General features: G+C 35.2%; 1 protein-coding gene and 1 pseudogene across 5 annotated transcripts; one reads left to right on the top strand and one right to left on the bottom strand.

The window, feature by feature from the left end:
• The first annotated feature begins 29,994 nt into the window (after positions 1-29,994).
• On the top strand, positions 29,995-71,410 carry LOC18430438 (phosphoadenosine phosphosulfate (PAPS) reductase family protein). Of its 5 annotated transcripts, none has more exons than XM_006840588.4 (17): positions 29,995-30,263; positions 30,685-30,790; positions 32,403-32,448; positions 32,541-32,710; positions 32,865-32,982; positions 33,728-33,810; positions 33,927-33,986; positions 46,874-47,116; positions 50,043-50,139; positions 58,171-58,221; positions 58,355-58,435; positions 60,860-60,931; positions 61,359-61,421; positions 68,812-68,964; positions 69,967-70,024; positions 70,162-70,220; positions 70,778-71,410. In XM_006840588.4, exons 2-17 carry the CDS (start codon positions 30,690-30,692, stop codon positions 70,859-70,861), a joined length of 1,539 nt encoding a protein of 512 aa, XP_006840651.2. In that variant the 5' UTR covers positions 29,995-30,263; positions 30,685-30,689; the 3' UTR covers positions 70,862-71,410. The 5 variants fall into 5 exon arrangements, with proteins under 5 accessions (XP_006840651.2, XP_020520675.2, XP_088702526.1 ...); XM_020665016.2 differs by having other exon boundaries at positions 29,995-30,267; XM_088846400.1 differs by lacking the exon at positions 68,812-68,964.
• LOC148780566 (U6 spliceosomal RNA) lies at positions 30,375-30,466 on the bottom strand (annotated as a pseudogene).
• Positions 71,411-72,089: the final 679 nt, after the last annotated feature.

Here is a 72,089-nt window from a genome sequence, read left to right as displayed (position 1 = left end):
AGAAGATCCTACTCAATATTCGGAAGAATACATAGCATCCTATCTAGCCGCCAAGCTAGAAAGGAAACAAAGAAAAATAAATAAAGCTTTCATTAAAAAAGATTATTTATCAGAAGAAAATAAAAATATTAGAGAATGGTATTTACAAAGATTCCAACCACCTAGATTAATGGAATTACTACATAAAAAATATAATAAATTTTTACATAAAGAAAGATTAAATATAGGATTTTTTCATTGGTTAAAAGACCTATGTTTAGAAAAGAATATTACTATTCCCTCTTTTGACAAAATTCAAACCATAGAAGAAAAAACATATATCAGTACTGATGGTACTACAACTGCTAGTATTCATCCACCAGAGAAAAGCATTATACTCAAAGCAGGCATTCCAAAGAAAAATGAGCCTGTACACTCTTCCTCCTTTTATGATATAGTGGCTACCCCATATAAAGCTATACCTAAGGAAATCAATAAAAAACAAGAGTATATACCTCATATTGTAGAACAAAATAATTACACTAATTTATATCTCCAATCCCTTGGAAAGCAAACTGAAAGAATTGGAGAAAATAATAAATCCCTTATGGATCAATTAATCTCCAAACTATCCCAACTAGATTTGAAAGGCGTACCTTCACCTCAAATCCATATTCCTCCATCTACCATCACTTCACAGATACCTGAGTCATCTGACAAAGGTAAAGCTGTCATACCTGAGCATGAAACTATGATGCTCACCGAAGAAGAACCCATAATAGAGGATACAATCCAAAATCAAGAAAAAGCCTTTATGGATACTACACCTCTAATGGATACCATTAATAAAATAGCTTATGGGAAATACTGGAAACCCATAACAGCCTTACCCTATCATAAGAGACCTACTCCTGTTGACATTCAAATGGAAGAAGATTCAATACAACAGGCAGTGTCTTATTCTGGAAGATCTATAGTCAATTGGCAGATAGATGGTTTATCCGAACTCAAAATACTAGATGTCATGAGACATATGACCATGTATGCCTCTGCAAATAAAATGGCAGGCAACCATGACCAAGAAGTCGCCAAAGCCATAGTATGCAGCGAACATCCTAATGCTTTTTGGGATAGGAAAAAACATAGTATCAGTTTGCCATATGAATCAACTTTCACTGAAAGTCAAATCCCTACGAAAGCTAGGCCAATACAGATGAATACCGTTTTATTAGAAATGTGTAAAAATGAAATAGCAGAACTCCTACAGAGAAAGCTCATTAGACCAAGTTCTTCACCTTGGAGTTGTGCAGCTTTTTATGTTAACAAAAATGCTGAAAAAGAAAGAGGAGTTCCTAGATTGGTAATAAACTATAAACCATTAAATAAAGTATTACAATGGATTAGATATCCAATACCTAATAAAAAACCATAAAGGCTTTTTCTTGATTTTGGATTGTATCCTCTATTATGGGTTCTTCTTCGGTGAGCATCATAGTTTCATGCTCAGGTATGACAGCTTTACCTTTGTCAGATGACTCAGGTATCTGTGAAGTGATGGTAGATGGAGGAATATGGATTTGAGGTGAAGGTACGCCTTTCAAATCTAGTTGGGATAGTTTGGAGATTAATTGATCCATAAGGGATTTATTATTTTCTCCAATATGGAATTTATTTTTATTTAACTCAGGAGGTGGTTTAAATAATACTGACTTAGGTATGGGAGATACCGTAGGTAGTTCCTTGGATACTATTCTTTCTATTCTTTCAGTTTGCTTTCCAAGGGATTGGAGATATAAATTAGTGTAATTATTTTGTTCTACAATATGAGGTATATACTCTTGTTTTTTATTGATTTCCTTAGGTATAGCTTTATATGGGGTAGCCACTATATCATAAAAGGAGGAAGAGTGTACAGGCTCATTTTTCTTTGGAATGCCTGCTTTGAGTATAATGCTTTTCTCTGGTGGATGAATACTAGCAGTTGTAGTACCATCAGTACTGATATATGTTTTTTCTTCTATGGTTTGAATTTTGTCAAAAGAGGGAATAGTAATATTCTTTTCTAAACATAGGTCTTTTAACCAATGAAAAAATCCTATATTTAATCTTTCTTTATGTAAAAATTTATTATATTTTTTATGTAGTAATTCCATTAATCTAGGTGGTTGGAATCTTTGTAAATACCATTCTCTAATATTTTTATTTTCTTCTGATAAATAATCTTTTTTAATGAAAGCTTTATTTATTTTTCTTTGTTTCCTTTCTAGCTTGGCGGCTAGATAGGATGCTATGTATTCTTCCGAATATTGAGTAGGATCTTCTTCTTCAAGTTGTAAAGTACAAACTTGAAAGTCATGTAATTCTTCTATACTTGGTTCCGTATTAGAAGTTGTATGTTGAGATGATGTATATGTTGGGATTACAATATTATCTCTAGTTCTATGTGTTCCTTGAAATTGTATATCGGAATTAGATAAGCTTACTTGACTATTGGATGAAGATGGATGATTATGACTTGGAGGAGGTAATATAATAACATTTGGGGTATGAGAAATTGATTTTCTATTTGGTATTCTTTGTTTATTATTTCTCCTTCTGTTTATATCAATATCATCCTGTGTTTGTGATTTTGTGTTTTGGAATTGTATTTCTACATTTCCATCTGTATGTTCTATGATATGATTAGGAATAAATTGTTGAGGAATTTCTCGTGGTTGATTGGCATTTTGTAATGCCCATGATTGAGGTAGAATTATATCTGACCATTTTATAGTCTTTGGGACTATCATATTGGATTTTTCTATATTTGTTTGAAACAAAATTGTTTGATCTTTCTGATCAAGTTTCAAGGTATTTGGACTTAATGTGTTCATAACTTTATAGTATATTCTATAGACTATGGCAAGATTTTGTGATCCATGGATCATATTAAAACCATGTGTTTTAAGATTTATTGTTAATATATCTAAAATATTGGGATCTGTTAAAGAAACAGAAAAATTAGGAAAACAGTTAAAATATATTGGCCCGCTACAGAGGCTGGATTCTACCATGCCTAGTAGAGAGTCTGTGAAAATATTGTGTCTTGTATCTCTTAGGCATACAAGCACAGAAGTGTTTAACCCTGGTCGGGTCAAAGGTTTCACGGCTATTTGGATTAGGCCAATGTGTAAATATTTGTAATTATGTTCTTTATGTTTTTCTATTACTTTTTTAGAAAGTAGGTGAAAGTCTTCTTGATTTTGTGTGACTGATAGACTTTCTTCTACAGTCTTGATGGCATATCCCATCTTAAGTTTGAATGATCCTTTGTTATAAACATCATGTATTGGTACCTTGGGTATATTCCAATTTTGGATATTTTCCTCAATATCATTTATGATTATCTGTTCTTTATTTTTGACTCTAAGTTTGGAAGATGAAGGTACAGTTTTACTAGTAAGATTTCTTATGAGATTTGCCATCCGTAGGTTGCGGATAATGACAATCTGGACATTCAGTGGCCTTAGCTTTTTTCCCTAAGCGGCTCTCCTGGCCTTGGCGGTACTTTTCGCATCGGCGTTCACTTGTCTCTTGTCTTAACTCTCGGACCAACTTTCTTGGTGGTCAATCTCACTTAATTTCTTATAGTAAAACGTCTCTTTATCTTACTTATGAGGTAAGAAGAACAGTTGTACAAATTCTACAGTTATAACTGTTTGCACAGTTCCACTGTGGAATAGTTCTTACTGTTTAATTTGTCAGACAGTGTATCACTGTATGGCTCTGATACCACTTTGCGCCAGGATCTACAGCACTGTCTTTTGATTAGGTTTTATCTATTTTGATTGATTGATTTTAGTTCTAAGTCTTCGACTATTGCGGATAATAGAGTTATAATAAATAAGTAAACAGCAAGCTGTTATATTGGATTAATGATTGTAAAATTCTGTAGTAATTTAAACAGAGTAGTATGATTCCTATGAGAGGAATTATAGAGATGTCAATTACAATCCATTGAGCATAACTAATATCACCTATTTTAATATTAAATAAAATTTTAAACTGCATAGAAATTTGCTAAGAAATCACACTAGCATCTTATTATCATTTACAGGGAAGATTACAAGCAAATATTACAGAGAAACTAAAACAGGAAAGCAATAATAAACGAAAAAGGGAGCATAAGACTTACTGGGTGCATATACAGTAACTGGAAAAGAGTTTCCAGTGGTGAGGACAGTAAGAAGGCAAATTATTGATATTGCAATCACACATTAAGAGTGAGGAGAGAGAGAACCTGGTTCAGCTATGAGGGCAGTGATAGCTGTGAATGGGAACAATTGCAGAGTTCGGATGCAGGTGTAGATCAGAGGTGTACAGATGTACAGCAGAGGTGCACAGATGCAGAGCAGAGGTGTAAAGGTTCAGGTGGCCTGAATTTCAGAGGTTCAGGTGGCCGGAGGTTCAGAGGTTCAAGTGGTCTGAGGTTACAGGTGGTCTGAAGTTATCAGAGGTCTGAGGTCATCGGAGGTCTGAGGTTATCGGAGGTTTGAGATCATTGGAGGTCTGAGGGTTTCCGGTAAGGTTGAGAGGTTGATGAGGGTTTCCGGTAAGGTTGAGAGGTTGATGAGGGTTTCCGGTAAGGTTGAGAGACTTCAGGTAAGTTGAGAGGCTTCAGGTAGGTTGAGGTAGGTTAAGGCTTCGGATAGAAGGGAAAGCTTGGCTCTGGAAGAGGAGAGGCTCTGGAAGAGGAGAGGAGTGAGGCCCTGCTTTGGAATGAAGGAGGTGCTTCCTTCTTATAGGAGTCGTGGGAGATTCCTTTGGCTTTACAGCTGGCCATTAGGTGAGAAGAGGACAAGATAGCTTTGTCGGTGGAGGAAAGCAGCTGGCAAAAGGAGAAGAGGACAAGATAGCTTTGTCGGTGGAGGAAAGCAGCTGGCAAAAGGACAAATGAAGCAGATGCTTTTGTCGGCCAGTGGGGTATGATGGAAAAACAGCTGGCAGCTATTTTGTATCGGACAAAAAAGGAAAAGAGAGAGAATATGTGGAGTGCATATGTGGACAAAGAGAAGGGAATCTTTGGTGCATATGGACAAAAGAGAGGGGCCCAGATGTCTATGACAAAAAGACAAAAAGAAGTGTCGGTGGTATGGCAAAAGTGCTAGTGGTAAAAAACATGGTAAAAAGTAAATTATCTCGGCTCTTTTGGCCTTATTACAATGAGTGTCCTTTTTGGTGGTAGGACCCATATTATCTTTCTTTTTTGCAAGGTGATGATTATGGTCTCTGGCTAAACTCGTCTGGATCATCTTCTTCTGGATCTGTCTCGTCTGGATCTGTTTCTTCTGGATCCCCTTGACTGAGCTGAAGATACCTATTGGTGTGGAGTGGAGAGGACTGAACTGTTTCTTCGGAAGATGTCGGTTTTCTTCCTGCTTCAGCAAATATCTCTTTCATTTGTTTTTCAAGTTCGTCCCTGGATGCATGAGGGTTGGTTTGAAGCATGGTTCTTAAATAAGTGGGAAAATCAAATGAAGTGTTTGGAGTATTTGGGTCTTTCTGGTATATAGGTGATTCAGGAGGTATTCTCTTTGGGGTGACTTTGGTGAGATCCATTTGGAAGATATCCCACCATTTGACAGAGATGGTCTTTCCCAAACGAGGGATGTAAGTATAGTCATTTGAAGTATTTGGGGAGATGGTATAATCCCATTTCATAATCCAAGGGATTTGGTATAAAGCCATGAAGTAAAGGTGAGTGTCAACTGTATTATTGGTATTATTATATTGTATAAATTGTTCCTGCAAATCCTTGAAGGCAGGAGGTAAGATCATAGCAGTTGATCCCCACACAAAAAACCAGTTTTGAAACCAGGTGGGGAATCTTTCGAAAATTGGTAGCCGGAATTGTAAATACCAGCTATGAGTATTGTTGGGGTTTTGGTAGTAGAAAAATTTATGCCAAGCTTCTATATACTCAGCGTATTTAAAATATTTGTAAGAAAATTCGGTATTTTGTAATTTCTTCCCATGTGCGGGATTAGAACCCCACTCAGTATAAGGAAGGAGCTTTTTTATCTGCACTTTGGAATAAGCTATGATTCTGGTGTTTTGTTGGAAATAATGGACAACAGAGATGGATCCTGTTTCCATTAGAATTGCTTCATAGTATTCTCTTGTCTTAACCCCATTGATAGGATTAAGATGATTTAATAGATATAATGGTGCGAGCTTGCTTGGGTCCATGTGAACCTGCTGATGCTCTATGGAAATATCTATTAGAAAGGCTCTTTCAATGTATTCAGATCTGGGAGTATTGGTTGGAAGAGTGGACTTGGATTGGGCAGGTGAAAAAGTAGGAGTTGAAGTACGAGCTTCTGGGTATGTGATTTGATGTACTGGTGATTGAGATGGTGAGCGAATATTCAGGGGTAAGGGTTCCCCTTCATATGGGACTAAAGAATTCATGGGTTGTTTTCCCCGGCGAGTATTGCCTCGGGAGCCCATATTTAAGGATGTAAGATCCTTATCAGAGAGATTATCTTTGAATAATTGAAGTGCAAGTGAAAGTGGTTCTTCGTCGTTGGCGTCAGTGTTGCCCCCCCTGCAAAAATTCTCGGGTCAGAAAATCGGGTAAAGAATTGGAAGACCCGGGGAGATGTTCAATAGAGAAATCAAAGGCAGAAAGGATGGCTTGCCATCGAGCAAATATTTGTTTAGAAATCAAATTTTTAACATCTTTTTGCAAAATATCTTTGGCTGCTTTGCAGTCTGTGCGTATAAGAAAAGGTTGATTTAAAATATCACTTTGGAATTTGGTAACACAATGAACAATGGCTAATAATTCTTTTTTCACCATTGAATAATTTAATTGAGTAGAATTCCAAGCCTTTGAAGTATATCGTATTAATTGTTCTTTGGTATCTACCTGTTGTTTGAGTATACCACCAAGTCCTTTATCGGAGGCATCACATTCGATTATTTTGAAAGCAGTGGGATGAGGAAGAGAAAGGCATTCAAGGGTTTTTACCTTACTTTTTATTACCTGTATTGCTTGAGTATGGATGTCAGACCAAGGAGGAGGATTCTTCTTGAGTCTATCATATAATGGTTTGGAATCCAAAGCAAGGTTAGGATAGAAATCACTTACGTAATTGAGGCATCCTAAAAACCTTTGTAACTCAGTTTTATCAAGAATCTTATCAGGAAATTTATCAGCAAAAGCTATAGATCTGTCTATTGGAATAATAGTGCCATGATGTATCATATGTCCTAAAAATCGGATATTGGTTTTAAAAAGTGTTATCTTTTTGGCAGAAACCACTAAGCCTGCTTGGCTAACAGCATGGATAAATGTATTTATGTGTTTAATGTGTTGATCGATTGATTCAGAGAATATTAGGACATCATCAATATAAACTATCATAAAAGGGTAGTAAGAGTTGAAAACATCATTCATTATTTTTTGAAATTCTGATGGTGCATTTTTTAATCCAAAGGGCATTACATTCCATTCGTATTGTCCAAAGGGAACATTGAATGCAGTTTTGTATTTATCTTGTTCCTGGATCTGGATTTGCCAATAACCGGATTTCATATCAAATTTTGAAAATATGCAAGCCTGAGCAACTCTGTCTAATAAATCTTTTTTATTAGGTATTGGATATCTAATCCATTGTAATACTTTATTTAATGGTTTATAGTTTATTACCAATCTAGGAACTCCTCTTTCTTTTTCAGTATATATATATTAAAGAAATTCAACATGGAGATTCTTCTAAGCAAGATTCACGCGTCACTATTTATTTTCGCCTGTAGACGTTGGGAAGAGTTTTCCATATATATATATATATATATATATATATATATATATATATATATATATATATATATATATATATATATATATATACTAAAGAAATTCAACATGGAGATTCTTCTAAGCAAGGTTCACGCATATGGAAAAATCTTATATAGGTTTCCTATAAATCTTTTGTATAAAAATAATTCCAAAATCTCCTACATTGGAATTAATTCCTTTTGTAGTTTCTTCTTTGTCTATTCACGCTTTGTAGAAGTCAAAACTTTATTTGAATTCTTTTTAAAAAGATACCCTTTCTCCTGTGTGTTGCAATAGTTGCATGACACAAGGTAAATGTAACCTATAATAGTTTATAGTACAGTAGTACAGAGGAATAAGTGAACCCTTTTTAATATTTTGGTTTTGTTATATAATATAATTGCATGCTCCAAGAAGTTTAAGATAGATATGGGGCAATAAATCATAAGATTGATGATGACAAGTACTAGCCAGTGTTTTAAGACCTGGATTAGTGGGGTGGATTATCCACCTAAAAAAATAATGTTAGGGATTAGAAATTTTGACTATTGCTTTTACTCTTTACACCTACATTTTTTTTACTTTAATAAAATATGATGCAAATAATAATTTCACTAGTATATAGTCTACATTTATAAGTGTAACGTGTATGGACTTGCCAAACCTTTTGCATGCCTTTGACTATTGGAATCACATACTTTTATTATGACAAACTTTAGAATAACATATTTCTATTGTGACAAGTTTTTATTGTTTTCTTTCTTTCTTTTTTTTATGATACGCCTTTCAAATATTTCTATATAACAGTCTCGAATTCAAAAACTAGAGACCAAACGTGCTAGGGCATTGGAGGAGACTAAAAGGGTATATTAATTTTAAGTGATTTTTTATTACAATCGTATTTTGTTTATGTTGTGGTATTTGTTAATTTGATTATATTGTATTAGTTACTATGGAATATTTTTTTATTTGTTTTCCCTGATTTCTAAATGAATTTAAAGTTAGTTAATCTATATATATATATATATATATATATATATATATATATATATATATATATATATATATATATATATATATATATATATATATATATATATATAATTTCAATTGAAATTTACTTCGAGTACTGTTTTTATGTATGTTTAATATATCAAACACAAGCACGTGCATTCGACTAGTAGTAGCGCTTGAAAGAAGAGATAGTTATGAGGGTTAAATATCTTTTTGAATTAGAGGAGAGAGAAGAAGTTTTAGTGTTTTAAAATATATTTATATCAACTGTTTGAATTAGAAGAGATATGATCCGTTTATATCATACCAACCCAATGATTAGAAAAAGGAACTAAGTGATAGGACCAATGGTTTAAAAAAAGGATCGGTGATCCGGATCGGGCATCCAAAAAATCGATTCGGATCGACGAATCGGCGATCCGGATTGGGAATCGGGTGAATCAGTCAGAATAAAACTTAAAAAAAATTCGAAAAAATTATTAAAATTCATTATAAATATTGTTTTTTAGGAATTCAATAAAAAATGAGGGTACTCCATTAAGAATTTTCATGTTTTTGAATGAATATGCGAATATTGATATGTTCTTTCCCTGCATGAACCGCCATTCAGCATTTAATTTACAGTATTTCGTGCTCATCCCTACATTGTTGCTGTTGGGACTCGATATGTGAATAATATGGCTGGGATAGGGTGGCCTCAGAATCATCATCTCTCTCATTTTCTCTTTGAATAATATGGATTAAAAAAAAAAATAACAAATTTTCAAAAAAATCGATCATGGATTAAAAAAAAAATCACAAATTTTCAAAAAATTCTATCATGGATTACAAAAAAAAATTCGATCATGGATTAAAAAAAAAAAATCACAAATTTTCAAAAAATTCAATCATGGATTACATAAAATTCGATCATGGATTACATAAAATTCGATCATGGATTACATAAAATTCGATCATGGATTACAAAAAAAAACAAACAAACAAAAACAAACAAAAAAAAACGAAAAATTCAATCGTGGATTACTAAAAAAGAAAAAAACAGTTCGATCATAGATTACAAAAAATTCAATCATGGATTACAAAAAACTCTATCATGGGTTACAAAAAAAGCAAAAAACAAAAAATTCAATCATGGATTACAAAAAAAAAAACAAACATTTCGATCATGGATTACAAAAAAAAAACAAACATTTCGATCATGTATTACAAAACATTCGATCATGGATTACAAAAAATTCTATCATGGGTTACAAAAAACAAAAAAAAACAAAAAAATTGATCATGGATTACAAGAAAAGAAAACAAACATTTCGATCATGGATTACAAAAAATTCTATTATGGGTTACAAAAAACCAAAAAATTCGATCATGGATTACAAAAAAACAAAAACAATTCGATCATGGATTACAAAAAAATCGATCAAGTATTACAAAAAAATCTATCATGGATTACAAAAAAAAAAAAAAAAAAATTCCGTACGGACTCGCCGATTCACTGTTCGGACTCGCCGATTCCGTACAGTGACGATTCACTGTACAGAATCGTCCGATTCTCTCTAGAATCGGACGATTTCCGATTTTTTAAACGATCCGATCTCTTTTTCACGATTACCGAGTCGAACCGGGCGAGTCCGGTTCGACTCGGCGTTTTTTAAAACACTGGATAGGACACGAAAGTGATACGTACAAATACACACGCGCTTTCTTTTAGACTCGTTTGCTTTGTTTATTTGAGAGCGGGTAGACTAGAGCATATACTGTTCAAGTAATCCCTCACTTATAAGACCGGAGGATTTTTTAGTCTGTAATTTTAGAAACTACTTAAGAATTACTAAATCGTTATTTTCAAAATAAAAAGAATTGGATTTTGAGTTTTTTTTTTACACTTGGATCTCGCCCTTCAAACCTTGAAGTTTTTTGACACTTGGATCTCGCCCTTCATACCTTGAAATCTCTTTTTTCAATCCTGAGTTACTATTTTTTTTACATAGAGAGTCCAAAGAGGAAAGTTTTTTTAATAATATTAGTTTATGGTTAGGAAACTTTTTTAGCAAGATTAGTTTATGGTTGAAGAGATAACATGGCACTAATTTGGAATCCTAAAATCACTCCGGCATTGAGTTTTACCGGTTAGAGTAAATGCACGGCGTATTCCCATGGAAGTATAAATCTTTGGCTTTTTTTCCAATTTCATTATGATTGGTTGATGCCTTCCAAGGAGCTTAGCTTTTCTTTCTCATGTTTTAACTATATTATACGGTCTGCTTCTTCAAATCTGATTTATTCTTTTCCCATATAATTAATTCAATTTTTTCCATATTTTCCTTAGCATTCCTATTTTTTATTAATTATTTTCGTTTTCTTTAAGCTAGAGAGGGGGAGATAAAATACTGGTGTTTGTTGGGTCTAATAATGCCATTCGTTGGAAACTTTTATATTAGGAAAGGAAAGAAATCCATGCATTTTTTATGCTATAGAAAATGATGGCTTTCTTTTTCTTTCTTTCTTTCTTTTTTCTTTCTTTCTTTCTTCTTCTTCTTTTTTTTTTTTTTTTTTTGTTATTGAAATCTAAGCATTTTGTATGCTAATAGAAAATGATTTGAAGTATGCTAATAGAAAGTGATGACTTCTTTCATTTGTTTTTCATTGTTATCCTACCCTTTGTGGTACCTGAGTTTCGAAAATATCAAAATATGATAATAGAAAATAATGGGTTTTTTCTTCTTTTTTTTATGCTTGCGCATTTGCTTTTACTAATTTCGATAATAGCTATGAGGGTATCCTTCTAGCATGTCTTGCTTTTTGCTAATTTTTATAGTAGTATCCATTGGGAAGTTTAAGATGCTTGCACATTTGCCTTTTGGCATTTTTTTTTCTTTCTTTTTTTTGCTAATTTTGATAATAGCCTTTGTTAATTTTGATAATAGCCATGTATAAGGTTTTTTTTCTTTTCTTCTTTTTGCCTTTTTTTTTTTTTTTTCCTTTTTCTTTTTGTACTAATTTTGATAATAGCCATGTATAAGGGTATCTCGGGAAGTAATTTTGATAATAGCCATATATGAGGGTATCTTTCTAGTATGTCTATTGGGAAGACGTAGCTGATGAGTGAGGGTATCTTTTTCCCAGTAGCTTGAAAAAATTATTATAATATTTTCGGTTGGATCCTTTTTGTCATTTTTCCTAGAATTTTGTCTAAAATATAATATATTGAAATAACATATTTTTGTACCACAAAGCATAGAAATAAGCTTATCTTTAGTATTTGTTTAGAACATTCTTCAAAATTTGGACTTGTTTAAACATTTGCTCGAAGTTGTAAATTTATTCCAAAATTCAAGGTTCAGAAAAGGGAAATATGTAGTAGCTATTCTTGAGAACTGACTTGTAATATATAAAAAAATTATTGAAGGTTTTTCCAAATTTTTAGTTTTATAAAGTATACTTAGAATTAGGATTACAAAATAGTATTACTAGGACTACAAAATAGTACATTTATTTTCATGAAATCCTCGAGTCATGTTTCGATGAAGATGAGTTATGCTGTTGGTGGTTCAGGTAAAGATAGGATCCGAGATATGTTCTTGATGTTCCAGGTTAGGGTGCATGTGAAGATGAATTATGCTCCTCTCCTGGTAGTCCAGATGAGGGTGCAAGTGAAGATGAGTTATGCTACTAATGGTGCAGATGAAGATAAGTCCAAGCTGTTTGAAGATGAGATATGTTATTATTGGTAGAGATGAAGACAGAGTCCAAGCTGTTTGACTCTAAAGAAAATGGTTGGCTGGATTTAGTAGTCGAGTTGATTTCTCACTGGAATACTTGCATGATAATATTTAGGGTCCAAGTTGTTTGCTCTGAACTGATGAAATGGATGGCTGAATTCAATGGTCGATAATATTTGTATGATAATATTTAGGATCCAAGTTGGGTGGCTGAATTCAATGATCGAATTGATTTCTTGCTAGATTCAATGGTCGAGTTGATTTCTTGCTGGATATTTGCATTATAATATTTAGCTGTAACATTGTATGATAATATTTTGCCAATAATATTGGTGATACAATTCCTTAATATATGATAATAAATTTAAGTCAACCATCCCAAATTTGTTGAATTTTAAAAATATTAGATTAACACTAAACAGAACCTACGCAATGTTTAGTTGAATACTAAAAATAATAGAATCTAATAACTTGAAATTTGGAGCGTCTATTTTTCAAAAAAAATAAAATTTAATATATATATATATATATATGGGTTTGCTCCAATCGAGATGGAGCCAACTTGATCCGCTGTCACCTGTAATTGAGAACAAATGAGTGGTTAGCTTGCACACAAATATTAACCCTAAAAACAAAAGCAAGAGAAGATGCCCAAAATAGTCCAAAACATCCCAAAAGAGTCTCCTCTCATTTAATCAAATCAACCCATGAGACTTCAATTCCAACTCATTTGCCAAAAGTTCGGCCACCCCAAACACCCCGGTGTGTGGATTAGGTCGCCTGAAAACCGCTTTCTTGGCGAAAATCCCGACCCCTTTCTTATAAACCCCATTCCCCTCCAAACCATTACATAGCCAAAACTATCACGCAAAATGGCCGGACTGTGGTCTCTTCCGACCGTTGCCCTCGTCTCACTCGTCTTGGTCTCCTCGTCTGCTATGGCCCACAATGACTTCCACCTATGGCTCGAGAAGAACAAAGCTATGTATGAAGTCAGAATGGACTAGCCCCAGTTGATTTTTATGCTGGCTTTAAATGTTTTGTTACTTTTATCGATGAACAGTCTCGTGCTACTTGGGTATATTTATTGAAATAAAAAAACAGAAGTTTTCCTTGTGTTTGAAGAATTTTTCAAACTGATTTCCATTAAATACAATGGCAACAATATTATTATGTGGACTGATAATGGCACAGAGTATGCGAACAAAGCTTTTTTTGAGCATTTATTGAATCTTGGTATTATACACCAAATATCGTTTATTGAAATACCTCGGCAGAATGGAGTTGCTAAAAGGAAAATTTTAAACCTTTTGGAAGCTACAAGGTCTTTGAAGTTTCAGATACATGTTCCAAAAATTTATTAGTCTAAAGCGGTTTTAACTGCTTGCTATCTAATTACCAGACTTCAAAGTAAAATTCTTAAGGATAAGTCTCCCTTTGACATTTTAAAAAATAGAAAAATTGATTTGTCTCATTTGTGAGTATTCTGATGTGTGTCTTATGTTCATGTGGTTAGGTACAACCGGGATAAACTTGATAAATGTTCCAATACATGGTCTTTCTTGGATACTCCTCTACTTAAAAGGGATACAAATCTTATGCTCCCACTATCAGAAAAATGGATATTTTCAAAGGTGTTCAATTTGTTGAAATAGAGCCCTTATTTTCATGATCTATTGGAGTGGTTTGGAAAATAGGACTTAGGGGCCGTATTCAAGAGGTCGTTTGCCATTGCTTAATATTAGTACCAGTGATGTATTCATCACACTCGGAATAAGTCACGATGATCAAGCCAAATTGAAGATAGCTCTGAAACTCACCAAGCTTGTTTAGAAGAAGAAGACTTCATCGTTGCCACACTTGATCCCCTCTTGCGCAGGTCTTCTCGTATCTCTAAACCTCCCTCTAGACTTCACCATGCACTTTTTTATCTTATTCAAAATCATATTTCCTATGTAAATATATCTCCTAGCTATTTTGATATTTTGAGTTCTATATCTGATAATTCTGAGCCAACTAATTTTCAAGATGTCATTTCTCAAATTGTGTGGAGGAAGGCCGTGAAAGAGGAACTTCAAGTACTTGAGAAGAATCATACTTGGTACATTGTCAAGGTACCTAAAGGGAAAAAAGCAGTTGGATGTAGATGAGTTTTTAAATCAAACATAATAGTGATGGGTCTGCTGAAAGATATAAGGCCAGTTTGGTGGCCAAAGGATTTACCAAAAGTTATGGAGTTGACTATAAAAAATTTTAAAGATGAATAGTGTTATGTTCTTTTATCTATCGCAATTAATTGTGGATGGTCTTTGTATCAAATGGATGTTAAAAATGACTTCTTATATGGTAACCTTGAAGAAGAAGTATGTATGAGTATTCTTCCAGGCCATTCTAAAGAAAATAAGAAATGTCTTCTATGCAAATTAAATAAGGCTTTGTATAGATTTAAACAATCACTTTGCTTATGATATGTCAAATTCAACTCAGCCTTGACGTGTCGGGTTTCATAGAAGACTATTTGATATTCACAAAAAGAGAAAAAAGCAGTTGGATGTAGATGAGTTTTTAAATCAAACATAATAGTGATGGGTCTGCTGAAAGATATAAGGCCAGTTTGATGGCCAAAGGATTTACCAAAAGTTATGGAGTTGACTATAAAAAATTTTAAAGATGAATAGTGTTATGTTCTTTTGTCTATCACAGTTAATTGTGGGTGGTCTTTGTATCAAATGGATGTTAAAAATGACTTCTTATATGGTGACCTTGAAGAAGAAGTATGTATAAGTATTCTTCCAGGCCATTCTAAAGAAAATAAGAAATGTCTTCTATGCAAATTAAATAAGGCTTTGTATAGATTTAAACAATCACTTCGCTCATGATATGTCAAATTCAACTCAGCCTTGACGTGTCGGGTTTCATAGAAGACTATTTGATGTTCACAAAAAGAGAAATTTCAGATACAACAGTTGTGCTCAATGATGTTCACGATATTATCATTACAGGTAATGATAAGAAAGCACCATGAAGCTTAACAATTATCTTCACAAGAAATTTAATTTCAAGGATCTTTGTCAACTAAAATATTTTCTTGGCATTGAGGTAGCACATTAAAAAAATAGACACTTCATTTCTGAAAGAAATATATATTAGATTTGTTGAAAAAAATGGAAAAATTGGGAGTCAACACTCCTTCTGATATTAATTGCAAGCTTAATTCATCAAATAGAAAACATCTTGACGATGTGGGCCACTTTTAGAGACTTGTAGTCAGATTGATTTATTTGACTATGACACGACCAGTTATAATGTATGTTGTCAGTCTCGTCAATAAGATTCTCAGATATCTTAAGTTGTTACCCGGCATTTGGTTGAAACCAAATGGTCACACTAATATATTGGTTATTCTGATGCTGACTGGGTAAGTAGTCCAATTGATAAGAGATCCACTACCGATTATTGTACATTTGTCAGAGAAAAGTTAGTTACTTGGAAAAGTAAGAAACAAAATGTAGTTGCTCGATCCAGTACAGAGACTAAATATAGAGCTATGACTTCAACTACAAGTGAATTGATGTGGCTAAAATACCTTCTTCAAGATATGGAGGTTTCAATGGTCAATCCAATGGAGATGTTATGTGATAAGCCTCAAATCCAGTTTTTCATGAAAGAACCAACGCATAGAAGTTAATTGTCACTTTACGAGAGAAAAGGTTTAGTTAAATATCATTAGTACTCCTTATGTTCGAAGTGAATACCAACTTGCAGACATGTTTACTAAAGCTATTGCAAAAACAAAATTCCATATATTGTCCAAGTTGGGCTCCATTGATATCTACACACCAACTTGATAGTGAGTTTTGACAGTTATAGAAACCATATATTGAGTTTCCTATCTTGTATATTGGAAGATATTGAGTTTCTTATTTGTAGGATTACAATTTTAGTGAGATTTGTTTCCTAAAAGATAAATAATTGTAACTCCATAAATCTCTGATAAACCAGAGTAATCCCTATGAATACAATACTAGTTTACCCTCTATGGATGTAAGCATCATTGTCGAACCACGTATATGTTGCGTTCATCTATTTCTCTTTAACTTTCCTCTTCTCTATTTATTTTATTGTAACTTCAACAGGGTGTCACCATTATCCACCATGACTCTGCATACTATAAAACTGGTCATGTGCACAATGATGTAAAGGGTCGATTATAAAAATGTTTGTAACCTAATGGAATGTCATCAAGGTAAATATGATTGGCATCGGAGCCACTAATTGGTTGATCATTCCGCTAAGGTCCTCCAGTCTAGTGTTGGCAGGGACATGCGTCATTCCATGCACCTTTTCAATTAGGAGCATGCTGGGTGTTCTAAGATAGAGATGGGTGCTGGAATTCTTCCTAGGTGGGCTGAAAGGTCATAATTGGTTTTGGCAATAGGCAAGACCCTAGGGGAATCCTTGACTTCTTCCACTAGCTGCAGAGATTAGAACCAGATGAATTCCCTACTCTCTCTTCTATCCTTATGCTGTTTCCTAACAAAGTTATACTAGGAGTCTTACATGGGTGGCCCCCACAACAAGTTTAGAAGATCTCAGAGGGTTCCTGTAGTGTTAAAAGTATGTGGGAAGTTGGTTCTCTATCTCCAAGTCTGGTTGCACCATGGCAATCTCTCTGTCCCCTCCATTATTGGCTATCGAGGAGGCAATCGTGCTTGTCTTGGAATCTGGGCGGCATCATCATAGGGAAGCGGGTCAGCGTAGATGCCCATTCGAGAAGTGGCTCTGTGGTGGCCTCATTATATCTTTTCATGGTGACCCGCGAAGCACCTCTTCAATCTGCCATAGGCATTGAAAAATTCATTGACATTTTGCCTTACCCAATATAATTCTCCAAATGGAGACAGCACATGATGTGAAAAATGGGATTGTTTTGTGGCATACTTACTAATTTCAAACAGACGATTATAATGTTCCCGCACTCAAGAAGCCATGGTGATGATCTCAAAATAACTTAGAACTTTGAAAATATCTTTGAAAGGATGAGAAAATCCATGCACCAAGATTCAAGTGAATTGGATTCCAAAAACGAAGGTACTCTTGGGTTCATAGTGAACTTGAGAAAAGGGACAAAATGGTTTCCAAATGACCCAAAATTTGGAGGAAAACTGTAAAATATTATTGTGAAATGATTCCCCGAAATGCATAAAGTTCAGAGAAGTCTACACGGGTTAAGTCAAGTTCACCGTGAGGGTTAGATGCCATGCATAGTTTCTCAAGGAGAGTCTTTTTGCAATAAAATATACAAGGAAAATGGTCTGATAGGGCTGTAGCCCTATCAAAATAAGTAAATCCCCACCTCATAATTTATTTAAAATTGGAATTCGAGCATTAGAAAACCTTTACATCAATTATCTCAGCTTCAACATTATAGTTGTCGAAGAAATTGGGATTTCAAACTCTAAAATAGTATATATTTTAACAAAGTGTCTAGACAGTCCATTTCGCACAAAAAATAAGTGTTCAAAGATCCTCAAGATCTTACATTTTTTTAGTTTCAAAATTTATTGTCGGTGTTGGAAATTGACTTTAGAGCCGTTATGGAGATTTCCGTTGCCGAAAGTGCTTTCTAGACGAGGATTTGAGGTGGGGCTTTATTTGGTTTTCATAAACCCTAGGCCTTATATAAACTTCCTCCTATATAAAAAATTAATACGAATAAATAAATAAAAATAAAGAAATAAAAATATGGGAAGAGACCAAAACAAAGCCTCAAAATTCTATCATGGATAGATGCAAATCCTAAAGCTGGGTATGAAATTTACCTTTTATCTACATGATATATTAAAGTTAGTTGAGATTCTTAAAGTCCTAAATTCACTGAGCCAAAGAACCGTGCACGGAATGAAAACTGACGCTGCGACAAGATAGTGCATTCGGAAAAGCTCGGGTCGTAGTGGGAGCACCCTAGTCACCACTTTCTAGTTTCCGTTCCCGCTTATACCACCCCACTAACACCTTAAAAAAAAAAAAAATTTAAACTATTTATAAAAAGGAAAAGTTTATATAGAGCCTAGGCTCTAAACAATCAAATGAGAACCTACCTCAAAAATTTCACTAGAAAATGTTGTTTTGATGCCCAAATATAATCAAATTGATCATCTCGACATTAAGATACATGGACATGGAAAAAAATGGAGTTCAACTTTTGGAAATAGTGCATCTTGTATTGTATTTTTTGACTGACAATTTTCAAGTTTTCATAGATATGCTTGATCTACACTATTTTTGAAGATTTAAATTTTATAATTAAAGATGAAAATATATTTTAAAGCTATCACAAAAATTTCCAATATTGAAACCATATTTCTCGACATTATTTGAAGGATCCTTGGCTCTATATAAACCACACCCTTTAGAAAACGGGTAGGGGTCTGTCTTTCTCCCTGAATTAATCAAAAAAAAAAAACAAGAGAGTGCATTACAATAAATGAAAGGGAAGACAAAAAGATAAGAACCCTAGCCCTTATAAATACGAAGAACAAATGAATATATCATAATAGGAATAGGAACTACTCGTAGGCCTCAATAATCTAGCTGGCAACATGTTACAATATGACGTCTAAAGTTCTATTTTTACGCGGATCCGTGCTAGCATAATTAACCATCTCTCACAAATCTCGTAAGGAGCTATAGTAGCACTCCATGGTTTTTATTGTTTTTATTTTAAGGGGCGGTACTTTTTCTTTCAACTGTTCATTTTGCATTTTCATCCATTTGTTCTTACTTGCTTTCTTTTTTGATGCTCAATATTTGCTTATATTTTCAACCCTTAATTGTTTATGTGCAACTGTGTGATCACTATCACTATTATGTTTAAGCAGGTATATTAATGGTGGTATTTCATGTATGCTAGAAGACTTTATGCTCTTGTAGGCGCATACAATCCATTAACTCCCTCAAATAAAACTATTAAGAGTACTTTTAGAACTACAAATTTTGAGGATCTATCATCTTTAATTCATAGATTAACCTCAGCAAAGAAAGTTCCAAATCTCTACTTGAAAAAAAATAATGTCTCAAGATTGACTAGAGACCTTCTAGTTTTAAGAGGGTGAGATCTAAGCGTCAACTCAAAATCCAAAATTTTTCTGTTGAAACAATCATCAAATGATCCTTAGGCAGTTCCCAAATTTTTACGTCAAAAAATCCTCCTAAGCAAGCCTTCCACCTGAGTGAGTAAAATGTATGGCATATGCTACCTTGGGAGCATAGTACACACATTTATCATGTATATATCAGCCCATGTACAATGTAGGTATGTAATGATAATTATGCGTGTTCCAATGATGACAACATGGGAAATATTCCAAAAAATCTGAAGTCAAAAAACTGTATTTCTGTATATTTTGGGCCTTAGGCCCCCATGGAAGATTATTCCAGAATACTGCAAAGAGCTCTTTGTTTATTGATTGAATAATAAAGAATATACAAGAATCGTATAAAATATATGGCCAGTAACAATTAAACATAAATACCAACGGTTATGGATAACTACTAACTAATTTTATCAAAATCAAGAGACACCTAAGAGATATATACTCATATATATACATATCTCAATATGTATTCATAATTATGTATATCAACATAGATATACATACGCTAATACTCTCCCTCAAACTCAAGATGCTTTTACATAAAGCAGCTGGAGTTTGAACAACGAGTTGGATATTTAAGTCTTCACATGCATGGCGTGACCAATAGAAACAATAGAAGCAGTGGTCTCTTACTTGAAGAAGCAGCACATAATGACACTTGGAAGAGCGAACAGAACTCAGTGAGGATCTGAGACAAATTCAGCAACTCGCAGTCCAGAACACATGCCAGAACAAAGTCAAATGCTATTTTGCAGAGAGTCTCGATAGAGAGTTGACGGAGGGCTCGTCAGATAATCGAAGAATGACTTGGCAAAGAGTCGAAGAAGAACTCGCCAGAGAGCCCAAGAAGGATTTGGAAGAGAGTCGAAGAATGGGTAGATAGTGCAGATTGACCGTTTTAGAGGTCATTTTTAGATGTTGATGAAGACTGTGGGCAGCAAACACCTCTGCAGCCACCTAAGAATTCACGTAGCTGCTGTGACGAAGATGCACACAAACTAGTGCAACAGTTTGATGACGGAGATTTTCAATAGAGAGCTTTTGCTGAGATGCACACAAATAGTTTTGAATTGCACGGAGATTTTCTTGCAAAAAATAATTGATGGAGATTTGCTCGTAAAAAATTAGGCACAAGCTATTGAATTGCTTGCAAGGAGATTTGCTTGCAAAAACTTTGAAGGAGATTTGCAAGCAAAAATTGGCACTAGCTTTTTCTCTATCATCAAATTAAAATCCACAGCAAAACAGAAACGAAAGATAAGTTGCAAAAATGTTCTGCATAGATGGGTCTCAAGCCCAAAAGGATGATAGAAAGGCTCAATTAGCAAGGAGTATCTTGATCTTGTTTCCTCCAGTGGTGGAGTTTGATATGAAGAAAAAGGCGTAGCTACCGAATAAATAAAAAATAAAGAAACCCGAAGAAATAAAAAATAAAGAAACCCAACTTCACGAGATCCTTTCTAGAGAGACAAACTAGCCGTCTTATAGAAGAAAAAAACAAACTGAAGACAGATCAATGCTCTGATACCATGTATTTCTGTATATTTTGAGCCTTAGGCCCCATGGAAGATTATTTTAGAATACTACAAATAACTCTCTGTTTATTGATTGACTAATAAAGAATATACATTACGCCTATAAATATAGGGTTAGTAACAATTGAAGATAAATTCCAACGGTTATGGATAACTACTAACTAATCTTATCATAATCAAGAGACACCTAAGAGATATATACCCATAGATATACATATATCAATATGTATTCATAATGATGTAGATCAATATAGATATGCATACGCTAATAGAAGTCCCCATACTTTGCTATTTGAGTTATGGCTTGTTGAAAGAGAACATGTGCAAGCGTTCTCTTAGGAGTTGTTTCCTTAAGAGTTTTAAACGGGTTCTACAATAGTTATCAAGACCATGCGGATGGACTGGTCCAACCACTCCACCGGAGCATTAATCGGTGCGCTAGCCGGTCTAGTACAAATTAAAAATTGTGTTTGATCGAAAAATCAATGTTTGACAAATTTTGACCAGTTGAATTACCCATTTTTGACTGGTTAGGTCCACTTACTAAGGTTGGACCCTCAATTTTAAAGGTTTTTAAATATTTATAAATATATTTGATCTATAAATTCATAGGGGAAAAAATAGATTTCAAGCATTCATAACGGTTTTTGGCACCAGAATGGCATCTTTCAATAGGGTTCAGTGGTACTCATTACTCTAATTGTTTAAGTTTGATGCCTTATATAAACTGCACCGCATAATTTAATTCAAATTTTAATATTGTTATTCTTTATTTATTTTTTTCCTTTTTACGTTAACCAGTTCGACCGGCAATGGATGACTAGACCATATCCATCACTAGTTCAGCGGCCAGTTCGATTCTAAAAACGTTGATTCCATCGTGTCTGTTCCTTGGGAAACTATTGTACGATATAGCCCATCATAGTGACAATATGGTGGTATGGCTGATCACCCAATCAATGGATTGTATGTCGATCCCCTCCATCGCATTCCGACCTACCTAAATGGCAATAATCCCTATGAATATATCGTTACCATGATCATACAACTGATGGTACAGTTTACTTTTTTTTCTATAGAGCATGTATCCTATGTTCCCTTGGTAGCATAGTTTACTTCTCTTTTAGTCAGAAGACCTACTTGACACAATTTTTTAAATCTGGAATTTTGGGAACTATTTAAGAATTACGAGATGATTACTCTCAAAGTGAAATTTGATTTTTCTAACACTTAGATCTCACTATCTAAAAATTGGATGATCTCTATTAAATCTCAAGACATTATTTTTTTCAAGTACATGAAGGGTACAAATAGGAAAAAGAAAATTTTATTGTGGTTAATCTATAGGTGAAGAGGTTACATCCCCAAAATTTGGGGTCCTAGAATTAATTCTAAGTGGAGTTTTACCCGATGGAGAAAATAGACAATCTACTCTCTAAGGAACAGAATAATTTTTGGCGTATCTATAACTTAGTAAAATGTGAAACTCATGTTGTGATTTTCTAATGATAGGTGATCATTCACTTGGAGAACCTTCCCTCCATACCTATTTTCAAAATAATACATTGTCCCAAAGTTTACCCAAATATCATGCTAGATATTTTATAGGAAATAAAATAAAATAAAAGAAGCCACCATGGGCCATGCTTCTCTCGTTAAATATATTAATGTTTCAATCAAAGTTGGAATCATCCAATCATCGTTGACTTAAAAAACAAAAGATAGACTTCAGCTTATTTTTAATCTTTTATTCTTGGAGCGATTTCCTGTTCCAATCTTATTCACAATTTTACCAAAATAATTGTCGCATTTCAGTGAGGCTGCTTGGTATATTCCTAAGTTCTATGGAACTACATGGTTTCGGTGCAGAAAACCTTTATAAAAATATATTTAATTATAAAATTTAAAACTCCAAAGTGATACGAATCGGTGCAAAAAATGTCTCTTTCAGATACCATGCCCTTGTTGCATGCTGGTCAAAGTCCACGCCTTACCGACAAATTTGTCACTTCCATGGCTTTGTCAGGCTCTTTGACAGTTGGCATTGCATAACTTGGCGTGTTCCTTGATGCATTGATGCAAATTGCAAATATGCACCAAATTCTTTACCCCATGCTCATAGACAAGGGTGGCAACGGGTCGGGTCGAGACCCGAGTGGAACCAACCCAAAAAACAAAATATATGTATTTAAATGTTATGTTAAATATATACAAGTATTATTTAAATATTATAATTAAAATACATAATTATATTTATTTAAATATTATATATTAAATATTGTCCATATAACAATACTATTCGGGTTGGGTCCACATGAATCCAAATCCGAATAGTATTCGGGTCCAATATTTGGACCCGGACCCGGACCCGGTTTGGTTCCAGATGTCAGGTTTTGGGTCGGGTCCGGGTCCATTGCCACCCCTACTCATAAAGCCATGGTTTTGGTTTTCAAAGCTAGCCTGCCCGATGTGTTATACAAATATGAAGAGTGGGATGAATAAGACCCTCATTACATATTACAGGAAAATGCACATAGTGAGACTAGTTACTTATGATTTAAGAAATATAAAAATATTGGGTTTTAAATTTAGGTGTGGTTTCAATCAAATTAGAGCTTACCTTCAAATGGTGTCGAATTGTTTCAAAATAAGAAAAAGGTGTCGAGTTTACCTTCAAATGGTGTCGAGTTGTTTCAAAAGAAGAAATCTTTGTGATACGCTTAAAAATCTATTTCATTTCATGGGTTAGGCTCAAAAAGTTAAAAAGTTCATTTCATTTCATTGTGGTAGCCGTATAAATAGTTCATTTCATTCCTTCAATTCATGGGTTTGAGTCACAAATGGATTTTTTAATATTTGTGTGCTTTAAAATAACAATGAGAAAACTAGAGATCATTTGCTTTTCCACAAAGTATGATTTTGGACATGGAGAAAGCTCGTTATTGTGTTGGAAGGGTGCAGTTTGTATAGAGCCGAGGCTCTAAACAATCAAAGTAAATTGCACCTTTATATAGTATCGAGAAATCTGTTTCAATACTGAAAATCCTTGTAAAAGCATTAAAATATATTTTTATCTCTAATTATAAAATTTAAAGCTTCAAAAATAGTATCAATCGAGCATATCTAAAACAACTTGAAAATCTTGAAAATCGTCTGTCCAAAAATATGTTACAATTGTGCACTATTTTCAAAACTTGAAATCCATTCTTGTATCATGTCCATACATCTTGATGTCAAGATGATCAATTTAAGGATATTTAGGTATCAAAACAACATCTTCAAGTGAATTTGTTAGGTAAGCTCTAATTTGATTGTTTAGAGCCTCAGCTCTATGTAAAATTATTCTTTACATGAATTTCGGAGGGTTGGAAATTCCACATGGAAAGCTTTGGGAGCTGTAATTATGTTAATTTATCTTGAATCCCCATTATTAAGGGATTGTTTTCTTTTTATTTTTGGGTCACCTATTTTTTTTTACGTATTTCTTGTTGTTTTAGGATTTACTATTAAATAATTTCCCATGTTATTGGAGCTTAGGCAGGGATGAAATCCTATTGGATTAGTATAGTCATGCAAGCCCATATTGGATGAGATAACTACTAAGATTCCAAGGAAGTTAGGAACGTGGGGAGGCCATCACCTAAATGTTTTTTGGGTCGTTTGCTCTATATTATATTGTATTGTTGAGAGAGAAAACACATTAAAAAAAAAAAAAGGAAACTTGGGTGTAGAGAGAGAGTTAAAAAGAACGAAAGGCATTGTAGGAGATTGAGATTTGTGCCTTTAATTCTCTCAGGTAAAATACTTTGGAATTTTTTTTTTTTTTGACTTGTAAAATATTGTCGATTGTCTTCACTTGTGAGTATAATCACATATGTAACGAATCACGTGAAGTTCTGATGATTTTTTTACATTATCTTTTCCTGTTTTATTTTTTGCCTGCCGTTTACTTGATGTTGGTTCTATTTTTTCGTTTTTGACATGCCAAAAATCAACCCATTTTGATTTGGAGCTTCCGTGCACAATAAATTCATGGGAGATTTGGAAGGAAAGAAACAAAATATTTGTTGAATACGTGTCGGACGGAGAGAGATTGAATAAGATCATAAACTCAATGACTAGTTGGGTGCCTTATTACAAAAGGATGTTGTGATATCTCAAGTCATGATTTGGTATTCAATACTGTAAGAGGTAATTAAGATGGTATCTCATTAAAGTACACCTTTAATGTGTGGGGAACCCACCATATTTAGTACAAATCAAGATGAACTTTGATTAGGCAACTCGGGCCTAGCATTATATTGCGCCATCAATATGAACTATAAGTGAACATGGCATTGTTCAATTTTACATGGCCTTTCTAATGCTAGTGTCGTGTCAAAGATCGACACTCGTGTCCAGGAGATAAACAAAAAGGTAAATGGTTTGATAGGGTTGCAGTTCTATCAAAATAAATAATGCATCATTTTATAACTCATCGAAAATTGCAATTCAAGCATTGAAAAACCTTTACATCGATCATCTCGGCTTGAACATTATAATTGTGAAAACAAATTAGGATTTCAAGCTCTAAAGATAGTGTATATTTTAATAAATTTCTAAACATTCATTTCCCCCAAAAAATAAGTATTCAAAGATCTGTAATCTTTGTACTTTTTTTTAGTTTCAAATTTTATTGTCGGTGTTGGAAATTTAGTTTAGAGCCATTATGGAGATTTCTTTGCTGAAAGTGTTTTCCAGACGAGGATTTGATATGAGGCTTTATTTGATTTTCATAAAGCCTAAGCCTTATAAAAACTTCATCCAAACATAAAATCTTGGAAAAAAGCCATCGCATTGACATTCATGAGATGTTTATGGTTGGTACTTGGCTACGGCGGTATCAAGCGAGTTGTTGCTTGCAACTCCAGGTCCCACAATTTTGAGTTATCATCGTTCATTTTGGAAAACACAGTCAAGATGCTATTTTATAAAGCAGAGGCAGCCATTTGATTATGAAAATAAGTCCATATAAAATATATATACTTTGTATAAAGTTGATAAAAAAAGGGCGAGTTTGGTATAAGGTGTCACTATATATTATACATGTAAGGGACGCTTTTAAATTTCTACAGTAGTTCCCGTATCGAAAACCTTACGATGACTTGAAAATCTATGTTCAACCCTAGGTATGAAATTCAAAATTTCATAAAATAGTGCACAATGAGCGGATCTATAAACACTTGAAGTTATTGAAATAGATGGTCCGGATAACTTGTTACAAGATATACGATTTTTAAGACTTGAAAATTTTTTTTTTTTCTTGTATCCCTATGTGTCAAGGTCGATATGATCAATTAGAAGGTGTTCCAACTTTGAAATACTGTTATTTTTTACTAGATTTTTTAGGTGCACTTTACTTCCATATTATAAGGTTGAAACTTTATATGAACTTTTTCCTTTAAAAAAGATGATTTCAAGTCCAAAAATAGCGCATCTTGTAATATATTATCTGAATATTCTATTTTTCAAGATTTTCAAAGTATTTATATTTTTACTTGATTTGAACCACTTTTGGAGCTTTAAATTTCATAATTAAAGGTAAAAAAATTGATTTCCAAATCGTGTAGAATTTTCAGGCACGAAATTTCTATCTTCTCACAAAGTTTAGAGGCCCGTCTTACTTTTGTTTAAGGTTGCGTGCATATACAAACAACAACCTTTGATTCTTGATTAGGAAAAGTAGAGCTTCGAAAACACGACAAAAAATTATCCAAACATTTCTATTGGTACGTTCATGGCACTTTTTTATTTGTAATTTTTTAAAATGACTGAATTACTTATACCTCAAATCATCAAGATCCAAAATTTTGTAAGAAGTTTGGAAAATTTTGGATCTGGAAGATCCAAAATTTAAAGTTTAGAGTGCCTAATGGAAGTTTTGGTTTCCAAAATCTGAAAATTTTCATCTTCGGATTTTCAAAATCTAAAATTTCCAAATCTTGAAATTTGGAAAATCCAAAATATCAAGAATTTCATATTTTGAAAATACTAAATTCCTTTTGTTACCATGAGAGATTAGTAGTGGGTTTGATGTGCTATTGGAGCAAGAAAAACTTTCGAATTTTCAAAATCCGAAATTTCCATAGGAATTGTGGATTGAGATAAAGGTATTTTGGGAAAACACGAAAATATAAAAAAGGGGTGGTGAACATAAATGTGAAAATTGAAAAGGAATTCTTTAATAACAACATTTTAGGGGGATATGCATGTTCTCATTTTTTTTATTCTCCATGCTTTGCAAATTTATTTATTTCTTAATGCCTTTGATACAAAAGATGAAGCATATACAATTACTCCCTCTGTTAAAGCTCTATCTAAATGCATTTTTAGGATTATAAATTTTGGAAATGTAGCTTCCGATTCCAGCAACCAACCTTTGAAAAAAAAATACAAAAAATTATCTTGTATAATATGTGAGAGAAATAATATCCCAAGAGTGCTCACCATTTTCAAAAAAAGTAACACTGTTTTGGAACTCAAAATAATATTTTTACAAAAAAAAAGTTTATTTAAGATGTCAACCTTATGCTATGGAAGTGCACTCTCTAGAAAAGATTGTTCTAATGTTGAAAAACCCTCCAATGGTTTATCTCGACTTTGAGATATATGGATATAGAAAAATAAATAATTTCAAGTATTAAAAATAACATATTTTGTAACATATTATCTAGACCATAGATTTTTAATATTTTGAAGTGTTTATATATAATGCTCAATCTACACTATTTTTTAATGTTTAAATTCTATAGTATGGATCAGAGTAGATTTTTGGCCATTCAAAGAAGGAAAAAGTTCATATAAGGATGCAACCTTATAATGTAGAACTAGGGATGCACCTAAAAATCTATCAGAAAAGGTAGTTTTAATGTTGAAAAACCCTTTGATTGATCATCTCGACATCAAGATGTATGCCCATGAAAAATAAAAAGATTTTCAATCTCAAAAATAGTGCATTTTACAACATATTATCTACACCGTCCACTTTCAAGATTTTTATATGTTAATAGATCTACTTGATTTTAACCATTTTTGAAATTTAAAATTTTATAATTAGATATAAAAATAGATTTTGAGTTAATCCTAAAAACATTTTATATCAAAATTATATACCATGGTAAAATTTGAATGTGTACCTTATCTTTACACCTATGAATGCATCCGTATGCCAACTGCACCCTTCAAAGAATTTGAGGCACTGAAATATCTTTTCGGCGCTATTTGAAGGTGTACCTTACTTTAATTATTTAATGCATAAATCTTATACAAACAACACCTATCTACAAAGGGTAAGGTTTGTTTAGAGCAGAGGCTCTAAACAATCAAAGTAAAGCGCACATTCAAATACTTTCAAGAAATGTGGTTGCAATATTAGAAATCTTTGTGATAGCCTTAAAATATATTTTTATCTTTAATTATAAAATTTAAGGCTTCAAAAATAGTGTAGATCAAGCAGATCTATGAAAACTTGAAAATCTTGAAAATTGACGGTTCAAAAATATGTTACAAGATGCACTCTTTCCAAAACTTGAAATCTTTTTTTTTTTTTTCTCCTGTCCATGCATCTTGGAAAATTTGAGGATATTTGGGTGTCAAAATAACCTCTTCTAATGAAGTTTTTTAGATAGGCTCTAATTTGATTGTTTAGAGCCTCAGCTCTACATAAACTTTTTCCTTTTACAAAATGCTCAAGCCAGCTATTAAGCTATCGTTTTCTAAACCGGTATCGGCAAAAAGAATGGACTGTGCGTGAGAAATATGGATTAATAGAAGATGTGGTACGGATATTTTTTCAAATATCTCAAAATTAAACTTGAAAAATAAAAGAAAAAAGTTTATATAGAGCCAAGGCTCTAAACAATTAAATTAAAGTGCACCTCAAAATTTTCGTTGGAAGAGGTTGTTTTGTTGTTCAAATATCTTCAAATTCATCATCTCGACATCAAGATACATAGACATGAAAAAAAAATGGATTTCAAGTTTTGAGAATAGTGCATTGTGTAATGCATTTTTGGACCGTCAATTTTCAAGTTGTATAGATCTGCTCGATCTATATTATTTTTAAAGCTTTAAATTTTATATTTAAAAATAAAAATATATTTTAAAACTATCACAAAAATTTTCAACATTAAAACCACATTTCTCGATACTATTTTAAGGTGTGCTTTGTTGCGATAGTTTAGAGCCTTGGATCTATACAAAACGCAAAATAAAATCGACAAAGTTGTTAATCATAAGGCCGTTTAACAGTACGGCTTATACCGGAAATCAATATATATTATAAATTCCGAAGATATTATGCTCCCATAGGAGTATGCTGTCCATTTACTATCTGAAGTAAAACCCCAAGATTAATTTTAGAACCCTGGATCTTGGGATGTAACCCCTTCAATCCCCAGGATTAATTTTAGAACCTTGGATCCTGGGATGTAACCCATTCAATTCATAGACTACCTAAATGAAAAAAAAAAAAAGAAAAAAAAAATCCTAATTACATTAACTATGCACTCGAAGAAAATATTGTCTTGAGATTGAATAAATGTTTAATTTTTGCGGTATTTGAAAATAATCATCACTAAAGGTGGTTTTTAAGATTTTGACTGAAAATATTTTCTTAAATAGGTCTCCTTATGACTTAGGAATAATGTACATTATGCTCCCGCGAGAGCATAGTACATTATGGTAATTGTTGGCTATTAATTGCACCATGTTTGTCGTTACTCATCATCTCTTCAATAGAGGGAAAATCAGAGAAGAGAAAGGATCGGTTTCTCCCTCGTCTCTTCAAGCTGAGGAAATCCGTTAACAGACGTGAAGGTCACGACCGTTTTCCGGGGGCTACGACAAAAAAAATCCGACCACAGGGAAAGGCCCAGCCGGAAAACTGCCGCTTGAGGACTGTTTCTGTCATCGAACTTGGCCGTGAAACCACCATTATTTACAGAGAGCACCTTTCATTTCTTGAAGCTTGGAGATTCGTGTTCTATAGAATACAGTTGGTATGAGCTTTGTGTAGATTCACTCATTCTCTCTGGTTGTCTTGAGCTTTCAAGTTTTGTTTTTGGGGCTTTATCAGTTTTTGGACATAATGCCTGGGAGCATCTCAAATGTTTTGGACCATCACTCGATTTGTGTTGCGCAGGGCCATGCTAATCTTATCTGTATAATTCCAATTTTATCAGAGGTCTCCAAAGAAATGAAAAAATGTTAATTTCATAATCCATTCCTGTTCTGATAAATTTCATCTCCCAATTGATCGCAGAATGTATCTCAGCCAATTGTTCAATCATGGAAAAGGAAAAACTCAGTCCATAATTATCTTTTTTTTTTTGGTTGATTCATATTCAGAGTTAGCCGTTGATTGAGACTAGAGTTCATGCATTTGTAATGCTTATTTCATCTTTTTTTTTTTTTAGAGAGAATGGATATCGTTAGAGCAATTCAGGGAAGCCAGGATCGAAGGCTGGTGACCAAATACAACAATGCCATCTATGTCATACAAAGGGCTCTTGCATTATACTCGTAAGGGATCGTAGCTTTTGATTTCAGCTGTTCGAGTTAAAAAAGTGCTTGTTCATTTTCTAATTTTGCTGTTTATTTGGGGCATTAATTGATAGACATAAAACTTTTTTAGGGTAGTTCAGCTGTAGGATTTGAAATTGAGATTTACTGTTGCCATCGTCAAGACCTTACTAATCAAGCCCAATCCCCAATCCTCCAACTTGCAAGTTCATTTATTTGAATAATTTGGGTTTTTTCATTAGTTCAAGGGTTCTGTACATTCTTCTTATCTGTGATATGAAAGTTGATGATCGTGACCTTGGATGACAAGTTTGCAATTTAGTGTGTACGTTGTAAGTGGGGTGATTTTGAAGTCCTTGATTTGTTAAAGCTTGGGATTGCTTGGATTTTCTGGAAAGAATGTAGAGTTCATTTAGTTTTATGCGTTATTTGATGTATCATGTAATCATCCTTTTCACTTTTGATAGGTAATGAAGTACTTAATTTCTTAGTTGCAATGTTACATAGACCGGACTGTAAAAGACTCAAGTTTAAAAAAAGGCAAGGCAGAAAAATTGTATTAATTGCATATTTTTAGAGAGAGAGAATTTCGTGCATTACATCCGCTCGATAATTTTACTAAAATCCCTATATGGACATCATTATAATAGAATTCTTCATTTCTATCATTTCTGTTTCTATCTGAGTATGTATAGACATCACTCTAGGGACTCTTAAACACTACTGACTGACTGAGCTAACTACACTTAATAAACCCATGCCTAGAGTGCTGCTTCAGCAGAAACATGACATCCGTAATTTATGAAGTTACTAATGCATGTTAAACAATAAAAAGTTAACGTTGAATCTCTGTAAGCGATATCATTAAGTCCAACCAGAAATCCTAATTTAAAGAAATGAAATCAGTTGTTGCCTCCTTGCCTTCTGTCCCACCATTGCCTTCACTTGCCATACAAAAATTATTGTTGGTTAATAAGATACTAAAAATTAAGTTGCGGTCGTGCTTGCTACTTTGTCTACTTGGCTTCTCATCAATTTGTCTCTGGTAGCGGTCAGTCTGTCACTCCCAAATTATTCTTCATCTCCTAAAGGATTTCTTACTTGTCTTCAATAGAAAAAGATCACAAAAAAAACACCGTAGTTACCTTGTACTAGTACAAACCAACCTCTTGCTGCAACCATACTTTTCCATTCCCTCGTGAAGATTAATTAACATTTTAGTTATAGAAACATACAGTAGGTTTGAAGGAGAAGAAATCTGAATTACATTATTATATTTGTTTATAACTTTATATGCTTATCTCTAATAGTCTCCCAACCAAGTGACTTTTAGTTCTTTTTTTTTAATTGTCTTATTCCTTTTTTTCTAAATAATAGTAGACTGGTTGGGAACCAGTGCTTTTTATTGTTTTGTGATAGGATGGTTTTCATTTCTATTTTTACCCTTTCTTGGATGAATTGGTTGTGGTTGCATGTTGATTTTGCTGCTGGTTTTTAGCTGCAGAGCCACTTAGTTGTGTTTTTTTTCTTTTAACATGTTCTATCTGGTCTCCGTTTTTTCACATATAAAGTAATTGAATCAGCTAGCACTTTGACCATATGCTTTTTGCAGGTTCGAGGAAGTTGCTTTCAGCTTCAACGGAGGGAAAGATTCAACTGTATACTATTCAACCTTTTCCTAAAATGAGTGAGGTTCTGATTTAGTTGCGAGTATGGGTTATGAACATTTACCATAAAGTTTCATGTTCAGGTCTTACTGCATCTCCTTCGAGCTGGGTATGCTCTACAAGAGGACCGGGCTGGTTGTTTGAATGTGGAGTGCAGTAACTCAAAGTTGAAACATCCAATACGAACTATCTATTTTGAGAGTCCCTGTGCATTCCTTGAAATCAATGCATTCACTTATGAAACGGCAGCTGCGTGAGTCTTTTAACCTGGTTCAAGTTGTTTTGCTTTTGTCTTTTCCACATACCAGGAAATGTGAGTCGATCGTGTGCTCTGATCGTGCAAGTATGTGAAATATGAAAGCTTATGTCATGTTTTAGTCAGCAGTTAAAACTCTTTTTCTGTACAGTTATGACTTGCAGTTGGAAATTATTCGCCTCGATTTCAAAGCTGGTTTGGAGGCACTACTTAGGGAAAAGCCTGTAAAAGCCATCTTTCTTGGTACCCGTATTGGTGACCCTAATGCGGTATGTGAGCAGTGAGCTTAAATATATATATTTTTTATTTAGTTCAAGAAGTTGAACCTTAGATGTTTTGTGGACCCTACTGGCAAATTTTTAATTATGTCAATGAATCACCTACTGCTACACTTACAATTGTGATCTATACTGGTATCCAAACCATGAATTCACAGGCACACAGGCGAGAGTGTGTGTGTGTGTGTGTGCGTGTGTGTGTGTGTGTGAGAGAGAGAGAGAGAGAGAGAGAGAGAGAGAGAGAGAGAGAGAGAGAGAGAAATGGTTAACAAGATTAAAATCCCTAGGATAAAAATGGTATTCTTAAGAAGAAAATCTAATAGCATAAAAGTGGTATTACTTCAAAAAATGAATCAAACATTAAAATTTTAAATATATTTAAAAAGCATATAGTAATTACTTTAAGAAACGAATCAGAACATTGAAATTGTAAATAGATTTAAAAAGCATGAGATGCGTCTTCTTTCTACTAACTTGTTAATTGTGGCTATTAAGTTGGAGCATTTTCTAAGTTCTTAAGTTAGAGCATTTTTGAGAAGGCCTCCTATTTAGATGAAGCCATGAGGGTGTTATCAAATTTAAAATTATCATACAAAAGAGATATCCTTTTAATGGAATTATTCTTTTTAAGAAATGGCATTTTAGGAACTAGATCTGATATATGCCCCTCCAAACCCTCATTTAGTAATATATTGTTTATATTTTTTAAATGGCAACTTACATGTTGCATGTCCAGGTTGGTCAAGAACAGTTTTCACCAAGTTCACCTGGATGGCCGCCATTTATGAGAGTGAATCCCATCTTGGATTGGTCCTACAGGTTCTCTTTAAATTATCGAGCTGCATGCTGACCCTTTTGAAGTACTAGAATAGTGGCTCTGTTCCTCTGGCATGAATGCAGTTTGTGCTAACAACCTTACTGTATGTTGCTTGCAGAGACGTGTGGGCTTTTCTATTAACATGCAAGGTTCCTTACTGCAAGCTTTATGACCAAGGGTAAGTCTTCACCCTCAATTTGAACAATGTATTCTTACAGAAAACATTCTAAACTCATTTTTCGGTGTGTCTCATCCTTCTCCAGATGGTTAAAGTCATTACTTCCGTGAACAGTGGCATGAATAGTGCTGTGAATAGTACCATGAACAGTGAAAAATGTTTGAAACTAGAGAGAAAGAAAAAAGAAGAGGAAAAGAAAGAGAAAAAAGAAGAGGAAAAGAAAGAGAAAAAAGAAGAGGTAAAGAAAGAGAAAAGAGAAAAGAGAGAAAATATGAAAGAGAAGAGTGGAGAGAGTGAAATGAGATTCAGTCACCTCATGCCCACTAAGATCTTTATTTATATTGTTTGTTTAGGGTTTACAAAGGACAAAAATACCCTCAATGAAAATAAGTATCCTAAAGTATATGAATATGACATAAATGCCCCAATACACAAAACAAGTTATTCTTTGACACTTCCCTTAAGCTGGAGCATAGATGTCACCCATGCCTTGCATGGAACAAATTTGTTGAGTCGGGTTACGACTAGGCGCCCTGGTGAACATACCAGCCAATTGATCCAATGACTTCACATATGGGGTTGTTATTTGCTTGCTGGTTACTTTTCTCATGAATGAAGTGACAATCCATTTCAATATGTTTTGTTCTTTCATGAAAAACTAGTTGCCTACAATATGAATGGCTGCCTGATTGTCACATAACATCTTCATTGTTTCAGTAATTGAAAAATCCATTTCTTGCATCAAGGTCTTCAGCCACATTAACTCACATATAGTATGAGTTATAGCTCTATGCTCAGCCTCTGGACTAGATCCGATGCAGTTAAAAATTGCGTTATTCAAAAAATTCTTAACTTTTCCTTGCATCAAGATCCTGCCACCACATTCTATTTCTTGCTATGCCAAGTCACCATTCCTCCAACAAAGGTGCAATAGCTCGTAATAGATCTTCTATCTGGAGGTGATCTTGCCTCAACATTAGAATAACTCTCAATACCAAAGGGCTCCCTCAGGTATTTCAAAATTCTTTTTACTACTTCCCTATGTGGACTTCTAGGAGAATGCATAAACTGACATACGACACTTACAACAAAGGTTATATCTGGTCTAGTGATTGTCAAGTAGCTAAGTCTACCTACAAGTCTTCTATAACTGTCAGGATCTTCTAGTAAGTCTCTTTGATCCACTGAAAGTTTGGAACTTGGATCTATGGGTGTATCAACCGGTTTAGCCCCTAACATCACTGTTTCTATTAGTAAATCAGTTACATATTTCCTTTGGGAAAGACTAATACCATAATGTGACGAGCTACTGCAATCCTAAGAAAATACCTCAGTTGCTCCAAGTCCTTTTGTCTGAACATACTATTGCAGATAATTCTTAAACTTCTGAATTCCTTCTTGATCAGTGCCTGTAATAATAATATCATCAACATAAACAACTAAGACAATAATTCCATGGGCTTGTTTTTGAATAAATACTGAATGATCCACATGGCGCCCCTGAAAACCATACGCCATAGTGAGTTCGTTGAATTTCTCAAATCATGCGCATGGTGACTGCTTTAGGCCATAAATTGCTTTCTTCAACCTACATACCTTGTCCGACTCCCCTTGAGTAACAAACCTTGGTGGTTGCTCCATATAGACTTGTAAATTCCTATAGAGGAATGCATTCTTAACATCAATTTGATAACCACCCCGTATGTGCTGCTGTAGATATAACTACCTTAATCGAATTAAGTTTTGCCACAGGAACAAATGTCTTAGAATAATCAATACCAAATGTTTGTTCTACCCTTTAATCTCTCCACAGATCCATCTGGCTGGTACTTAATAGTATATATCTAATGACATCCAATTGTTCTAGCCTTTAATCTCTCGACAGATTTGTCGGCTGCTCGAGTTGGTGGTGATGGTCCTTCTTTTAATTGCCGTTTCGTATACACTTTGAGAGGTTGCTCCTATGGAATACTAGTCATAGGAGGAGAGATAGGCTCTACAGTAGGAGATACTTGAGATAATGAATAATCAACAGAGAAAAGATTAGGAATGGAAACAAGAGTAGAAGAAGTAATGCGTTGTGAATTCACCTCTTGTATAGACTGTCCGGAAGCTATTTCTAGCATTTTACCCTCATTATAAAAGTATGGAATTTTTCATAAAAGGTAAGATCTGCATGCACAAAGTTCTTTTTCAAAATAGGGTGATAACACTAATAACCTGTTTGGGTACAAGAATTTCCTAAAAATACACATAATAGCTCGGGGATCCAATTTGTATGTTCCAGGACCTAAGACCTGAACAAAGCAAACACACCCAAAAACTCTAGGGGGCACAATAAACATGGGTCTATTGGGAAAAAGCAAAGAATGTGGTGATTTTCCATCCAAACCAAAGGAAGACATACGATTTTATCAAATAACAAGCTATCAAAACAACATCTGCCCAAAAAATTTCGGGTATGTGCATATTTAACAATAAAGCACGAGTTGCCTCTATTATATGACAGATTTTTTTCTCTGCTACTCCATTCTGTTGGAGAGTAGGCGCACATGATGTGTCATGCAAAATGCCATGTGTGGCTAAATAATTCTGGAAATCTCAAGACAAATATTCTTTAGCATTATTTGAATGCAAAACACAAATATTCTTTCCAAACATAGTTTGAATTTCTTTATGAAACAAGCAAAAAATAGACAAGGCCTCAGATTTGTCTTTCATTAGATATAACCATGTCATCCGAGAAAAATTATCAATAAAATTAAAAAATATCCGTAACCACAGACTTTGAACTCTAGGAGGATCCCAAACGCCTGAAAGAACAACTGGAAAAGCCACAAACTCTCGTTCATTAATTCCAGAAGGAAAAGAGGTTCTATGATGCTTTTCTAACTCACAAGCCTCACACTCAAGAGTTGGCATCAACTCTAATGAATAGACTAACATCTTCAAATGATTGATAGATGGATGACCAAGTCTGCAATGCCATTGAAGAGGGGAAATACTAGAATGTAGAGCAGCACCCACAAGGCTATTATTAAGATGCTAGAGCCCACCAGACTCACGACCGCCACCAATCATCGTCTTTGTCTTTAAATCTTGAGAAACATAATATAAGGGATAGAAAGTCACTGAACACTAAAAGGCGATTTAGCTACTTTATTGACTGGCAATAAACTGAATGAAAACTTTGGAACATAAAGAACAAAAGATAATGAGAGTGAAGAAGGACACACAACGCCTTTACCCGATACAATAGATAAAGAACCATCTTTTAGAGTGACAGTAGTAGCGCCATCTGGTTTATTGAGAGACGAGAACATAGAGGACTCACCAGTCATATGATCAGAGGCTTCTGAACCAATGAACCAAAGAGAAGCTTTCTGAGATGTAAGGAATGTAGAAATACTTGTATTAGCCAGAGTAGCACTGGAAGAGGAGGGATGAGTAGATGGCTCTAACTAACTGTATTCTTCTCGTGAGAGCAACATTGAGTCACTAACAAAATGTAGAGCTTGGTCTTGATCGTTGCAGCCAATTGGGTGCACACCATCATCTTCAGAAATTTAGGACACCTGGTTAGCCCAAGCAGGCTTACCAAACTTATTCTAGCATTTTCAACAGTGTGATTTGTCGCCCACAATAAGTGCACTTCCTGCTGCCTCGACCTTTACCACAACCTCTCGCTAAATCATGACCAGGTCTTCTATTTCCACTACCACGGCCTCGGCTGTCACCTCTACCCATGGAGGAGGTTAAAGTAGGCCCATCACCAATGCTAGTAGCCGATGAGGAAGAAAATACAGTAACTCGTTGAAGGCTAGAATATACATTATTGAGAGAGGGAAGTTCACTACTAGCTAAGATCTTCCCTCGAACAACATGATACTCAGAATTAAAATCAGATAGGAACTTTGCAACTCTTTTTGCTTTTTAAGAAGTTCCATATCGTTCGCTAGGGTTGATAAATATTCAACTCTTCCCACACCTCGAAGAGAATTATAATAATCCCAAAGGCTTTTATCTCCTTGTTGTAAGAGGCATATACTCTCATAAATTTGATAAATCCGAGAAATATTTTTATCATAGTATATTTCCTGTACCGCTTCCCACACTTCCTTAGTAGTATCATAGAATATAACATCAGCTCTTACATGGGGTTCCATACTATTTCATAGCCATGTTATAATCTGATAGTACTCCCAAAGCCACTGATTATACCCACTTTCTGACTCTTTTGGGTGTTCTTTAGTTAAAATTTTCATCTTACCTCTTGCGCTTAGAAAAACCTTTATGGCTTGCGCTCATAAAAGGTAATTGGACCCATTTAATTTTTCAAAGATTGCTGGAGTTCCTATCAGTGTTCCCATAAATGCCAGGCGGCCGTGGGGGTCTAGGGCGCCCATCGCTTAGGCGGGCACCCAAAACCTAGCGGCCTAGTAGAATAAAAAGTTGTTTTAAGCTCAAATATTGTGTAAAAAATTTAAAAATACATATTGAGACATATTCTAGTCCATTATTTCATGCGCTTTAAATTGAGACATATTAAAAAATACATATTGTGACATATTTTAGTCCATAATCCAAGATAGCAACTTAGCAAGACATCGATTCATCATCAAGAAAATGAAAGAAAATAAGAAATAACACATTGGATTAAGGGGGCACATCAAATGTCTATAATCCACAAGTTCGCATACACTCGTCCATACTCCATTAGTTCATATTCATAGTCCACACATAGTCAAAACTACACATAGTCAAAACTTAAAAGGTTACAACCACAGTACACAACCAATAGGAGGAAAAGAAAAATGAAAAAAAAAATATAGACTTGAAGACTCAAAAGAGTCTTAAATCATCACTTATCATCAGAAAAAGCAGGGTTAGTTGCATCTGCATCATATGCATCGGAGTTAAGGCCATCATCATCGGAATCATCTCCCTCAACATAATAGTCATCCTTCTCTGTCTCTTCTGAATCTAGCTCTGCTTCCTCTTCTTCTTCCTCTACCCTCGTCCTCTGGGAAGAAGATCTAGTGGCCCTAGGATGGTCAACTGCTGTCCTTGTGGCCTCCATGACTATATCCCATGTCAATTCGTCATGCCCCTCGACCTCATCATCATCAACCAACCAGTTCATAGCATTATCTATATTTTTTGATTTGAGGGGTTCTCTCTTATCTCTATTTGCAAACCTCTGCTTCAAGTATCTATTGTACTTCATATAGACTAGGTCATTGAGCTTGTTTTATTCAAGCCTGTTCCTTTTCTTTACAGGAATCTAATAAATCAAATGAAACTAATTAATATAAATATATAACATAAGGGAAAGGTTTTTATACCTTCTCTACAACATAGAAGATATATATTTCCCCCCATTCAGCCATCCAATTTAGATCAAGTGAGCCATTGATCAATTGATCTAGATTCGATGCCTCAGAGTATTTTATTTTTAGTTTTTTTTTTCTACAAATTATATGAATATGAAATTTGGTACGTGTCATCTTCTCATTGGGGCGTGCCTAAAAAAAATATTAAAAAGAATTTTTTGATAAAATATAATGACCAAAATACCCTTGAAAGATTCAAGTGGTATTTTGGTCATTTTATTTTATTGGTAATATTTTTTTTTTACAAGTGTGAGTTTAAGAGAGGCGTGGATGCGCAAAATTTGGTGTCAAAATATGTTTTAGAAAAGCAATTAAAAAGAAAACAGTGTAGAGACGTGACATTGTGATTGGGGCCATCTCAGCTGTCAATTCAGAATGGACAGTTGGATAGGGGGGAAGTATATTAGTTTTATGCAGTAGGGGAAGCATAGAAAGCTTGCTCATAACATAGTACTAGTACACTACAAAACTACAAATTTACAACGGACATAGTAATTACTAACTAACTGGTAACTACTAAAATACTAATACAAATTCGTAAATTGTAATTTGTAAACTAATAAAATAAACTAAATTACCATCTCAAAAGTACTCTTATGCCGCTCACAACCGGACGAGGTAGTGGTTAGGCTCAATCTCCGAATGTCCAACTTTTGTAAATTTGGAGCACTAGGCTCAAGATCCGAATGTCCAACTTTTCTAAATTTGGAGCACTACACCCATGTTGGCTTCACCAATTGGCTGCAAATTGATTATGAATTACAATTGTTAATTATATATGAAATATAGATTATGGAAAACATGCAACAAACATGAAATGAAACTTGGACTTGAGGAACTTAAGAATTTTATTATCTAGATCAATTTTGGTCCTTTGCCTCACCGCCATTGGACTCCCGAAAGACTTTAATTGGTTCTTGTAACTTATTTGCTCATCAACGCATATAATGTTCTGGATATCTGGATTAGGGGCTAGCCTATCTACATATTAAATCCAGTCATTTGTGTGTATATCCCTATCAGCATAAAAACAAGCTGGGGTAAAAAAATAGCCAGCTGTATGCAATGATCGATGTAGCTGCTGTCTCAATTCTCATCAATAATCTTCCAAATAGGCTCATAGCAACTCATGTCATCATTTAAATTATGAGCGATCTCTCTCTTGCATTTTTCCATTGCCTCATATATGTAGCCCATGGAAGGGCACTATTGACCATACGAAGGACTTTGACAAGAGGAAAAAATGCCTTAAGAGCACCCTTCACCTCTTGCCAAAAAGCCTTAGAAAGATAATATCTCTCACCTTCTCTTTCTGATCCCTGGACCACTTGCATGCTCTCCATTCATCCGAGGTAAACATCTGCTTCAACTGGACTCTCCACGAATGTATGCTATCTAGGCATAGGTACCAGCTAGCAAATCTCGTGACCTCAAGCATCACAATTTCTTTCTTCTTTATAAATCTGCGCATCATGCTGAGGGTGAGGGTGTGGCTATAAATGAAAGTCGTAACTTACTTTGTCTTTTTAACTGCACCTGAAATATCGCTCAAACCACCAAGAGCCTCAAGCATGAGGTCTATACAGTGTCCTGCACATGGTGTCCAAAAGATACTAGGGTAAAAGCTATGCGAAACAAATTAGCGGCAGCAACATTAGGAGCAATATTATATGTGACAACCTGTATAACATGTTGCTCCCCAACCTCCTTGATACCCTTCTCCATCACTTGAAATATGTAATGGGCATCATGGCTATTATCAGATGCATCGATCCCTAAAGGGAAATTCACCAGCAAATCCATCTGGCTTCTTCTTCTTATCACTCCATGTGTCAATCATAACAAAAACTCCATAATAAACCCATGCATCCTTCTGGGACTCCACAATCTCCCTTGTGACAATCACCTCTTTTTTCAAAAGACGCTCTGAAAGCTAATATAGGGTTGGGGGCTTCATCCTAGTCCCAAATTGGCAAATTGCATCTACCAAGGTGTAGAAGTTGTTTAGGTGAGCGGCATTGAAAGGAATGCCCGCCTCATAAAACCATCTAGCAATATAAATGTATTGTGCAGCTCATCTCTCTCTTCCTTCTTGATTCTATTCTCAATAATTGTTTGCTTATTTGTTTTCTCTCCTGTAACCTCAAGGTCAGGTTGGGGCAAAAATCAATCCATAGGCCCTCTAACCAGTGGCCTCTTAGGCCCCCTACTTTCAGAATCAAGTACAACTTCCTTTTCCTTTCCCTAGTCTGGGATAGTTGTTCCACCTCTTTACACCCCTCCTGATCACTATCATCATCATCATCATCAAAATTGACACGAACCAAAAACCTTAGCTCTGCTATGGATGCCTTTCTCTTCTCTTTTTTCTTTTTTACAATACTCGTATCATTTTTTATCTCCTCTCTAATAGCATTAGGAATGTTTTTACACCAAACAACATCCCCCTTGATACCGGCAATATGTTTCTTAACCCGATTTATACCCCCATTTATATCCTTTCCACAATAATTGCATCTTATGCAATTTTTATCCAAAGGATTCAAGTTATACCCATATTTCCAACCCGGATCACTACTTCTATTAGATCTTGAATAAGACATCTCAAAATAATACAAGCAATCTAAAAAATAAAATTTTCCACTAACTTTGATTGCTTGATCTCCAAACTTCCACCTTTGAGATGTTTTCTAATCTCAAAATCTTCTAAAAAACCCTCTAATTGACCTATAAAACTTCCAAAATTAAATCTAATCTCAATAGGTGATATCTCAATGGGTGATGTCTAGATCGATTTCTCGTAACCTTCGATCCTAAGGAAATCACAAAAATCTGGTTGTTTTAGGTCTTTCTTTCTGAAATGGGCTCAAATGGGGTTTAAGTTTGAAATGAACATAAACCCCACCTTTTCCCCTCTTATTTTTATAAAACAGCTAAAAAATGCCCCTCAATGAGGGGTATTTCTGCTCCTGGGCGGCCGCCGAGGGCTGGGTGTTGGACGCCTAGGCAGCCGCTACCTATTTTTACCGCCTAGGCTTGGCCAAGGCACTCAGGCCTTCTGGACCACTTAGGTGCTAGGCAGTCCGCCTTTGGGAACAATGGCTCCTAGTATGCCACTGACAGTAGGAATTCTAGGTTTATTTTCCTCAACTATAAGAGCAAAACAATATCAAATAAGAAAGGTATGAAAATATATGTCGAGTCACATACTAAAAAACACCTTAAAAACTTGTTGGAAATTTATAAATCCAATTATCTTCAAGCACAAAACAATAAATAGCGCGCACAATAATATCTCAATTTACTATACGTAGAACACTTATCTGTTTAAAAGCCAATGCATGAATCTCTTTCCACTATAACTCACGATGAAACCCAAAACAAGGCATTCACGACTTTTGCAACACTTGCAGCATGTGACACTTGTTACTCTCAGCTTTTCACTTCCAAGACATGAACCTTTTAATGGCACGAACATGCACCACACATAGAGGCCACCATGTTGGCCTCTCTCACACACACACAGAGGAATACTTCTTGACAAAATCAGTATTAACATGATTAGGGCTTTCCCTCTCTCTCTTTTTTTTAAAAGAAAAGGTGCCTATTTCTTTAAAGACGAGAGAAGAAGACAATAAGCAAATCTATGCTCTGATATCATGTGAACAGGACTCGTGAACAGTATCATGAATAGTATTGTGAACAGTGTCAACCCTAAGGGGCCGTTTGGGTACCTGAAAATCTATTACATGATAATAGATTATAAGGAAATATGACATTTTCACTATTTGGGTACACTTTAATAGTAAGGAAATGGAAAGAGATTACCAGAGATTTCCCCAAAAATCATAAAATCGATTAAGCGTGGTGAGGAGTGAAAAATTTATTACGCGCTTGACAGGTAATCTTTAGAAATCTTTCACGCGCGTCTCTCTCTGCCCTATCCCCAACTTAAAAAAATGCCAATTTGCCATTTTTACTCTCTCAAACTCGTCTGAGGAACTTACCAAAGCGACGTTTTTCTCTTCACTGGTTTGCATAGGTGGTGCCTCCCTCTCTAAGCATGCCCCCTCTCTCTCGAGCCATAATAACTGGTTTGCATAAGATGCTCCCTCCCTCCCTCCCTCTTTAAGCTTGCCCCCTCTCTCTTTTGAGCCCTCTCTAAGCCCCCCTCCTCTCTCTCTTGAGGCCTAATAACTGGTTTGCATAAGGTCCTCCCTCTCTCTTGAGCCCTAATAACTGGTTTGCATAAGGTCCTCCCCCTCTCTCCCTCTCTCTTGAACCTCAATAACTGGTTTGCATAAGGTCCTCCTCCTCTCTTTAACCAGTTATTTTGGTGTGGATAAGCCTTGCCTCTTTAGTGTCCTCCAATGCCTCAACATTTTCTACTGCAATTACCAAACCTTCTAGTTTTCTAATCAAACCTCAAAATTTTCTATTGCAATTACCAAACCTTATAGTTTACTCATCAAACTTCTTCCTATTTTTTAACTTGTACCATAAAGATTTTGAATTTGGTAACATAAATTTATTGCTTATTTGAAATTATATAGAGAAATTTGAAAGACTTCTATAAAAAATAAATAAAGATAAGGCTTATCACAATAAAAATATGTTATTTCAATCATATTATTCCAAGGACTTATCATGTTGAAACCAAAGTCTTATCATGTTAGAAGACATGTGATTCCATGTAAGTGCCAAAGACATGCAAAATAAGTAGGAAATGGTGTGATGAGGACTTTAGAATGATACAAGGTATTGTTAAAAAATATTTTTGGAATGGTGATGATGTTATTATTAGAAAATCTTTTTGGAATGGTATGATGATAACTTTAATTCCTCATTTTAGTGGAATTTTGTGACAAAAAAGAAAGAAATGATAGTTTATAGGCACGTGCTGGTAAAATGTTGGTAATGCATTTCTCATATTTCTTCCAGACACAGCCAAACAGTAGCAATGTATTTTTCAGGTTCTAAATACTACCCTAACAGTAACAATCCATTTGCTGATAATGTATTACGCTGTAATGTATTACGCCAGTAATATATTTCACAGACAATATATTTCCAGGTATCCAAACGGCCCCTAAATGAAAATAAGTATCCTAAAGTATAAAAAAAAAAAGGAAATGCCCCAAAACATAAAACGTTATTCTTTAACAGCTTGAAATACCGAAAATAACGTTTTTGACTTTCAACATTTGTCGTGGTTTATTTTTTAATAGATCTAACAACTTCATAGAATTCTAACTTCTTGCATTTTATGATGCATGTCGTGCACTAGTTGTGGAACTTAGTGTTTTAAAAACTGATTGGTGGACTGGATCGTCCACCCACCTATTTTGATACAGATCGGCAGAATCAATGATCTGGATCAGCTGGATCGGCTATTCGGCAATTTCTTTTTTTAAAGGCGAAAGAAGAATAAAAACGTAAAGATATAATATGTAACATATACTTCTTGACAAACACATAGATTGTCGATTGGCTAGATCTTGCACCTTGAAGGTGCAATCTTTGGGGTTTGAATCCTCTCCTCTTTAAGTCCTAAAAGGAAAAAATCACACACATAGATTTTAAAAAAAGAGCATGTGGTGGAGCTCAAAACCTTGAACCTTGAGACTACGGTTTGGGCATGCTAACCATTAGGCCCCTTTAGCATTTTTGTTTAATATTTTCTATCTTATGACATATATTGTTTAAAACATTTGTCCAACCCAAGAACTGGTTCATTCTTGGGTAATTTGCAACTGAATTGGCAACCTTTTAAACACTGGTGGAACTCATATAGTCACTAAGAATGGGAGTTGTATTCTTGGAACCTTAGCTACAAGTTGCAACTGAGCCATTTGTTGACCATTACTGCTCGGAATATAGAAACTCATTTCATTTATTTCACTATGGTTTTGTTATATAATCTATGTTAAAATCGAGCCTCTTGATTACCTACTTAAAATTTGTTGAGCCCCAATTATTCATTGCGTGTTGCTGTAGGTTGGTTTGTTGTTAGCTTAATGGGTTGGATGGTTGCAATGTTGAAAAGTTCAGCACCTGGCTGGCCACCTAGCTGGCCAAGCTTTAAAAACGCCTAGGTGTGCCCTAGGCGGACATTTTCCTGGGCTTCCGCCTAAGAACTCGCCTTAGGGCCTGCAGTTAGATGCGACTTGGCCCAAGGAAGAAAAATGCCCTCGGCTAAGGTAAAAAAAGTCCTTTCCCCCTGTGAAAAGGGGGGAAAAGGGTTTTGGTGGTGCATTCTAGCCCCCCATATACGCCTTGTGCCATCCCTTAAAGAAAACAAAAAAAAAAAAAGGAAAGAAAAAAATGTACCCTTAAGAATAAAAAAATAGTTAGGCCCATACAAATGGTTAGGGCCCTTCTCTCTCTCTCGCTCACAGGACCATGTGCTCTCTCTATATATAAGAAGAAGAAGAAAAAGTAGATGGCCTCCAAGTGTTTAGTGAGAGGCCTCTCTCTCTCTCTCACTCACACACAAATACACGTATGGACCCAAATGCTCTCTCTCTCTCTTTACATATAATAGGAAATAAAAGAAGAAGATGACTACCAAGTGTTCAATGTGAGATCTCTCTCACACACACGAACCCATATGCTCTCTTTTACATTCTATATACTAGACAAGAGAAAAGAAGATGAACTTCAAGTATTTGATGTCAGCCCTCATACACACACAAATATTATATATATATATATATATATATATAAGAAGATGAACTTATACTAGGTTGTTCCCTGTAAGCAACACGTTGTATCGAAACTTGAGTACAGTGAGAAATGACCAAGGGATAGCTAGGGCATTCCTCAGAAACAACGTGCCGCAGCAACACTTGGTTGCTGTGAAAAATTGGCTAGGGTTCCTGCGACACTTTGGACAAGCGCGGGTACAGAACTTAGTCCAAGAGAATATGGTCTAAGAAGGGTGAAGACCTTAAACTTTCCCTTAGCCCGTCCCAAGCCCGGGTAGGCAATGTAAAACTTTGCCAAAACTTTTCATGAATTTTGGATCTATGTTATGGAATTCCAGGATTCATGTAGCCAACCCTAAATAGTTGGGAAAAGGCTCTAATGATATAGACACACACACATACACACATACACACACACACACACATATATATATATATATATATATATATATATATATATATATATATATATATATATATATATATATATATATATATATATATATATATATATATATATATATATATATATATATATATATATATATATATATATATATATACATATAACAAATCCCTCTCATCCCCCCCCCCCCCTGCTTGGGGTACACCTTACCTAGGCGCCAGCCTAGGTGGTTAGGACCCATGGCCACCTAGGTGGCATCTCTGCTTTTAGAGCATTGGATGTAGGGCTGGGGCCCTAGCATCGAAGACAAAAATTGTTTTGTCAGAGCTGTAAGTGGAAATAAGATTTAAGTGTTGATGCCTGATATGTTTTTATCTACAGATATACCTCAATTGGGAGCATACATGATACAGTGCCAAATGCTTTATTGTGCATCAGTGATTCCTCTAGCGATGAAGAGAAATTCAGACCAGCATATCTGCTGCCCGATGGAAGACTTGAGAGAGCCGGGAGAGCAAAGAAGTTGAGTGGTGTACCATCTCTGAGTAATGGCCTAAGCAACATAGATTTACATGACAACAACATACGCACAGCATCAGTCATTGGAGTAGGTGATGAGATACTGTGAGTTCTTTAGTCTATGTACTGTTTTACTGATCTTGAGAATCATATTGGGGAATTTTCTTTTATACTGGATAACCACTTTCATGGTTATGTTGGTTCTTGATCTCTTTCTCATTTTTTGCTACTACTTAAGACTGTGTAATACGTTGATGACTATTGTGTCAATAAATTTCTTACTAAAGTTTAGATGGAAACTCTGGAGTAATAAACTACCACCAGCTAGATTATATTTCTATTTTTCTTGTTAGTAAGAATTTTTAATGAGCATCAGCCCTTTCCTTTTTTCCTTTATAAGTAGCATTGGCCCTCAGAATGGCAGACCATGATTCGTGTAGATGAACCCGAATAGCTGGGAAAAGGCTTTGATGACGATGATGATGTAGCATTGGCTCTTTTAAAATTTTAGCATTTCATATTAAACTTATGACTTTTTTTTTATGATGGACAATAAAATGATTACAGAGGTGAAAGACTTATATGTGATTAAGCTTTATGTATAGATGACCATTCTTTTTTCTTAGCATATTTATTTTCTTCATATTTTTCTTCTTTTTTTGCATTCCTTCTTATTTAAAAGATAAACCTTAAGTTGTCCTTCTCAAATCAGTTGTAGTTTCTGTTATGTATTCTATTGAATAGCTAGAGCCTGCATGGCTGGACATACCTGAATCAGGGGTCATGCAAAATGGTTTATTGATATCTGGCCAACAGTGGTCTAATTTTCCCCCTTAGCAAAAGAGACATCCAGCCAACGGTGGAAAGTTAGACGTAGGTCCTTGATGGCTTGCGTAGGCTGGAGGAAGGACTTTGGTCCTCATATTTTCGAACGTGGAAGGCAGTCACCTATAGGCAAGGGGAGCATGGTCTTGGACCTTAATTGTTAGGTGAGCCTGAGAGAGACCTTGGGTAAGCCCTCAATATGCCTTGGCTGAAAGCACAACACATGCCCTTGGAGAAAGTTTGGCTGGCCAAGACTCGTGATCCATAAAAAGCTCTCAAGACACTTGTTTTCCCTGTATAAAGCATAATTTTCATCTGACTTGGTTCACGATCAATCATGGAAAATTCAAATTGTTAGCCACATTAGTGCCCACAGTTGAAAGAGAAATTCTTTTTGAGAGACTAAGTATTTCAACCTACTTCTATGGGAATTTATTTCAATAGGATCCTACTTCGGTGGAAACCGACTTTGGTGGGAACCTACTTCAGTGCGAACCTGTTTTTGAGAGAACATACTTTAGTGAGAACTTACTACAGTGAGGGCCAACTTTATTCATAAACCTAGATAGATTTTTTTTTTTTTTTGAGAAAGTTAACCATAGACCTAGATAGACTTATCGGTATTCCTTTCTTTATCCAAAAGAAGAGTTATTTCCCAATATACTCGAGTACCCTGTCCTTTAGTCCATGTTTAACAGAAAAAAAAAAAAAAAAAAACCTCTGACAAATGCGGCTGGTCTGGAGCTGGTTATCCGTCAGGAAGGAAGTCAATGTTTACTAGTATGACCAGAGGAAGGAAGTCAATGTTGGCCATGTGTTACTTCGCATCAAGCAAGGGAAAGCTACATTTCTCTTGGATGGAGCAAGGATGACCAGGTCTCTCTTGCCTTCAGGATCAATAGGGAAGGACAAGAGACCACCTAGAAATTAAAAAGTGGTGTGGTGAACTCACTTTTGAGCTTAAGGACTAAGGCCAAGGAGGTTTGTATCTTGGGGTCTACTTAAGTAATTCTCATCACCATATTTGGTTAATCTCCTAATAGAGAGGGAATATTGACCTTATGTCTAGATTGGCTTTGCCTTGAACCTCTTTTTATCTTGGCTTGATACCCTAGAAGTTGTATGTATAGATGACCATGCTTTTCTATGAATGACCATGATAGATATGAACCAAAAGCAGGAGCTTGATCGAGCTGGCCCTTGATTATGGTACATCCAATTACAGTGAAAATTTTGAACACTGGAAAGACCTTCAGTCTAGTTGATGTATACAGAATTTCAGCTCGAAACTTTTGTGATTTATGTGATATTAATGTATATATGATGGCTGCCACTGTGTGACTGCAACTTTAAGAAGTCTCTGGTTCTTTGTATCTCTATCACACATCTTTTTTCCGAAGTAGTTTTCAGCATATTGCACATAAACATCTCCCTAACCATGGCTGGAGCACAGCCTTATGAAAGCCTATTTTCTTTCTTTATTATTTGGAGTTTCCTGAAGTTCATGTGCAAGATTGAAATTTCCATACGACTATGTTAGCAATGCAGCATGTTTATCTGGCAAATCTTTTTCTTTTCCAATTTTTTATATCTCCGCCTATGTTTTTGGAAACTGTATGTGAACTTCTCATTGATTTCCATTGCAATCAGCTCTTACTATTTTTCTAATGCATAGATACTAAATATTTTTTGGATTTTAAAATTCCCAAATTTTCGAGCTTGAATGGGCTTTAGATTTTTGAAGAAAAAGTGGACCTTTATGATGATATTTTAGAAGTTTTTATCCTCTACTCAATAGACAATCAAAATCTAATTTTCTGTTTTTTTGGTAAGTTCCCATATTGTGCCCAAATATATTTTGCACTTCATAAAATTGCAACATGGCATTAATATGGACCGTTATAGATAGTATTATGATATAGTGCTCTAACACTTAAAATTTGGGTGGGCAATCTTAGTGACTTCTCTGGAAGATCTATATTTTTTTATTTATCAAAATTTTCATTTTATTTTTCTTGATTCTGTTTATCTTTAGAAGTTTTAAATAAAGATAAAACCTGGAGTATTACCCCAAGCAGGCCGAAGCACCGGACTAACTGTGGCAATCTTTATAACCAATTGGAGTTTTTGTGTTAGGCCCATTCATTATGCGATATAGATCATGTTTTACATGTCATTACCATCTGACTTTTCTCCCTTTGCTCAGGTTTGGGAAGGTGGATGACCAGCTAGGTCCATCCTTGTGCAGAAAACTTCATTCAATAGGCTGGGCAGTGACACATGTTGCAGTTGTACGAAATGATGTAAGACATTAAATTTTTTTTATGGTGATTTTCCACTAACCATGATAAATCTCTCTTGATACCCATGTTTCTTTGCTTGATATTAACTGCGATTTCTTGAGGCTCCGTATAACTGTATGCAACGATCTTACATCTTCTCTGCCTTGTCCTTTATGTTTCCGCTTTTGTGTCTTACAAATCCATTTATTTGTTATCTCCATATTTTTGGGATAAAGAACTCCTGGGTCTCTGCGATTTCTTTAAGGCTTTTTAAGGAAACAAAAAAAAAAAAAAAAAAAAAACATGCCAGATGTGTCTTTTAAGAATTTTTCCCTCTCAAAGGTTCAGCTTTTGACTTTAGCCTTCCCACATCCACCTGGGATTTTTCAGAGGATAAGTGCTAATTTGTCTTCTTCTTTTTTTCTAATGAGTAAGGGTGATTGAATTTTGTTTTTTCTCTATTTACAAACCAAAAACCAGCACATTTCTTACAGAATTTGCTGCAATTTTAAAAACACATTAATAGCAAAACCAAAAATCTATGGATGACCGGAGCTCAATCGAAGAAACAGTAATGTCTTTGGTGGCGACATCGTTGTGGATGGATTATCTGTGAGGGACATGGTATAGTTTCACAATAATGCTAGGAATCTCTCTCTTTAGTTTTCTCTTTCTCTCTCTACTTGGAAGAGAAAGAAAGTCCCATTTGCAAGAGTTTTTCACCGAACTAGAAATTTGAGGGGCTGTGGAAATATGAGAAATGGGTTCAGAGTGAGAAAGGGGCATAATGAGTTGGTGTTTGATGAGAGAGAGGGAGAGGTAGGAAAGAGACAATTCAACAGAATATACAGAGGGAATTCTTTTCTATAGTTAAAAGGTCACACAAAATATATTTCCTGTAGAGACAATTCAACAGAGTTATTTGCAAAAAACAACAACCAATGTCTTTAATGTTCAGAAATGGTGCATGAAGAAAACATAATAATAAAACAAAAAAGACACATATAGGAAATTCTTGTCTTGGTCATATCCAATTCAGCGAAAAACCTAACCTATCCCATGAGTCCTGATTCTTGAATTTCCTGAATGATACAAGACAAAAGAAGGGCAGACAAAGTTTTCTGGAGGGGATGAAGTTCATAGAGAGAAAAAATATAAGCGTGGAAAAAATAAAAGAGAAAATCACCTTCTCCAATTTATCCTAAATCTTTTAGAGCTTCTCCATTGAATGAATCAAATCTTACTTGGAAGCATATTTGCCTTGGTCTTCTGGTGTAGCTTGAACCTATATTTTTTTGCTCTTTTTGTTAGCCTTGGGTTCAACAAACCTTAGAGAAAGATCCCTCATACATGGCTCCAAAAACTCCAAAATTCCCCAAGCTTGAACCCCTAGACCAAAAAAGTTGTAACCCGAGTTGAAGATGATAGTGAAGCACACGAATCGGCCACTTGAAGTAACCCTAGATAGCATTTTTCTCTAACTTTCTCTTGTTGAAACTCAAAATCAGAGGCTTCTATGGCTTCTTCTCGAACTTCCTCTCTCTAAGTCGAAGCACCTACCCTCTGTCACTTCGTTGTTCCCAAAAGAGGATTTTCTTCTCTACTCCATGAAAAGCTATGCCCAATTGTGCCTTTTCTCTAAAAAAAATTCTTGTAGGTTATTTGTTTGCAAGGTGTGGTTTCATTCATGATGCTTGGATTGAGAAAATGCATAGAGGGAGAAAGTTCCATTCAAAAGAGAAAAGTCAAGGCCAATCGATAATTTTGCCCTCTGACATGTACGTGGAGCTTGGAAAGATAAAATAAAAAATTAAAATTCCAATGAGTCATTATATTAAAAAAACATCTCATATGCTTTTTTTCTTTTCTTAAAAATCCCCATTATCCATTTGATATCTTTTAAATTGGATTTTTAGTTGTTCATTCAGTCTTGTTTTGTTGTTTAGTATATTCATTGTTAGCCACCTTCTTCTTTTAACTCTGGAACTTGCTGTTTTTCAAATTTTACTAAATATGATTTCCAGAAATCTGCAGTAGGGACTGCTACCAAATTGTGAGCTTAGTTTTGTACCCGAGGTTGAGGGCTTCATCCAACTCTTCCCAGTGAGAGAGTTTCATTGAAAGACTGATGCAGGAGCTAGAACAGTCTTAGGTTTTCCTTTGGATTTTAGTTTTTGATATTTTTTGTTTTATTATTTTTATTATTTTGTAAGAGGGAATGTCATTATTTAGTTAACAAGAGGAAAATGTTGTCATTTAAATAGCTTTAGGTTTCCATTTAAATAGGAGAGTTTCCACTTTTAATGGGGTTTGGGTGAGAGGTGTGTACAAGGCTAGGGAGATAGAAGGAAGTTAGGATTCATCCTAGAAATAGGAATTTTGTAAGGAGTATATTAGTTTGAAAGAGAGAATATTTCCTAGATTGGTGGATCTAGAGAAAGATGGAAAACATATTGGATCTAGGAGTATTTGGCAAAATTAGGAATCACGTACCACTTGGTAAGTTGGGGTTGTGATTTATTAAGAATGAAAGACGTTTTTTTTAGTGTAAGAAAAGATATATTGGGCATCACAATTGAGAAGACTGAGAATGTTTTTAGACTCTTATTGAAAGAATAAAAGCTTTCTTGTAGAAAATTTGCGCCGTTCTCTCTTGTTTCTTACTTGTGGTGTGCTTGATTTAGATTTTTTTTTTTGGCTGGAATGTCTTCTCTCTACTTTCTTTCCTGTTGTTTTTGTTGCATCATAGTGGTATCTGAGCAAGCTTATTGATCCACCATGGTAGTTAGGGGATATGGAAGAGGAGGTAGCCAAAATAAAGCCCAAATCAACATGATCCAAGAGCTACAGAGCCAAGTAAATTAGATGGCATGACAAACTCAAGCCTTGTGGCAAGAATGTCCAATGAACCCGTTTGCGAAGAAGATGTTGAAGTGGGAGATGATTCACAATCCAATGAGAATCTTTTCAACAACGAAGTAAGGGGTTTTGATCTTCCTCTTGAGGACCACTTTAATCGCTTTGATCTCATGGTGGTTTGCTCTTTGATAAAGAACCAGTTCAAGGTGAAGACCATAGTTGGATTGGATCTTCAATTCAATTAGAATCACCATTCCTTGATGTCAAATATGACCCCATCTCTAGTGAAGGTCTTGTGTTTGATGAAGAACAAGGTGAAAGGAAAGATGTTGGCGTTGAGGTAGCAAGGATATCTAATTTCCTCATCAATGGAGAGATGGAGAAGCAAGAGGTTGACTTAAACCCAAAGGATCCAGTGCCTATGGAAAACAATGAAGGAAGAAAGGGAGTTGCGGAAGGAGGCATGTTTTTTGAGGGACGGGGGTTGGGGTGTGGCGGGCTGGGAATGCAACGTATAAAGATGATTTTGATAAGGTGATCGAGAACTATTGGGAAGGCAGGGAGGTTGATGAGGAAGACATATTTAATTTCACTAATAAAAAGTTTTATGACAAAGACATGTCCTATCAAGTGATTGTGTATCTAGAGATGGGAAAGGCCATGGGTTGAAGGATCATGACAAGGCCTTCAGAGTTGAAGAAGATCGTGGGTAATACAAGACTCATCCTGGCACAGTTCAAAACTCGAGACGAGTTTTCTCCAATGAATCGTGTTTGATGCAAGAGCTAAAACAGTCGGGTTTTGTTTGGGATTTTAATTTTAGAGTTTAAGAGTTGTATTTTTTATTTGTTTTTTTTTATTATTTAGTGCTTCATTCTTTTCTTTTTAAGAGGGAATGTCGTTATTTAGTTAACAAGGGGACAAAGGGACAAAGTTGTCATTTAAATAGATTTAGATTTCCATTTAAATAGGATAGTTTTTTATTTTAATGGAATTTGAGTGAGAGTTGCATACAAGGCTAGGGAGATAGAAGGAAGCTAAGAGTCATCCTAGAAAACGGGGATTTCATAGAGAGTTTGTTAGTTTGAGAGAGAGAATGTTTCCTAGATTGGTGGATCTAGAGCGAGATGGAAAACATAGTGGATCTAGAAGCATTGGCTAATTAGGAATCACGTACCGCTGGGTAAGTCAGGTTTTTTATTTATTTATAAATTAAATATTTTTTTATTGTATTAGAAGAGATATTGGGCCTCACAATAGAGAAGGCTTGGAATTTTTTTAGACTCTTACCGGAAGAAGAAAAAGCTTTCTTCCTTAGGGTGCGTTTGATAACTTTCTCTGTGGTTTCGCTGGGAAAATCTTTGTTGTTGACTTTCCTGGAATCTGGGAGGAAAGTGAAAATTGGTAGCCTGAAAGCTGGGAACCCTGTTTGATAAACTGTAGTGCTACTATTTTCACCTGCTTGGTATTAGGAAAGCTGGAAACTGCCGTTTAACCGTTCATTATGTATTGCATTGATTTGATGTGCAAGATGTATCACGCATGTCTAGTGAGACATGAGTTTAGAATGACAAATCACTAAATTAAGAGGGACTTCCAAAATCGCTATATGCACTTACTTGGTCAACAAGAACAATCAATTCAGAAAATATGTGGCAATCTTCTGAGCATTGGGGAATGAAAATCAAAAGTTAAATCAAAGAAATATCAAAGCCCGAAAGAAAAAATATAGATATAAATACGAAGCAAACAAACTAGAATCTTACACTGCAGTTAGAAGAAATACAAATGATAATAAGTAAAATGCTAATCATTACCATCAATGCCAAGGTTTGTGAGTTTGTGTATGTGTGTGTGTGTGTGTGGATATATATATATATATATATATATATATAGAGAGAGAGAGAGAGAGAGAGAGAGAGAGAGAGAGACCTGAGGAATTGGAAAGAGGAGAAACCAGCATCGCCATCAAAGACGGCAGCAAAGGAAAAGGAATCAAAAGCATTCGGCTTTACAACGACGTCATCTTCCATCTCAGAGCGAGGGCCCTGCACCTCCACTTATTCTTTCTCTCTATCTCATAGCTGCCAATGGGGATTGCTGCACAGCCACCAGCCCTTTCTTTCTCTCTCTACATTTTCTCTCTCTTACATTTGAAAGCCCTAGAGTGGGAATGGAAAACCTCGATTATGAAACAATAGAAAGAAATCAGAGCCTTATAACAAAAAAGAAATCGATATAAGAAGAAAAAACCCTAGAAATGGAGACCTGCCTTTGAGAACAGGGGAGTTTCTTTTATGCGGGTGGTGAGGTTTTACCCATTGAAGCTTTCCGTGAAAGTGGCAGTGAAGGGGTACCCATGGGTTGCCACTGTACTTGTTTAAACAGTGTAGTGGGGAATGTTTAAGTTGTGAATTTCCACTCTTTTACTGTTTCCAAACTCGGGAAAGCTAAGTCGGAACTTTCCCAAAGATTCGCAGTTATCAAACACGGCCTTAGAGAAAGTTTGCACAGCTGATTGGTTCTCTCTCGTGTCTTGCTTGTGGTGTGCTTGATTTAGGGCTTATGTTTTTGTGTGGCTGGAATTTCTTCTCTCGACTCTCTTTCCTCTTGTGTCCACTATGTCAAAGTGGTATTAAAGCAGGCTTATTGATCCACCATGGCAGTTAGGGAACATGGAAGAGGAGGTAGGCACAATAAAGATCAAATCGACATGATTCAAGTGCTACACAGACAAGCAGATCAGATGGAGCAACAAATTCAATCTTGTGTTGAGAACGACCCCATCAACCCGTTTGCAAACAAGGTTCAATCCGATGAGAATCTTTTCCACAGCCAAGTCAGGGGTTTTGATCTTCCCCTTGAGGACCACGTTGATCACTTTGATCTCATGGGTGGTTTGATCTTTGATAAAGAACGAGTTGAAGGTGAAGAGCAAGTTGGAATGGATCTTCAATTCGAATCACCATTAATTGATGTTACATGTGACACCATTTGTGATGAAGGTCCTATGTTTGATGTAGAACAAGATAAAAAAAAAAGAAATAGACCTTGAGGTAGCGAGGATATCTAATATTCTCATCAAAGGAGAGATGGAGAAGCAAGAGGTTGACTTGAACCCAAAGGAGACAGTGCCTATGAATAATAGAGGTGAAGAAAGAGAGAAGTTGTGGAAGGAGGCATAAAGGGGGAGAGGAGGGGCTGGGAATGCAACATATGAAAATGATTTTGATAAGGTGATCAAGAATTATAAGGAAGGCATGGAGGTTGATGATGAAGACATATCTTATGTCTCTGATAAAAAGTTTGATCACAAAGACATATCCTATTGAGTGGTTGTGTATCTACAAATGGGAAAGTTTGAATTTTGTGTTAAGGATCATGACAAGGCCTTCAGGATTGAAGAAGATCATGGGTTTAATGTAAGATTCATCTTGGCACACTTCAAAACTCGAGGATGAGTTTTCTCCAACGAATGTAGTCAGATGCAGGTGTTAGAATAGTCTTTTATTTTTCCTTTTGGATTTTAATTTTAGATTTCAAGAGTTGTATTTTTTTATTTTTTTTATTTGTATTATTCAATACTTCATTCTTTCCTTTGTAAGAGGGAATGCCATTCTTTAGTTAACCATTCTTTAGTTAACAAGGGGACACAGTTGTCATCTAAATAGCTTTAGGTTTCAATACTTCATCCTTTTCTTTATAAGAGGGATGGCTGGAATTTCCATAGTTGTTGGGTACGGGAATGAGAACAGTTCTGGGATCGACGGATTGAAGCTATATTGAAGATCCCTATGTTAGGATTGATGCCCGTACAGTCTCAAAAGCCAGTATCGAGGTCCATGTGTGTTGGGGATCGAGCTCCTTTATTACATAGGATTGAGAATTATTATATAAAGGTGCGAGATCCTATACGTAAGAAGTGAAGTTTCCAAGGGCATTTTTTTTAGTTTCTTAACTCAGGGAGCGCATTACTAAAAGTGATCCAAAATATTATGGAGCGAGGAATAACGTTTATAGGAGCGAGCTCCATTTTCTTAGAACACGAGTTCCTCGTGTAGGCAATAAGGATCCGTGGCTTTAAAATGTAGCTGCCGGCATTGTTAACCAATAACATGTAGGCTTAGTCTTTTTATGAAATAAATAAGGAACTTTAAAGCGATCCCATATTGGTGGGATCTGGATGCCATATATGGTGAATCTTGTGTTCAGTTATTTTGGAATCTAGATTGCGAACCATAAGACTAGGAAACTAGATCCTGTAATGTTCAAGAATGCAAAATTAAATGGTAAGGAACTCGTTCCCTTATAAGATGGAGCGAGATCCCGAAAACGCTAAATTGAGTTTCAGACAAGATCTGCTCCAGGATCAGGAGAATCAAGGGTTTGCAAGGGATTGCCAAGCAAGGGAGGAGATCCCGGTAACTATGGGAATTTCTTCTCTCTACTTTCTTTCCTCTTGTTAAGTATTTGCTTAACTTCCCTGTCATAGTTATTAATCTGTCCTAACTGTCATAGTTATTAATTTGTCCAACTAGTCACAACCTACAACTTTTCATAGCTTTGTAATGGAGCTCTTGAAATTTCACTGAATAAATGTTGTAAAATGATATACTTTTCTTATCTAATGTAAAAGATTACATATTTTATAATGAGATCATAAGTTTTGTGAGAGCGCAGGTTTACATTGTCATATGTACTCACGAAGGAGCCCATCTTTATGGCTACATTCTCATACACAAAGAAGTGTAATATATTTGATCAATCAGTATGCTAAGCACAAACCAAAAACTTTAGCAATTAATGTAACTCTGATTGTGCTCTCTTTATGTCTTCATAACAGAATATCTTTTGCATCTGATTTGGCATGTATCGTTGGGACAATTATTTGCATAGAGATTTATTCTGATCAACTGTCATTTTTCAAACACCATGTTCCTTTTTGGTGGGAGAGGTTGATACGGGATTCAAAAGTCGGAGAAGTGTTACAACTATCAACATGATAACCTACCAGTTCCCATATCCCTTGCAACACCACAGTTCTTTGAGTTCTATGTACTGTTCAAGAACATTAATTTTATCTGTAGTGTATTATGAGGTCAGGGTATTTTGGAGTGTATATCCTTCATCTTCTTTATCTAGGTAAACAACTTGAGCATGCTGGCATTTTACTATTTCTTTCATGAAGTGCAGGTGGATTCTGTAGCTGAAGAAGTTGAAAGACAAAAGGCTGCCAATGATATGGTGAGCCTTTTCATTTTGTAGGTTGGGAGCTGACTGTTCTTATGTCCAAGGATGTTGTTTATAGCATGTAACATCTTATTGGTCTTCACATATTGTGGAAATTTATGCACCTAAACCAAACCGTATTGCCCAGGTATTTGTGTTTGGCGGTGTGGGTCCCATGCATTCTGATGTCTCAATGGCTGGTATTGCAAAGGCTTTTGGAGTACGTTTGGTAAGTGATCCTAGACAGCTGCTAGGTTTACTTACAAACTTGTGGTTACATGAGATTTGATATTGCATGGATATGGTTTTGGATTTTGGCAAGTAAAAATAACTGAGATCCTATGAAAAACCATAGTAAATCACTGTCATCTGTACAATGAAATGATGGATGATGATGGGGGGAGAGAGAGAGAGGGTCCCTCCATTGGAGTCATACCCAGTTCAATTGGATCTGAGTCTCTCTCATCACTTTTCATTTGTTCATTGGATTATTTGTATTATCCATTTGGTCTTTTGCCAGTAAATTTGCCTTGTAATCTTCTCCTAAAAATCTTGCATTTTGCAATAAAATTATTTAGATTATGCATATATCACCATATGCATGTATTTAGTGTCAAGTCACTGACTTTCTATCAAAATCAAGTGGCCCATTCTTCTATGATGCAGGAAGGAAAGGTGAGAAATTCAATCCACCATTTTCCTGAACCTTAAACAAATAAAATCAGCGATATTGGAGAAAGAACATGGTTGTAAATCAAGCTAAGGGAAGAACTTTCTTCTTTCATAAAATACATTCGTATAACATCTCTCTCAAAATGTGACATCCAACCTTTTATAAGCCTATGAAAACCTAAATTAACTTGAAACCCAAGTAAACAATTAAGACTCTAAATTATCCTTAAACAATACTAAATTTCCAAAAACACCCCTGTGAACAGTAATACGTGAATAGAATCGCGTGAACGGTATTCATGAATAGTAATCATGAATAGTAAATAAAGAAAATATAAAAACCCTAGAATCCAACAAAAACTTTAGAATTCTAGAAATAAACCCTAAAACTAAAATTGTAATATACATCCTTTGAAATTGAATAAAAATAAAAAATAAGAATAATTTTGCCCTCCATCATTCTCTCCTGGTTGGAGAAAACTCGTCCTCGAGTTTTGAAATGTGTTAAGCATCAAAACCACCTTCTTCAACTTTCTTCTTCTTTGTCGGTTCAAATATTATTCGTGGTAAAAATAATTCCTCAAGAAATGGATCCTTATAAGTATATTGAGGAATCGATGCGAATTTATGAAATTCGGCTATTCTTGAGCTTCCATTGAGAATCATGTAGGAAACTTCAAACCCAATTTTTTTGTACTTTAGGGGCTTTCTTGCCATCTATCTCATTACTCTCTGAAACTAGGGCCACAATTTGCAGAGTTTGAGTGGACCATAATTCCGTTGCATTACTCTGATTCCAATGTGCTAAATCTCCTAAATGCTCTACCTCTTCGATATCTTTAAGATCTTCATCTTTTTCTCTGTCAAAAATAAGTTTAACCACAAAATCTTGATCGTCATTAGAGATTGGATTTCTTACAACATCTTGTTCATCATCAATTATGTATCGAAAATGGGTGGCAGATCCCAATCTTCAACTTGATGATTTTCAATACGACCTATGGCAAAATCAACCTCATTCTCCTTCAAATCATGTAGATCCCATGATCTATCCTCCAGAACATGAGGCTCCCAATGCGGAGTGCGTGCATAGAATAGGTGGTTGAAAGCAACTTCATCATTCCGCTCCAACTCTGAGTTGGATTTTGATTCGTGCCGTTCTCCAAAAAACCCTCACGATTTGGATCTATCCCTGTAGATTCCTCTTCATTTAGGGCACGCTGCTGCTGGCCCCGCTTGCGCAGCAATAGCTCTATAATCCTCTTCGTCACGATGTTGATTTCCTTGCGCAGTTGGATCAGATCGGCATCCCTATGGCTAAGACCTCCACGACAGGCCATCCCAATCTCCAGCCACCCTCAAACCATGTTCTGACACCACTTGATGTAGGATGGAAAGGTGGGAAATTGAATCAACCATTTTCCTAAACCTTAAACAAACAAAATCAGCAAATATTGGAGAAAGAAATGGCTGTAAATCAAGCCAAGAGAAGAAATTTCTTCTTTCATAAAATAAAATTCATTTGCATGATATCTCTCCCAAAATGTGACATTCAACTTTTTATAAGCCTATGAAACCCAAAATTAACTTGAAACCCAAGTAAACAATTAAGACTCTAAAATACCCCTAAACAATACTAAAATTTCAAAAATACCCCTGTAAACAGTAACACATGAAAAATATTGCGTGAACAATACCATGAATAGTACTCATGAATAGTAAATAGAGAACATATAAAAAACCATAGAATCCAAAATAAACTTAAAAAAAAAAAAAACCAAAAATTAAAACTATAATATACATCCTTTGAAATTGAATAAAAATAATAATAAGAATAAATTTTCCCTCCATCATTCTGATATAGCAAAACTTGTTACATGATCTTCTTTTGGAAATTCTGTGGGGAGGGATTCTTCCAATGTGACCTGTTTTTGGCATTAGACAAGAATAAAACAGTCGCTTCATTTGTGGCAATTTTCAGGCTCCTGATGAAGAGTTTGAAGAGTATCTTCGCCATCTTATTGGGGAAGAATGCTCAGGGGACCGTAATGAGGTGAGTTCATCTAGTAAGGTTGCTATTGAATGTTTTGATTGATAACAAAATGCATCCTGAGCTTCTTAAACTTGTTCTATTTTATGACCAGGGGTATGACGTGAGCAGTATTGAGTTATATCCTCATTTGCAAAAGAAATCGTATTTTTTCTGTGAGCACTTTGCTTGTGCATTCTACATCATAATAATTATGATTACCTTTTCATTTTTAATACCTTTCTTAAATCATGCTGTTTTCTGGTTTGTTTAATACTCTTACATTGTTAACGCCTTAAAACAATAGAACATTGTCCAAGGAGCGTGCATGTTTTATATCCTCATGCACATGAAAAATATTAATGTGGTCCATTTAAAAGTGTGATGTATCGTGTTTTTTATATTATTGGTTCCTGAATTATTATGAACCAAGCTTATTATACATTTGCAGATGGCTTTATTGCCAGAGGGCATTACAGAGTTATTGCACCATGACACTCTTCCAGTGCCTCTGGTATGTATGTTAGAGAGCAGATTCATGTGTTTCGTTCTTATGGTCTACTTTCTTCTGTTTCCTAAGAATTTCTTTCATAATGCTTATCTACTGAGACATTTTAACAAGCTATATCTATAATTTTATACTATGTAAATATGGTGAGGATATTTGTCTTTGTGATGCCAAAAACATCAGGGCCCTTGATTCTTTAAATGGGAATGACAACTCTCCAAGCAAAAAACTAACACTCCCAATGAATAAGAAAAGCATTTATCTAACCCATTTATATCTCCTAAACTTAAGCCACTAAATTTTCTCTCTTAAGATTAAGTGACTCTCTCTCTCTCTCTCTCTCTCTCTCTCTCTCTCTCACACACACACACACACACACACACACACACACATGCACCCATGCATCACAGAGGCTGAGAACTAGTTTATTAGTTGATTCACAACAGTAAGTTATTAAATCCTCTCTCTCTCACTATCTATCTCATATACAGACGTGACTGGCAGAGGCTAAGAACTAATTTATCTGTTTGACTCAAAAGATTAGTTGTTCAAGATTTCCACATGGCCCAACTGCAAAGATTTCCGTGTAACCTAACTCCTTGACTATGTTTAAATGGATAGACAAATGTGTCTTGTCATGCATTTGAAACCTTCACTCTTAGTTCAAGTCTTTGAGAACCTTATGCACTACTTCTAATTGTAGTCAACTGATATAATAATGGTCTTAGAGCTATTTCATTACTTTTTAGAAATACCAGTTAGCAATTACTGCTGTTTCAATAGGCCTTTTAGATTTTAGTCTGGTTTGATGACTCCTCTGACTATCTATTCATGTGAGTCCTCCCTCCAAAATCCATCTTAGAGATGGATTTTGTATTCAAAGTTTTAGGAATCAATAATATAGACCATGGGGATCGTGAATATGAAAAGAAAGAAAAATAAACTTTGAATTTTTAAAAGGTAATTTATTTTATTTTATTTTATTATTTTTGCAATGTTGCTTTTATGTTTAGGTTGGGTACACATTCCATCTAAAGATGGGCATTTGATGCGCATCAAATGCATCCCCTGACGCATCAAATACGTCCTCTTTAGATTTTAGAAAATCAAGTTTCCACAATATTGCACATGTTGGTACGTTTCTTTTCCTTGATTCACAAAATTTGAATACCTAGAAACTGATTTCAATCATTTGGCTCTTCATAAAGAATTTTTAAGCTTCTGTTAGCTCTATTGTGCATTGTAGAGAAATTTTGTGTATTACTTATCTCTTGGAAAGCATGGTCAACAGCTCTCATGCAAACATTTAAAGTTTACGCTCATCCATTTATGGTATTCAATTATTCCCATGGGAAATGCTAATGTATGTGGCTGCAAGGTCGTGGTACTAGGCGTTTGAACAGTGCTTCTTTTAGGATTTCTATGTTGTTTTCAGTGTTCTTGTTCGTCTGTAAGCAGATGCATGTGATTATGCAATGTAATACTGTAAGCAGATACACGTGACTTATTGATAGCATCTTATTATCTAACCAATTACCAAGTATATCCCCTCAAGGTGTCGGAGTATGGATGCTGATACATTGGTCAGTTATTTGCTAGGGGAAGGGAAGGATTTCTTGGGTTTCATGACTCTGAAGGGGACATAGTTTTCAGTGTTCTTGAACCTCTGTGAGCAATGCATGTGATTCTGTAGGCAGTTGCACGTGACTTATTGATAGCGACTTATTTTCTAACCAACTATTCAGTATATCACCTCAAGATGTCGGATTATGAATGCTGACACATTGGTCATAGTGATTTGCTAAGGGAAAGGAAGAATTTTTTGGGTTTGATGACCCATGTTAGATCAAGATTTAGCTCCATTGGCTGTAGTGATCTTTTTGGAGAGAACATCTTTCTGAAGTATTCTTGAGGACTGATGTCAATCTTTTTTTTATTAAATACATAATCTTACATGATGATTTTTCAGTTTTCAATGTGTGAGATATTTCGTGAAATCCCTTTTCTTGGGAACTTCGAATAACTGGTTCAAAGATATGTCATCCTTGTAATGGTCAGTCTGAATTATAGGGTTAGTTGTGAAACATGCTGCTAGAGTCACTTCTTTATGGTTGGGGATGTGCTAAGGTAAGCAGGGGAACTGTGAAATTTATGCTATGGTTAAGGCAAACATCAACAGGCAAAGCAGGCCCCACTAATTATTTTGATGGAAGCATCACTTAGTCCAAAAGAAAAGCATTCTCCAGTATTTTCTGAGGATACTGGAGAATGGAAGTCTTACATTTGAGCAATGAATGATCCAATGCAACGATTGTATCATAGTATAATGCAAGGACACTTCTAGAAAGCCATGTTTGTGGTATTTGTATGACCCCAAATTTTGCGCACACACTCTCTTCATCTCAATAATCAATCCCCCCCCAAAAAAAAGTTCAATTTGAACCCTAGATATGGTCAAAATGAATCCCCTCCAAAAACGAATCTATACCATTTATTTTGTTAATTTCAAGATCTTAACCTTTATACACTCAAAATCATTTTTTTCTTTTTTGACATTGTTTATCTAATGATAATAAAACCATCCCAAAAATTGGAAATGAAAAAAAATCCTTCTAAGCCCTAGATCTAAGCATCTCACCAAAATAAACGGCCTACGTTAATTGGGCTAAAAAAATACTTTTTAGGTTGTGTTTTCAATTTCTTCTTTTTTTGTGATTGTTCATTAGAACGAAAAGAGTGTATATTTCAAATTTTGGATCAAAAAAATGGCCATAAGATGGTTTTTTAAAGTTGTTGCATCATATTACTATACAACGGTTGCATGAAATCATTGCCCCTTACATTTATATGTGGTGGCTCTCATGCTTAAAATGATGAAAATTCTTTGAGTTATTCCTAGGTATATCCTACAACTCATGCCCCTGGTCCTGCTCCTACCCATGATGAATCTGGTTAAGTGCTCGAGAGACAGATTGGTCCATTATAACATCCTTTTTTTGCGAATTCATTATAACACCGTTAATCTTCCCTTTTGCACTACTGAAAGTCTGAAACCAATAAAGGTTGAAATTCTCAATGTTGGTCCTCGTATATCTTCATTAGTGCACAGCCTATTTGCTGATTTTCAGATAGTGTGTCTACTTATCCTTTTAAATGCTGACATTCATCGACATATATCAAAAGAAAAAAATTTATTGAGATGTGCCTCTTTGGTTCGCCATGAGTAAATGCTGTCATTCACCAAATTCAATTGTAGATCTTCTTCTGGTGTCTTCCTTCTGGAATCCAGCTTTCTGATTGTTGGTCGCCATTGTATTGAGAAGTTCATGGCCATGTGAATGAGAATAAATTTAGTTGAGCTTGGAGTGTTAGTCATCCTTTAAAAGCACTGCACAGTTTGACTGTTCGAGTTTAGAGGGATGAAACACTTGTTAAAGAGACTGTATTGTCATTTCATTTGAAGAGCAAGAGACCACACCAAAGCTTCCCTACATTCTGGATGTGATAGTCATGTTAAAACCCAAAGTACTTAAACCTGTTATGAGATGACTGGTCAACAGGCTATTTCTCATTCAGATTTAATTGCACGTTCCGCTCAACAAGTTCATCATCCCACAGATCATGGAAATAAACTGTTCACTTATATATTAGCAAATGCTCTTTCATCTTTTGATAGATTTACACTCCTTGACACATCCTAGAGAATAGGTATCATGGTTGCATAGGTTTATCCATAAGTTTCATAGGGCATGGATTCAAGTGCCTACAATGAAGACGCTAGGAGAGTCGTAGAATTTTAGTTATACTCAGGCAAGCATGGAATCTGACCATGAGCTGGCACATGCAAACTGGCAGGTAAAAATATCAAGCAGGCAGGTAGAAGTATCGTGGCAGATAATTGTAACTTGTAGAGGACTGAGAAATGAAAAGCAATAAAAAACAAGGTGAGAAATTCATGTCTTAGATTTTGGCTTCTCACTAGCATATCTAACGAAGCACACCATGATGCTTGGGGATGCATCGGTTTCTTCTGTATTGGGCAGTATTACCAAGACTGAACTTGATTGGCCTGGCCAACTGGTTGGACCGTCGACACGTGTCTTGACTGGTCAGGTATAGAGCAAAACAATGTTCGGTCAAAAACCCAGTCAAAACCTATGTTTTTCCAATTTTGGCTAGTTTGAGTATTCTTTTTTACCGGTTGGACTAGCTAACTAACTTTGTTTGTAATACATTTCATAGTTTTAAGTTATCACTCCTATGTTTCATTTATTTAAAAGAAAACTATCCCCAAACGGTTGAACGGTTGATTGACCTCTTTTGACTAGACCAGACCTCTATCTGGTTCTATTGCCAGCTTGGTTCTAGTAACACTACTGGAGGGTGCAATTTTGTAGGTCATGTTCCTTTTCGACATTTTGAAGATGAAGCAAAGAACTGATGAGAATCTTGGTACCCCTAAAAGAAACTGTATAATATTTCTGGATGATCTTGTGAACAAGAAAAATCATGCCACCATAGCTAAACATTGCAAAAAGATGGCTTTGGCAAAGAACAGATGCATGGTTTCAGAAGATCTTTTGAAGATGAAAAGCATGCTTTTAAGGCCCCAAAAAATGATTTCAAAGGCATCTTCTTCTATAGAAGAATTTGATTCTTCCAAGGAAACTGGGAAGTGCGTTTCTGCAATAATAATAATTGATTTACTGAGAAATTGCAAGAGTGATGTCTCTGAGAGAGAATGTGAAGCCTGCACCAATGAAGAAGGTGCCTAAGCATAAGCATTGGAAAATGTCTTCCAGAAAAAGAAAAAGTTAATTAAATCAGTGTCAAGTATGGGATTGGCACAGGTTAAACCCAAGAAAAAGGGCACACTTACAGTAATCTTGAGAATTATGTTTTCTTTGACATTTACAAGATCTGTTGTGAACATGGGTTTCAAAATCTGTTGTGAACATGGAAATGCAAGAGAACTATGCCCTTTTTCTGTTTTGGACTCTCTTTACTGCAATAGCTTATGCTCTTTTTTCAAACATCACGGTCGTACTGTGTGTTTGATATTTTTTTACTTAATCAATGTTAATGCTTATTGCGTATGATTTTCTTTGCAAACTGCTTAGGCACCATTGCAATTTGGGCTCTCAAATTGAATGTTTCACAAAACTCTAAGTTTTGCAAAAAAATTCAACCCTTTCTCTCTCTCTCTCTCTCTCTCTCTCTCTCTCTCTCTCATAATACACACACACACACACACACACACACACATATGTATATATATATATATATATATATATATATATATATATAGGAAAAAGCTGGGGTTAGCCTACTAGCTCATATGAACATATGAACCTAACGGCCTAGATTGAATTTGGGCCGATCTGATGATCACGGATGTCCGGTAGTACTTGAATTTTATTTATTTTTTTACAAATCCAAATCACTTGCAATTTTAGTTGTATGTTTTTCTCATCAAGGCGCACTTAATAAAAATATAAAAAAAACTATTCGTGGAAAGAAAAATGACCAAAATACCTCGTGAAACTTTTCGGGGGTATTTTGGTCAATTTATTTCATGTAAAATATTTTTTTGATAGTTTTCAAAGATTCACCTATTTTTTATGAACATATGCCTAAAATTTAAAGTTATTTGGATTGGTAGAAAATAAAATAAAATTCAAACACTATCCGATATCTGTGATAGTCAGATCGGCCCAGATTCAATCTGGGCCGTTGGGCTCATATGTTCATATGAGCTAGTGGGCTAACCCCAGCTTTATATATATATATATATATATATATATATATATATATATATATATATATATATATATATATATATATATATATATATATAGATGTGGAAGCATCTACGCAACGCCTATAGGTGAAGTTTTACAGTACTAGTATTTGAATTTTTATAATTATTGTACTAATCAAATTTATCTAAAATTTGGGGTGTCTACATATAACCAATTCACACCAAAATAAAATATTAAAAAAAAAATAGTCATAAAATAAAATGACGAAATTACCCTTGAAACTTTATAGTGGTATTTTGCATAATTTTCATCATTCAAATTATTTGTTTTAGATTTTATTCATGTGCATCTTACTAAGCCTCACACACCTAAAAAATTTCTGATCAATTATGATTTGTAAAAAATATATTAAAATTCAAACACTATCTGACATCTGTGGTCGTGTGATGAACTTTTAACGGTGATAAAGTCATAGGTGAAGTAGTGTAGAACTTCACCTATAGGTGTTTTGTAGTGTTTTCCATATATATATATATATATATATATATATATATATATATATATATATATATATATATATATATATATATATATATATATATATATATATATATATATATATATATATATATATATATATATATAGTTTAAGAAGGGTGAGGACCTTAATCTTTCTCTTAACCCGTCCCAAGCCCGGGTAAAAAAGGTGGGTTATGTTAGTTAGGCAGCCAACATAAAACTTTGCCAAAACATTTCATGAATTCTAAATCTATGCTATCTGCTTATGCCACCTCATAGCCACCACTACTACCACCACTACTATGCCACTACCACTACCTGGCTGCCACCACCACCATCATTGTACCACCACCACCACCACCACAACCACCAGCCTATTATCCTCATGAACTACCTGCCCCCACCACCACCACCACCACCACCAGCCTACTATCCTCATGAACTACCTGCCCCCCACCACCACCACCACCACCATTCTATTACCTCCACTCCTCTGCCTACCTGCCACCACCTCCGCCACTCCACTACAACCTCCACTGCCACTGCCACCACCACCACCATCACTACTCCACCCCCGTAGCACCACCATCACAACCACTACCACTCTACCAGCTTCACCACAGCCACCACTACTATAGCCTTGCCGCCGCCACCACTTTCACACTATACCACGACCATCACACTGCCACTACTACCACTACCACCATCACACCACAAAATAACATTTTATAATTCAAATTGTAACAATCAGATACTCAGAGAGCAATTGACAATTGACCAAATTGCTATTTGATCAAAATGCAATTTGGAGGGGGGAAAAAACAAAAAAACACTATTTGATAAACTTTTGCTATCAAACTGTCCCTTAGTATTTCTGAGATGTTTATTTTGTGAGATATGTCTTTGACTAGTTTTTCTCAGGAACCAGCATATTAGCCTTGGTTAAGAAACTTACATATTCCAAACCATTAGTAACTGTTTTCTTGCTTTGTGAAGGAAAAGTAAAATCAGTTGAGATTGGAGTGTTTTAGGTTCCTTTAAAAGCATTGGGTTGATTGGTTTTGTGCAGTAAGTGTTATGTCATTTTATTTTATACTATTTCTTTTTCTTTACAGATCAAATGCCATAATGTGATAAGCCTTTCTTCAACAAATGAGGACGAGTTGGACAAACAATGGGGTTGTCTGCTGGAAATGAATGCAAGCAGTGGCCTCATAGAGCTAATGGCACCATTTGGGTCAAAGTACTTGTGTACAAGACTTTCTGATGTATGCCCCATTGTTTTCCTGTCCTGGCTTACTTGGCACGATGCTATCTATTATCCATCTCATTTGCAGTATTACTTTATATTTGAACCTAGGCACATGTTCTTTTCATGCCTTATTCTGCCTTCTGGAATCCTTGTTTTCATTGAGATTAATCGCATTTCTAAGAAGACAATGTATCTGGTATGCTATTAAGGGTTTATTACTGATGTTCTATGATCCATATATACCAGTGTGAGAAAGCGCGACTCGAACCGAGGAATTAGTCCTGGCCCGAGTCGATTTCTCCGGCTGAGTCTGAGTAACTCGGCCGATTAGTGCCAAGTACTGTAGCAGAAGAAAAAATTCCAAAAAAATAGAAAATGTATGTTTAAAGTAAGACTAAGCACAACACTTCAAAATGATGTTAGAAAAATAGTAAAACAATAGATTTTAAAAAATCAACTTGTGATTAGGGGTATTTTCTAAATAATTCAAAAAAAAAGGGAAAATGTAAAGTCAGTATTTATGGTCAAAACACTCTAATCTTTGCCAAAATAATAGAAACATAAAAAACAACTCAGGTTCGGCAAGGGCTCGAGCCTGAGTACGTGACCAAGTAGAAACTACTTGGCCGATTTTGCGAACATTGATATATACTGTGCATTACGTTTCAGACTTTGACTTTGACATCTAACATGATTCAGGATGTTGCTAATCAATAAAACATCATCATCATCATCTAAACCTTATACCAACTATTTGGGTCAGCTACATGAATCCTGTTCCACAAACATTGCATCAGGATTTATGAAATAGATGTGGCACAAATTTTATGCTGCCTGTCAACCTAACACAAACCTCCTCCTTTTTCTGGGCTTGGGACCAGCATGACCTGCTTGGTGATCAATAAAGCATGATTCATAAGATTATGTTTGTTGAAACTTTTATTCCTTCACACTGAAATGTATGAAACGTTTTCATGGAAGTCTCATCATATTACCTATTATGGTCTACATCATGCAGGTAGCGCTGGCTCAACCATTGTCAAAGCTTTATCTTGAGTTTCCAGATCTTTATATTGGTACAAGTGCCATCATTTCAATGCTTAACAGAATCTGATCAAATAAATTATAGCTACATCAATATGAATTTGGAAAACGTGGAATTTATGTATCTTTGTGGCATGTTTGTAACTTTTATGCTTTCTGCTCTGTGTAGGTTGTTATCGCAAAGCCAGAACTGGAAGTGGATCGACCATCATTAGTTTTATGGGAAAGGTCAGTTTTAACAGATGAATAAATTTTAAGTAATTGTGAAAATGTCATCACTCTCGAATCAGAGTGTACCTTTGCGTCCTATTTATAGCACTCAAAAGTTCTATAAACCCATGTACTTTTCAGAAAAGGAAGCATATACGCTCAACTTGCTTTACATGCAGTTATCCTAATCTTGTTGTACATTGAGGAAAAAGGATTATCAGAATCTGTTGCAAATGAACAACTCTTCCTTTTCTTGCCATTTTGATTATTGGATGCTCATTGCACCATTTGAGTTGACAAACCGAAATTAATGCTGAATCTTGATTCAATCATGAAATACTAATTTCCTACACTTGCATCATAATTAGGGGTCATAAGTAGTATTAAATGGTAATAATGCGTAGAGCAATTTCAATAGCTGACTGTAACTCATAGAACAATCATTAAGGTGAAAAGCATTAAGTGCCGTACCTTTATGTTTAATACCTTTGCCCTTTACCTTGTAAATAACAAAAGTTGATATTTTTCTCAAATGAAGTATTTTTAGAATTGACCGTCTTCTGCATGGCTTGCAGAACCAAGCAAGAGTAGATTCAGCGGTGGACAAACTTTGCAGTATGTTTTTTCCATCGGCCTTCTCAGAAACTGAAAGTGGCTGACCTTTTGCTTCTATATTGGCATTAGAAATTAGCCTGAGGATGATCGGGGGAAGTTTTAGTGCCATGTGAACAGAACCGCAGCAGTCATCACCTATCAAATTCTACTTGTGGAGATGTCTCAGAAAGTTTGCCCCCCATAATGTTTAAAGTAAAAATGATGGGCTCATCATCAGCAAAGACAATCTCTCTGGTACAGATATTCGCTCTTTGACAAAATGGTTTATTTAATTGCTGCTTCAATTAATTAATTGAAACAGTTTGAAGTCCTCGATTAGTTAAAAAAAAAATTAAAAGTAAAAGAAGATAAAGGTCTCTCAATCCCTCTACTCATGACCTTGAGCTTTGGGATTAGTACTTGATACTTTGATCTATGACTACTTCGCCGAATCAATTGGAATGTACTTGTAAACCTGGAGATTATAACTCCATTGAGGTGCCCAAATTCAGTGAATTTTGGATCAAATAAAAGGGGTTAGCAATATGTTACTTGCGTATGTTGTAATCAACAATTTACATTTATTGAAGTTGCACTCACTGCTCTCTCTGTTTTATTTTTGTCATTATTTTTGGATGCATGAGCTAAGGTTGCAAACAATAAACCCAAAACCTCAGCTGAGTCAAGGTATTACACGCTTTATCATTGCCCTTTGGGAGAATCTGAGCTTCATAGTTTCTTAATTTTCCTTTTTAGTTATTTATTATTGCGGATAGTTAGGAATTGGGATTGGAAAACTATAATATGATAAATGCAGATCAAGAAAATTTATCTACACTCTTAATTGTGAAATTTGAAGCTCTTAAAATGGTGCAGATCGAGATTTATAAACACTTGAAAATTTGAAAGTGAATAGTTCAGATGATATGTTACAAAAGGAAAATTATTTCATGCGGGTTTGACCACATTTCTACAATATGCGGTCCCAAGTTATAAAGCATCCATCTTAAAGATAGGTGCAAATAGGTGGTCCATCTAAAAGCAATTGAAACCAACGGTCCCAATTGTTTTTTAAATAGAAATATTATTTTTAATTTTCAAAATTTATTTATTTATTATTCATGATCTCCAAGTTAGATATTACATGTCCTTAAAATTTAAGTCCAAAAATATTTGAAAAATAGATTTTTAAGAGGTGACTCATTTTTACATGGACTCATAGAAAGGTGCAGTTGGCATAAGGATGCATCCGTAGCTGTAGAGGTAAGGTGCACCTTCAAATTTTATCATGGT

This window comes from Amborella trichopoda, chromosome 9 (genome assembly GCF_054954075.1).
Source record: "Amborella trichopoda isolate Santa Cruz 75 chromosome 9, AtrichopodaSantaCruz75HAP2 v2.0, whole genome shotgun sequence".
Lineage (NCBI taxonomy): Eukaryota > Viridiplantae > Streptophyta > Magnoliopsida > Amborellales > Amborellaceae > Amborella > Amborella trichopoda.
Note: the sequence above shows the minus strand (reverse complement) of the source record. Positions and strands in the feature narration are given on the sequence as shown.

Bases quoted from the DNA above. Each gene is read 5' to 3' on its own strand.
- LOC18430438 (XM_006840588.4), top strand. From the start codon at position 30,690: ATGGATATCGTTAGAGCAATTCAGGGAAGCCAGGATCGAAGGCTGGTG. The intron at 61,422-68,811 runs GTATGTATGTTA...TTTTCTTTACAG, and splicing joins ACACTCTTCCAGTGCCTCTG to ATCAAATGCCATAATGTGAT. The intron at 68,965-69,966 runs GTATGCCCCATT...TACATCATGCAG, and splicing joins TGTGTACAAGACTTTCTGAT to GTAGCGCTGGCTCAACCATT.